The 72,089-nt window shown below is 35.6% G+C and overlaps 2 protein-coding genes across 2 annotated transcripts in view; both read right to left on the reverse strand.

Moving 5' to 3' along the window:
* Positions 1-7,055: 7,055 nt before the first annotated feature.
* On the reverse strand, positions 7,056-24,726 carry YEATS4 (YEATS domain containing 4). Its single transcript, XM_052001467.1, has 7 exons — positions 23,853-24,726; positions 20,484-20,603; positions 13,736-13,802; positions 13,541-13,635; positions 11,042-11,134; positions 10,873-10,960; positions 7,056-8,233 (listed from the first exon to the last, which is right to left on the reverse strand). The coding sequence occupies exons 1-7, from the start codon at positions 23,901-23,903 to the stop codon at positions 8,064-8,066; spliced, it is 684 nt and encodes a 227-aa protein (XP_051857427.1). The 5' UTR covers positions 23,904-24,726; the 3' UTR covers positions 7,056-8,063.
* Positions 24,727-68,141: 43,415 nt separating this feature from the next.
* LYZ (lysozyme) overlaps positions 68,142-72,089 on the reverse strand; it is a 4,810-nt gene continuing 862 nt past the window's right edge. Inside the window, exons 2-4 of the mRNA XM_052001474.1 lie at positions 71,856-72,020; positions 70,582-70,657; positions 68,142-68,276 (exon numbers count right to left, since the gene is read on the reverse strand). Coding sequence (XP_051857434.1) covers positions 68,210-68,276; positions 70,582-70,657; positions 71,856-72,020 — 308 coding nt within the window. The 3' untranslated portion in view covers positions 68,142-68,209. The remainder of the gene's footprint in view (positions 68,277-70,581; positions 70,658-71,855; positions 72,021-72,089) is intronic.

Below are 72,089 nucleotides of genomic sequence, written 5' to 3' on the forward strand. Positions count from 1 at the left end.
GGTAATTGAAATGATTTCTTATCTATTGGATATCTTCTATTCTTTGTTTGGTTTAGAATTTTCTTCCAAGATACAGTTGTTAAAGATACCCTATTCTGTTCTTCTTATTACTTTTATGTGATGACCTCATGCATCCTCTTTGAACTTATTATTATTATTATTATGAAGGTAAAATGTGAATATGGTAATTAATAGTTTTGTCGAATGAGTTCTTGAATCGATCAAGAACCATTTTATTAAATTCAATTGTTTATGATACTTGCTTATTTAGTCTGTTCCAGTGATTGCAACTGAACCAGAAGCAGAACGGAGATGACAGTTGTCCAGCGAGGAGTAAGTTCAATGAGTTCAACAGAATGGTTTGTCCTAGCACAGAAGCTCCAGTCAATAGGAATTAGCTGAAAGACAACCTGATTGATTTCAGAACCTGCAATGATAGAGTTCTTTCTCATGGTTTTTCCTTTTTATTCTAATTCTTCTTTTATAACATAACTAATTTGGAAATATGTTTAATATGATTGTACTTGTATATCCGCTATCAGTTTGATTGCTATGTTAGAAGGGGAGAAAGGCGAGAGGAAAGGAAAAAAATGGAAATAAAAATTAAATAAGCTAATAAACAAAAATTTAAAAGAAAAATAAAACAAAAAAGTGTTGTTTTTTAACTACCCCTGTTCTTACTGAGCCTTCTTAATACATAGCTCTGCTAAAAGCTAATTTCATCTACTGACTGTTAATGGTAAGCACATTGGTGAGAGCTTGTGAGTCACAGTTTTAGGTGTGTCTGTAGTCACAGAAGATCCCTTGAATTCAAAATAACCAAAATACTCAGGCAACCAGCAAGTGATGCTAACAGCCATTATTGCCATAAACCAACCAAGCCAAGAGAACTTGCATGGGAGTGGGAATTAGTCATTCTTTTCTACTCCTATTACATCCACCCTATTTCTCATCGATAAGGTTCCGTCATTAATTAAGTCCAGAGCATTGCATGTCTTAAAATAAACAGGCCAAGCTTTCCTGGACAACACTAAAGAACATTATCTTACGTGGCACACATTATAGTATTTTATTTTGATCAATATTTTTCTAACAGTTTCCAGTAAGCGTCTAACATCAGAAGCATTATTACACTATATAGAGTGTTAATAATGGAGTTTATATTTCAAAAAATCTGGGTTACATACTGTATTTTAAGAAAAAACTGGGGGAGAGGCAGAAAGAACCAGGAGAACATTGTACATGACAACAACATTATGTGATGATCAACTATGATAGACCTACTTCTCAGCAATGCAATGATGCAAGATATATCCAAGGGACTCATGATGGAAAATGATGACAAAACTTAGAGAAAGCACTATGGAGTATGACTGCAGATCAAAGCATACTGTTTTTATTTTTATTATTTTTTTTCTTTCTCATGATTCTTTCCCTTTTCTTCCAAGTCTTCTTTCATAATATGCCTAATATGGAAATATGCTTAAAATGATTATACATGTATAACCTATATCAGATTGCTTGCTATCTTGGGAAGAGAGAAAGGAAAAAGGGAGGGATTACAAGGATAAATGTAAAAAACTACCTTGATATGTAATTTAAAAAATAAAATACCATTAAGTAAAAGAAAACTGGCTTAAAGAAAGAATATATTCTCTCTGACAAATCTATTTCTTAGACCTTATATTGCAAAAATTATAGAACTTGAGGCCAGTCCTCTACCTGATCCTAGGAAATATCCTTATGTAAACATGACTGTATTTAAGCAGATCTGATGTTTTTTAAAAGAGTAGTATCTATTGGGCTTGTTGAATTAGTAAGCCTTAATTCATAGTTCAAAGGTTCTCCTTTGTTTGCCAAAACTTTACACAGAAAGACATGGGATAACCACTCTGTATACTAAAAGTGCTCTCTCTTCCAGAGATGCATCTCTTATCATTTTTTTTTAAAGGGTAGGTGGGTGGGTAGGTGAGGGTATGTATAGTTTAGCAAACTAAACCAATTATTAAAAAAGATTGAGGTTACATTCAATGTTCTCTACTGCTAATCCTAACTTTTACAAAGAAACAGGAGGAAGTATCATTTATTTTTTGAGGGGCCAAGGTTGGTTATAATAATTTTGTAGTATTGTGTTTCAATTGTTTTGTTCTTCCATTTATGTTGTGGTAATCATTGGGTATATTATCTTGCTAGTTCTGTTTACTTCATTTGGCATCCATTCATACAAGTCTTCCAGGTTTTTTGTAATCATATATCCATCATTTTGTCCAGTGCAGTAATATTTTATCATATTTTTGTACCACAAATTGCATGAGGAAGCAATGTTTAGAACTCATCATTCTGTAGCAAAAAAAATTTCTTAAAAAACTAAATCAGGGGTAGTTCGGTGGTGCAGTGAGTAAATGAGTAAATTACTAGCCCTGAAGTCAGGAGGATCTGAGTTCAAATTTGAAATGAGACACTTAACACTTCCTAGCTGTGTGACCCCTGGGCAAGTCACTTAACCTCAATTGTCCCCACTAAAAAAACAAACAAACAAACAAAAAATGAAATCAGGTTCTTCTTTAAGCTAACAATTACCACATGAAACACATTAGTTCACAAATAATAAGTCTAACCCTTCTTTCTTAAAGTCCTAAGACACTGATTTAAAAATTTGAATATAAAACCCATTGAACTATTACTCAAAACTGCTATCTAGGGGGAAAAAAAATCTCACATTTGATATATGCATTGGCAATAAGACAACTAATCAAAAGCCATATGATCCCATAAGGTGATTTGATTTTGTAGATTAAATGAACCACAAAAAACTCCAAAGATAGATAGTAATATAATATTGTAATATAATATAATATTTAAAAGATATCTTAATGTTCTTTTTTCTTCAGAGCTAGAGCTATCTACCCAAAAAGATAAATAACATTTTTTTTTAATTCACCAAATTTCTGGGGAAGGTAGATCTGAAAAAGACTTAGGATATCTTCTGAATGAAAGAATATTTCTATTTTTCAAAACCACACGGCATCTTTTCAAAAACATACCATATGCTAAGAAACATAGAAATTATTATAAATAAATTTAATATAATGTGGCTTGCTCTACCCCACTCTCTTGGGGCCAGGCTTATTATATTTCATCAGGTTTTGCCCATTTCATCCCTTTCTCTCTCCCATTGCCCCTGCTACCTGCTCTTTAGCTCCTGGGGTGATCTTTGCTGCCACCTGCTGGCTATCCTATGGAGTCCTCAGATGAGGTATCTTTCCCCATGATATGTTGTGCTATTTCTCTTTAATTTAGAGTTAACCTACAGACTTTTCTAAAAATTATTTATTTATTCATTAACACCTAAAAATAATAATAATAGCTTTTTATTTTTCAAAATACATGCAAAAATAGTTTTCAACATGCACCTTTGCAAAACCTCACGTTCCAAATTTTTCTTCCTTCTTTCCCCTTCCCTAGACAGTAAGTAATCCAATATAGGTTAAACATTTAATTCTTCCTTTTGTTTTAATTAAAGATTTTTATTTTCAAAACATAGGCAAATAATTTTCAACATTTACCCTTGCAAAACCTTGTGTTCCAAATTTTTTCTTCTTCCCTTCCTCCCTACCCCATCCCTAGAAGGCAAATTATCCAATGTATGGTAAACATGTGCAATTCTTCTATATATATTTCCATATTTATCACGCTGCACAAGAAAAATCAGATCAAAAGGGGAAAAAAAGAAGAAAAAACAAGCAAACAACGAAAAAGATGAGAATACTATACTTTGATCCAATAATTCTCTCTCTGAATGTGGATGGCTCTTTCTATCACAAGTATATTGGAATTGCCTTGAATCACCTCGTTATTGAAAAAATAAGCTCCAGTTTTTAGAAAGGTGAGACCTAAGGGGTCTAGTCAACAGATTAGGGGAAAATAACTTCACTCCCTAATTCTTCTTGACTGCTCCTTTTCAGTCCCTTTGCTGAATCCTCACATAGATCATTCCTTCCAACTATAGATGTCCTTGAAGATACTGTCTCTTGCCCTCTTCTCAATCCACGTCACTTGGTGATTTCACCAGCTTCTGTGGATTTTGTTACCATTTCTTGTTGATATTTCTCAAATCCACCTTTTCTACTCCATTCTTTCGGCTGACCTTTAACCTTGCTTCTCCCAACTGCCTTTCAGACATCTTGAACTGGATTTCTAGTAGATATTTTAAATCACAATCAAAACTGAATTCATGTTTTTCTCCCCAAACCCTCTTCCCCATCTTCTAACTTCCTTCAGTGCCAGCAGTTGGTGGTCCAGGGGAGAGAATGCCAGTCCTTAGATACTTACTAGTTGTGTGATCCTGGACAATGCATTTAACTTCTGTTTACCTGTTTCCTCAACTAAAATGGGATAATAGCAGTATTTACCTTGCAGAGTCATTTTAAGGATCAAATGAGATATTTGTAAAAAGTCCTCATTACAGCATCTCTGGTACATAGCAGATATTTATAAAAATGCTTTTTCCTTTTACCTCTTCTATTGTCATCTTTAAGAACTTTACAGGGGAACAATTTAGACAATAATAGCAAAACTGTCAAGGTAATGAACTTTGCAAGGTTGAGCAAGTTTGATCAACATAATGACCAATCACAATTGAAAAGAACTGATGAAATATCCATCCCTAAAGAGAGAAAGGGAGAGAGAGAGAGAGAGAGAGAGAGAGAGAGAGAGAGAGAGAGAGAGAGAGAGAGAGAGAGAGAGAGAGAGAGTGAGAGAGTGAGAGAGCGAGAGAGCGAGAGAGAGAGCAAGCTTGGTGGACTCAAGCATAGATTGAAGCACACATTCTTTTCTTAAATAAAAAAAATTGGGGGGAGGGGGCAAGGGACATGATTAAGTGCATAACTATACATATTTGTACTGGGTTTAGTTTTTTTTTTTTCTTTTAACTTTTCTTACCTTCTCAGTGGGTAAGGGAAGGAGAAAAGCATGAGATAATTCAGAATTGAAAATAAAATTGAATTTTTAAAAAAAGAAAATGAGGGAGATGCTTTTATGGCTATTCTACAGTGAGCTCAGGTGGTGATGCAGCCAGTATCCTGCAACTTTTCTCTTGGGATACTGAGGTTTGTCTTTTTCTTTTCCAGACAGAACAGGGGACTACTACAGTAGTCTTTCCTGAGAGATTGCATATTTTGATTGTGAAAGGTGTTGGAAGTGACATTTGCCACTAAATGCTACCAATTCATACCAATAGTGTCAGGTAAAATATTTGCATTTGATCAGTTTTCAGTGTAACACTCAGTGGATCCTGTCTTTGTCATATACTTTCTCATCATGACGACTCAAAATGACAAAATACTGACTCAAAGGCCATTTCAAAATGAATGTATCACTTTTTAAATTTCCTGTGACTTCAGGGGAAACCTTAGTTGAAATGTGTTTGAAATTCTGATTACATAGGAGCTAACACTTTTATAATCTAAATATTAAAAATAAACTAGTAAAAATTTAGTCTGTTTTGTACTCATGCCACCTAGTGTTTGTATTTAATACAATCTAAAAAGTTACTACAATTAATTAACCCCTGAAGGTCTAAGAACCATTTATGTATGAGTCACTAATTTTAAAAAAGCAACAATTTGAAGATGAGAATTAAATCAGTGAGGTCTGTAGTTTAATGAAAACGTGAATGTCCCAAGCTTTCATTTCATATTAAACTGTTCATGGACAGAACAGACTACTGAAAAAGAATCTGCATCCATGGGAGAAGGTAGCATGGTGGCCTTGACTTTCAAGGGATTCACAGATGAGTTAGAAAAGCTGAGCAATATCATTTGTGGTACAAGTCTGGTTTACAAAAGAATCAGTAGACTCCATGGATCTGTTCACTACCTTTCTCTGCAAACTCGTCTTTCCAGGTTTGTTATCTTTCACCCCAGATACATCATCCATTGTTCAATCTGTTTCTACCTCGGTATCTCTCCCACGCCACTCATGAGACCCTGAGATTGCTCCAATAGCTTTCCCACTAATTTGCTTTCCTCATCTCTCCCACCCTAATCTAGCTACCAAACTAATTTTCTTTTGAAAAGGTTTGGTCACCCCTATACTAGTGACTTTGCCACAAGGAGAAAATATGAAGTCCTTTTTGGCTTTTAAAGCTCTTAAGAACCTGGCCCCCACGACTTTCAACACTTTGTCATCTCCTTTCCCATCCCTGGACCTTCTAGGATACTCTATGCCCCTTTGGAGGGCCCTGACAGTGACTGTCCTAGAACTCTGCCTCTCATCCCCTTTCCCTAGCTCAAGCACTACCTTTCTACATAAAGTCCTTCCTGGGATCAGCTTCTTGGTGACCTCTTCTCCCCAGACTTGCCTTGTATTTAATAATTTGTATATTTTTGCTGCTGTTGCCTTGAGGCAACAGATGAAACAGTGATAATACATGAAGGAAATCGAGCAATGGAAAAGACCCAGGGCACAACTAGGTGGCACAGTGCATAGTGCCGGGCCTGGAGTCAATATTCATCTTCCCATGTTCAAATTTGGCCTCAGACACTTACTGCTGCCTGCCTCAGTTTCCTCTTCTGTAAAATGAGCTGGAGAAGGAAATGGCAAACCCTCCAGGATCTTTGCCAAGAAAATCCCCAATGGGGTCACGAGGAGTCAGACATGACTAAAAGTAGACATGCTGCCTTCCCCAGCGGTTATGTAATGGGTTGGGTTTTCTGGTCTCTCTGCCTAGCACCTGGCTGTGAGTGCTCAACAGTGCCTGATGGATGGATAGGAAGACATGCTAACCTATCAAGTACACATTCCCCATTTTCTTTAACTGGGACATAGCATTTAGTTGCTTTTCAGTGGCAATTATAAAAAGAGGGTAGGTTTTTAGTTCTCCTGCTCATCGGGTATTTGGCAATTTTTTTTTTTTTTTTGCAAAAATGAAGGGGATGACTCAAATAATGTGTGGTCCATCCCAGATCAAAAAATTCCTATTCTAAATCATGACATTAAGAAAGCTTCAGATTATCATTTACAAAAGTATATTTAGTAAAACAATCATTCACAAATTTAAATAACTCCATCAAGATTTATTTCATCTTCAAATATTTATTTACAAACTATATTCAAAAATGAAAATATGTTCTTCAACTTCTTAAGATAATGCCTAAGTAAATGAGAGGCAGTGGAGCCTAGTGGACAGAGTTGAAGACAAAGCCAGAAAGATCCGGGTTCTAGTCCCATCCCTGACACACACTAGCTGGAATCTTAGGCACGTTCACTCGGCTGCACTGGCAGAAGTTTCCTAGCCACATCGGTGAGTCTACAGGGTCAGTCCTTATTCCCTAAATGGGAACTAAGACACTGGTAATTCCTTGAAGAGACTTCTGGAGTGCGGCATTGATCTTACTCCATTAGAGAGAATACCAAGTCTCCCTTCAAAACTTAAGATGTGAAAATGCAGTTCAATCTTGTCCCAGGATCCTTGGAACTGTGCAGCTTACATGTGCAATCTCCTTAACACTGCTAAAAGCCCCTTCACGTCCATTACGGATCCAATGGTGACCAACATTCTTAAGTCTATGATCTTGACATGGAGGGATCATTGCAGACGAGGAAAAGTTCTCTTCTGTGGGTGACCGCTGTAGCACATACAAAACCAGCTTGAGCCTGCTGGAAGCAGGTTAAGTCCATTTTTTAAACCCTAATTCTACATTCTGAAAAAATACAAAATTTGTGCAAAAGCTATACTTTACAGTGAAAATTTCTCTCTAAAGTTACCAAGCTTTATACACAATGCAATTTAAAAAACAACAATAACAATAAACTAGAGGTTGTGCTTGAAGTCATAGGAATGCCCTCAATGGATCAGCAAAATGCCTATACAATGCACTTTATAATTACATATGCAGATTTTACATTCAAATTGTTTAAGAGATTCAAATTCTTGGAGTCTTTGCTAAGAAAGCACAACTCTGCCTGAAGTTTCTTTAAGAAACACAATAGCATTTGCTCCATTTTACAAACTCTCTTTATTCTCAGTTGCTTCCCTACTAAGTCTTTGTGAGATTCTTTTTTTATATCTCTTTAGTTTGATCATCTTCTTCAAGCTTCCTGATTTCATTTTTTAAACAATTGATAGTTTCACGACTTGCTTTTAATCTCTCTTTAAGTTCAGCAATTTCAAAGCTTGTTTTTTTCTTGGCAGCTTCTAATTTTTCTCTGGTTTTTACTTCAAGTTCAGCAACTGAAAAGAAAAAAAAAGATAAATCACTTTACTATTTTCATATGTTCAATACATGTCATGATTTTAGTACTATTTTCAGATAAAGGTTTTCCACAATTTTTCAGCAAATATGGGAAAATCAATCCTTCAATTTTACTTCACACTCAAAATGAGAAGATATTAAAGATGGGAATAGTTAATGTTAGAGGGAATGTGGGAACACAAGTGCATTTATACATTATTGGTGGAGCTGTGAACTGGTTCAATTATTCTGATAAATTATTGAGAATCATGCGAAGAGAGTGACTAAAATATCCTTTGACTTAAGAGATTCCACTTTGACTTTCCTAAGGAGGTCAATGACAAAAGAAAAGGTCCATATATATCCAAGTATTTGTGTAGCAAAGAACTAGAAACAAAACTAAACAAAGCCAATGCCTCTATCAGCCAGAGAATGGCTAAAGAAAACTGTACTGGGAAACTGAACTTCCTTTAACTCCCCTAATCTTAGCAGAAATTAATGGATTTAACTGTCCCTTGGATCCCACCTCTTCCAACCTTTTCCAACAAAATCCTGGTTTCATTAGTAATCATTTCATTTTGTCTCATGCATATCTACTCTACTGATTTCATTCCTTCAGCTTACACACGAGTCTATTTTACCTTTGAAACAGTAAGAAAAAGCTTTTACTTATTTTTCTTAACTCCTCAAGCTATCATTCCCCTTCCCTCTTCTGCTTTATTCTCAGATAGTAGTATCTTGTACTTGCTGCCTCTTTTTTTTTCACTACTCACTCATTCTCCAGCCCCTCGTAACCCGGTTCTGTTCACACCATTCTATGACCCTTATCAAATGGTCTTCTGACATCATCCTATTTGATTCCTCTGCAGCATAAAACACTGGATTATCCTCCCTTTTCTTAGCTCCCATGACCCCACTCTTATGCTTCTTGTTCTCTGATTCTTTCTCCTGTCTTTTACTAGCTCTTTCTCTTCTTGGCTCTAAAACATGAATCTACCCTCATGTTCCGTCCAAGTCTCTCCTTTGGAATTTCCAACCATTCACATGGTTCAATCCTTTTCTCAAAAATGTTACAAATCCTTAATTCCGGCCTCAACATTTCTCTAGGATTAGTACTGTACTTTCAGCTGCCTCCTGGCTCTCTCCACCAGGATGTCCAATCAGCACAAAAGGTCTAAAAAGAACCTTCCACATATTATTTCCCCAACTTCTCTATTGCTTTTAATGGCACTCTTACCCTTTCTGGTATACCAGGATGCTAACAGTTTTATTTAAGACATTGCTGTTTCTTTATCCCACACAAAACCAATAAATTGCCAAGTCTTGTTTATCTGTAGGCTCCTCCTTTTACTCCCATTGAAACTTTAGTTTAGTTTAATTTAAATCTTTTACTGACTAAAGTCTCTCCCCTTCTCAAATTCCCTTCTGTAAGTAATGTTAAGACACCACAGTGATGTCACTTGTCAATTAAAAAATATCCAGTGTTTTGATGCTTACTGAATCAGATCTATACTTCTAACTCTGACAGTCAAGGTGTTCTACAACTCACTCCAATTTATTTTTACAACTTTATTTCACATTTTTCTCCTTGTTGCATTCTGCATTGTAAATGAACTATTCTCCATCACCTGATCCCCTTCTATTTAGATGAATATAACTTTGAAAAGTTTTCATTGAATGGCACTGAAAATAAAGGTTTTCTTCTATGAATAGATATTTACTGTAGAGGTTCATCAATATGAGAAAGAAGTTACATTTTGAAATATTCTGGCTATAATGATGATTCAGAAAGGAAATGACCCATAATGTAAACAATACCTTTTATATCCATAGCACTTTTTACTATTTTAAGATGATCTCACACAAATATAATCTCACTTTATTCTTACAACAAATAGAGCAAATATAATCATTTCTATCTTGAGGGTGAGGAAACAAAAGCACAAAAATGATTAAAGGTTTATTCAAGGTCAAGGCAGAAATGGGACTAGAACCCATATCTTCTTTCCAGTCCAGTATTCTTTAAGGTTAATATAAAAACAGAATTAATTTTGTACAATGGAATATATTTTAATTCCCTATTTTACAATTCTCAAATGCAATTTCCCCAAACTATATGACAGCTGATGTAAATGAAAAAATGTTGTTTTCTATTCATAGGAGAGAAAATTATTATTTTGCTGGTTCAAGTTCTTTCTACAAAGAATTTTGAATTAGATATTGAAATACAACAAATGTTACGGTGAAGAGAGGTCATCAAAATTCATGTTAACGAAAGAGAAATACAAATAGAAAAAGCAGGAGGAAAATCCCAAGAAATTTGTCTTATGAATCTGACTTTTTGATGTCTAAAAGTATCATGGGGCAGCTAAATGTTACATTAGATGCCCTGACTTGAGGGCCAGGAGGACCTGAATTCAAATCTGGCCTCAGACACTTAACACTTACTAGCTGTGTGACCCTGGGCCAGTACTTAGCCCCAACTGCCTCACATAAAAACAAAAACAAACAATCCAAAAGTAGCACTACTTTGGGAGACATTTAGGATATACTGTGCTATATCTTAACACTCACATAATTTACTTAAATGAAGACTTTTTAATAAGCAATAATGACATGTAGCCTATTCAATACTTACATTCTGTTTCATGCTTATAGGCTCCTAAAGTTAGCTGGCGAGATGTCGTTAATAACTGTTGCATCATTGCTGTTGGATCTTGAAATATCTAGGAACAATAATAGAAGATAAACTTTTAAGTCTTTTCCTTCAAAAAAGATTTGAGCTTTCATCTTAAAAAAATTCTTACCATTTCATCATAGAACTCAGAAACCACAGTCTTTTTGCCCAGCATTGCATTGGTGTCTGACTGAAACAGCTTTAGTAAGTGATAAAGTGTTACCTATAAATAAAAATAGGTGACAAATAAGTATAATACTTTTCACTGTCATAAAAAAAAATTTAACAGTCCTGTGACTGCACTATGCAAAGACAGTGCCAGTACAACAAAACATTTACTTATGTAACTCTTTAGGATTGACAAATGCTTTACATAATTTTTTATGATCTTCACAACAACCGTGTAAGACAGTGTTATTATAATCTGTATTTTATAGATGAGGAAACTGAGACTGAGAGAGTTTTAATGAATTCAGGTCTTCCCATTCCCTATACCTGTAATGCCCTCTCTTCTCACATCTGCTTCTTATCTTCCCAGGTGTCCTTTAATAATTAGCTTAGCTCAAGTTCTACCTTTGCTTTTGGCCCTTTCTGATCAATGCCTGCTACTGCCACTACTTGCTTCCTCTGAGACAGAGACATACACATACACACACACACCCAAGACCTCTACATATAACGTATATTAGATATCTATACATATGCACATATATCTATTTACACACAGATATATACAGTTCTCTATATATGTGTATATAGACACATATCTATCTACATAATATAGAACTATATGCATATGCCTATATATAATATATTTATATATGTGCACACATAAACAGCTATATGATGTGTTTCCTTTAGAACATGATCTTCTTGAGAGTTGGGACAATTTCTTTTTTTTTTTTTTTAAATACAATGTCTAGACACAGAGTAAACTAATAAATGCTTATTTAAATGATTGGTTCAACTGATTGGGTATCCCAACATCAAGTCCATTGGTCTACTGACCATACCATGTTGAATTCTGGAATTTGTTCCACTGATTTAGTGAAAGAAATTACCTAATGTCTTTATACAATTTCCCTTTCTGTTAGAGAGTAACAGTGACACTTTCCTATTATGAAGCGAGGGAACGAAATCAGTAATGAATGATCTGTTAAAAGCCATTCAATTGTGAAAAGAGTTGATTAATAGTAAAAGAGAGTTAAATAGTAAAGATTAATATTGTTTTCAATCCCTTTGCCTTCAAAACGATAATCATGTCAACAGGTGATGGCAATTCCAGAGACAATGTTGAATCCACTGTTATATAATTTAATATATAATAATATGATAATAATAATAATAAAAACATTTGTATGGCATCTACTACATACCAAGCACTGTGCTAAATGCTTTACAAATAGCACTTCTGATCTTCATAACAACCCTGTGAACTACTTTACAGGCGAGGAAACCAAGGCAGATAGCATTTAGCAGATAGCAGGTCTCAGAGTAAAGATCTAAGGCTGGATTTGATCTTGGGCCTTTCAGTTCCCAGGCCTGGTTCTATTCACTGTTCTGTCAGCTGCCCCAAAATAGGTTTAAAAATTCCACATTACCAAGTTTTTTTTTTGTTGTTATTGTTTTTTTTTTTTTTAGCAAACAAATCAGGAATATTGGGGAAAACCCGGTAAAGATGAAATGTCTTTTATACATTATGTGTGATGCTGAAGTCTGCAGCTAAGTACATAACAAATGCTAATAAAATGAAAATGTCTTGTTTAAAATGAATAGCACATTTCTATAAAGAACAGAGGTGGCAAAAGTAATGAATTCTAGTCAAGTAGGTGATTGTGTCTGAGTTACACTCAAAGAGTGATCATAAGTCTACAATAAATTATTAATTATAATCAATAATTAATAATGGAAAACCAGTGAGACTAAGTAGCCATATCACTAACAATGCATATTCTACAACAAAGTATTAATGCTGGCATCAAGTAAAAAAATCATTAAAAATTTTATTTTAACTCCGGTCTATGATCTAAATTATTTGCTCACTCCTGAAAGAGAGGTATATTCAGTTTATATATGTATGTATGTATGTTTACAAACACATATTTAAAATCTTCATTGCCAAATATATTATTCTTTCCCCAACCACATTCCTTGTAATAAAAAGTAAACAGGAGAGAAACAGTTTGGCAAAACTAACCAACATATCAACTGAGAGTACCTGCAATGTCTAACAAGACTGCTTAATTAACATGGGGAGCATTTTTCAAAAAATGGTTCCACATTGTCAGCACACTGTGAAAATATCTGAATGAAGGGTCGGGAGGGAGTTGGCCTAGATCAGGTCTAAACCATTTTTGCACCATGAACCCCTATTGCAGTATGGTGATGTCTATGGGCCCCTTCTCAGAATGTTTGTTTTTTTTTTTTTTAAATCCATCCCTGGTTTCATGATATCTATTATTTTAGAACCCCTTTTATTCTTCCAGTTTTTAAATTTAATATTTTAAATGCCTCCCAATTACATGTGAAAACAATTTAACCCTCCTCTCCAATTTTGAGTTCCCAGAAAGAAGCAATTTGATTATATTATATGTGAAGTCATTAAACCAAAATTTTTAAAGTTACTTACAGGCCTCTCATTAGGATCAATGAAAAATATTTTGATGATTATTTCAAATTCACCCCAACCTGTTTCTGTAATTTCATATGGTGGCTTTGTAACAACTGAAAAAACAAAAACAAAAACAAAACAACCAATAATGTAAATGTAAACAATTGCTGGTTTTTTTTTTTTAATGTTACAAATTAAAAATCAAAATAATACCTCTTAAAGGATTGCCATAGCTTTCGTGCAATTTAAACTGGATTTTCTTCACATATGCTGACATATCCTAAAATATAAGCACAATGATAGATTATGTTCTACTATCTGCAAATTAAATGCATTAAGGGGATAGTAAACTGCACAGGCAATATTTTAATTTAAAAAAAAAATTAGTGCCTCCAAATACTTTTGGTTGAAAATACAATTTTTAATTGTATAGAAAAGTTAATGGTAAATAGCGTTGTCCTACAAAGAATTAGCCCCCAGTTAAACTATTTTAGAGTCCAGATTTGGAGGATAGGAAATTTACCTATATAAAATAATGCTCCCAGAAAAGAGCTATTGCCTAGAATTTTTCTAAAGGAAAAAAATTAGCAAAAATGAGTCATTATGTGCCTTATTAGGGTCTTGAGCTTTAACTTTTAGTAGAAATGACCATAAACCCCATATTTAATCATCCATAAACAAAATAAATGTATAGTGTAAGACCTGCTAAAGTAAACATGAATAGAGTAAACATAATTAATTTTGCAAAGAGGCAAATTTTGGCTCAAAGATGAAAAAATAAGAATAAGTGCTGCCTTAATAAGTTCTTTATCATTGGAAGACTTTTTATGGAGACTGGAGTTTTAGGATGTAGTAGAGGAAATTTGTGATTTAGCTCCTTAGGCTTGGTTAAGATATGAAGTCTTTACCAGCTCTAAGATTCCCAAGTCATTTGTTGCTTTACTTCTTAGGTTCCTTAACTATAAATTATTATGAAGTGTAAAGAGAACTGGATTCTAGTCTCTGCCACTATCTAGCTATGTGACCCCTAAAAAGGTCTTTACATTACTATGGGTCCCGTTTGGCCTGTTAAGAATGTTTAAGAATGCTATGTAACTATAAACCAAGTAGAATTGTTTTCTAACAAATATACAGGAACTTACAGATTCAAATGAATGCTATTTTCAGGCATTTACTCAAATGGATCAGCTATTGTTTAAAATGATTTTGAAATTCCTCTTTAAGAACTTTTTCCTGGAACACTTCTAAGTCCCAGTTTGCTTCATGGAGCTTCTGTAATTTCCCACTCCACTCTTCAAAATGATCATTTGTATTACTCATGCCACTCTATAAGTGACCTGGATTTCATCACAGGACTTATAATGACAACTATTTGCATGCTTTTCTCATTCCCTTTTTATTCTGCAAGCTCCAGAAGGGCCAATGTGTGGTCTTAGCACACACAAGACCTCGCAAGCACACATGCCTGTAAACTGTTGGCTGAATCTTTCCATCCCTATGAGTTCAGGTTAGCTTCTCCTCGCTGCCATTTCCCCTGCAATGGAGTAAATCACCCACAAACCCTGGAGAGCATGGCTACAAAAAGCATGAAAGAGAGCACCCCAGGGACAGAGATTAGATTCTTTATGACATTTCACCTACGCAATACTCTCCTATGATAATTTTTGATGATGGCTCTTAGCTTGAATTCTTAGGAGTTTGTTATGACTCTTTACTGTCTTGTGTCCTATTACAAGGGAAATGTAATTACGTTTATCTCACAACTGCTATGGCATCTAGCCTCTTCTTCCCAATGCCACCCAATTAGTGCAGGTCTCCATTCTCCCTTGTCCAAACACTGCAGTAGTATTGTAGCTGTTCCTTACTCTAATCAGAAAACCAGTGGTGGGGTTCCCACTGCCCCAGGGATAAATAAGCCTTTAAAGCTGGCACCCAAGACTGTCAATCTGGTCCTATTCTCCCAGCCCCCCTTTCCCAGCTTAATCTCACAATATTTCCATTATTATATCCTATGTTACAGCTATGAACTAGTCAGGTTCTAGCTGTCATTCTGCTCTGCCTTAGCAACTATCCTTTTGTTCATCTCATCCACCAGGCCTAGAAGGGTCTTTTCTCAGGTGTCCCTGATGAAATACTTACCTTTTAAAAAATAAAACTATCTTTTATGAAGATTGTTCCCCATCCCTCTCAGTTGTAACTTTAAAGTTTTTGTATGAGCTCTTGTCCTAGTACTTACTGTCTAAAATATATTAACTTTATTGCTGTATAAGACTGTAAACTTGAGAACACTGACCATTTCTGATTCCTTTCTTGTACTTCAAATACCCAGCACAAATGGCTTCCAAGGTCCTTCATGAAATAGCACTCTCTTACCTTTCCTATCTTTTTACACCTGTACCCTGAGAGGTTCTCTCAGACACAGTGGCCCTGGCTTTCTGCTGTTGCATAAACAGTGCACTCCATCTCTCAGTCCCAAACATTCTCTCTGGTTGTCCCTGGGATCCTGGGATGCTCTCTTATGTCTGCCCACCACCTTCCCTGGCTTCCTTTAAGTCTCAGTTGAAATCCCTTGTTCTGCAGGAAGCGTTCTCCCCAACTCCTCCTAATTCCAGTGGAATTTCCCAGGTAATTATTTCCAATTTATCCTGAATCTGACCTGTTTGTACATATTTGTTGTTTGCTCTCTCTAACCTTCTTTTGCCTTTTGATATCCCCAGAGCTTAGCAAAGTTTCTGGCACATAGCAGGTCCTTAAGTATTTACTGACAGATTGACATAATTTGTCCTAAATAAGTGTTTAGCAAATTTTAAAGTGTCATTATAGATAGCAGGTTAAGATGACTGCTTGAATAGTTTCAGATGAGCCTGGCTTTCTTTTATATATGTTCTGCAACAGAGATCTCAAACAAGCACCAGATTGAACAATGATCAGAAAATTAAAAGAGTAAGTAAGAGAAGGGTTCCCATCTACCTAGGACTACACAAAAAACCCAGAAGCCTTTGGGAGCCGTGAAAGGAGTTCCACTATCAAAGCTAGAGCACATACAAGAGAACGATCCAGAAGAGCAAGAAGTGCTGTGGTGATCAAGAAACCTCTACTAGCATTCTGACGATAATTCAGGGAAGAGAGGGCTCAAAATGGGGCTCTCTAGAAGTTTGCAACTTTAAGCACAGACCAATTGGAAATTGAGGTCAGGACCAAAAGGAATCTGCCTACCTAATCGAGAGTTCAGGAGAGTAACTCCACAACAACCAAAAGTAGAGGAAAAAAAAATCTTGGCTACAAGGGGTACAAAAGTACCTTGGAGAAAGGAAGTGAAATTTTAAAAATTCAGTGAAACAAGGGCCATGGTATAAAGAATGGAGAGATAAATATATAAATTAGAACAGAAGATCTTATCCAATCAAGAGACTCCATGAAAATTATTAGACTTGAGAACAAGGACTACTTTTTGCCTTTTTTGTCTCTTCAGTGCTTAGCACAGTGCCTGGCTAAATTAGCTTGCTGGCCAATTGAATCAAGTAGAAATCATTAATACCATGACATAATAAATATTAGAACAAAATAAAAAAAAATTTAAAGTTATCTATACTTTTTAAAAAGCCTGGAATACGAGAAATAATTTAACTTCTCAAAAGTCATGATCAATTAAAAAAAACAAACAAACATGGATTCTATATTTAAGAAATTAGGAATGAAAACAGCCTAAACCTATCAAAATCAGAAAACAAAATTAAAAACAGAAAGAATTCAATTACTTCTTTTTTTTTTTTGATAACTTTTTATTGATAGAACTCATGCCAGGGTAATTTTTTACAACATTATCCCTTGCATTCACTTCTGTTCCGATTTTTCCCCTCCCTCCCTCTACTTCCTCCTCCAGATGGCAAGCAGTCCTTTCCATGTTGAATAGGTTACAGTATATCCTGGATACAATATATGTGTGCAGAACCGAACAGTTTTCTTGTTGCACAGGGAGAATTGAAAGAATTCAATTACTTCTTAAAAGAAATTTCAAAATGAAAATTCCCAGAAATTTAGAAACCAAAATCTAGAATTTCTAAATTATAAACAAAAATTAATGCAACTATCTGAAAAGATAAAAATCCAGCCATGGAACTATAGTAAATATTGCACAGAACTTTGCAGCTGCTACTCTAATGGAGAAGAAATCTTACACTGATATTCCAAAAGGCAAAAGACAAATGTATATATAATTAAGAATAAATTGCTGAATATAATTACAGCATGGGGAGGGGAGGGAATGACCATTTAATAGAACAAAGGACTTTTCAAGCATTTTTGATGAGAACTCCCCCCAAAAAAACATGTCATCCCTCTTCTTTCCCTTAATCCCCTTAAAAGTCAAATTGTGAACTTCTTAAAGGCAGAGACTGTCTTTTGTCTTTTTTATACTTAGCATAATGGCTAGTCATTTCTGACTGAGGTAGGATTTCCAGATTCCAGCTACTGGAGATAAGGACTCCAAAAAATAATTTTTCAGGAATGCTAGAAATCAGAGTGGCAGCAATTTGACTAAACTAATATCTAATACCATATAACAAGTTCCAAATAGATACATAACCTATATATAAAATGTCACATTACTAACAAATTAAAGTATGGAGATACTTTTCACAAGTATGGATAGGTGAGGAGACACTTTTCACAAATTTAAATGGAGAAAAAGTTCTTGAGCAAATAAGGGCCAGAGAAGATCACAGGAGATCTTCAGTACAAGCAAGATCAAAGTGGTCTGAATTAGAAGGGAAACAATTAACCAGGGGAAAAAAACCTAGGAAATTTCTCTGAGAAAGGCCTGATGTCCATGGTATATAGGGAATTGATCTAAATATCTAAATGACAAGCATTCCCCAACAGATATATATGGTCAAAAAATATAGACAATTCTCAAAAGAAAGGCAAACTATCAACAGCCAAATTAAAAAAAAAAAAAAATGCTCCAAATAATGCACAGTTAAGAGAAGTGCAAATTACACAAACTTTGAGGTTTTATCTTCAGCTGGACAAAGATAACAAAAAAAGGGGAAAGAACTAAGGCAGTGATTATTGATCTTTCCTGTTACAGTAACATTTTATATCCATTCTCTGTAGTCAGGAAGCTCATCAAAATTTGTAAATCTTTTCACAGTGTTTTTTCTTTATGATTTTCCGATATAGACTGTTGTCCTGTTGATACTCACATTACTCCTAGGTGTTCATACTAGTCTTCCCAGATTACAACCTGTTTTGCTATTTCTTATGGTGTTTATTCCTAAGCTATATTTTCCATTCAATTTATTATTTGATACAGATTAGTTTCCACTTTTTTACTTTTAACAAAAAATGCTTCTACAAATCATTTCTATTAAACTGCAAATTATAAGCCCTGGGGTGCTTTACTTTGCTTATTTATTTACCAACTATAATTATTTTGATAGAATAAGAAATACAGAGCTAGGGAAAACCTATGTAATCAAAACTACAAAAAAAACTTCCTAAGGAAATTCTTGCGTTAATTGATGACGTAAAGAGCATAACTATAATTATAAAGTGTGACCACATTAATCATCTTTGTATTAAAATATAATGAGCTGCCCTGAGTTTATGATGTAAAAGGGCTAGCTTGAGCCAAGAGCCTGCTTGAGTAAAAAGGCACTGCCCAGCACAACTAGCCCAATTGCACCATATATAAATTAAGAGACCTATAAATAACTGTGAATTGTATCTTGAGGTCTCAGACAATACACCCCATTTTTATTTTTTATTTTTATAAAGGTTGATTTCTTTGCCCAGAAAAGCTTCCCACTTTCTTTCTTACATTATCTAGCCCCGCCCCCCATTTATAGATTTAGGATTTGTTTCGCTATATTTACTTGTTATAGAGAAGGTTTGTTTGTTTTTAATCAAGAGTAAAGGGTTAGGAGGGAGAAGTTAGCTAGTCGTAACAGTAATGTTCTTCTTCCTAATCCCCAGGGGAAACAGTTATCACTAAGGCATTTTTTTTTTTAATGTAAAGAAAAGAGTTCAGACAAAAGCAGGTAGGAGAGTTTTAAACTATCATTCTGAATTATATACCTGAAAAAAACAAAAACTAAACTAAAACCCCAAATAAAAACAAACATGATTAGTATTTCATACACTATTCTTTTATCCTTTTCTTTGTATATGTAAATATATGTGTATATATTATACACACGTATAATACATTAGCATTTTCTAGCACTTTACAAATAGTGTTGCATTTTATTTTATACTTATAACAATATGCATGTGTTATACATACACATACGTATGAATAGATATCCATATATGTATATATACTATATATGCATGTATTGTATACTATATATACATACATTGTATCTATGTATGTATGAAAACATTCATGTTTATTACTGTAAAATTTAAAGTAACAAAAAATTTAATTAAAATTCATCTTAAATGTTGTAAATTTGTAATATGGATATAATAATGGATATGCAAGATAGATTAACATCACCATAAAGGAAAATAACTAAGGTGAAGACTATATATATTTTCCTAATTTGGATATTTTTTAAAATGTGGACATATTTTAAATTTTTATTGTTCCCACCATCCTAATTTCACATTTGTAGAAATTTAGTATTTCAAAGTTGTTTCCCAATGTAAAACTGAAGCCAATGTTTTAAGAATTATGCTACTATACAAATAATACCTTATCACATTTTAAAAAATATATAAAACAGCTGCAGGCAGGGAATACTTTACAAACCCCAAACTTTAGATTAATATAGTTAGTGGCAATATTCATACAAATAGTAATATCATAACCTTTGGGTAAGTTAAAAATTGTCCTTCCATGAAAATGACACACTAAAAATGTATGACTTTAAGAACTTTCTTTAAGTCATTTCAATGAAAATAAATTTTAAAAACTGCTATAATTATTTATATAAGATAAAAATATTTCTCTTACCTCATTTCGGTATGGTTTTACATATACTGTCCATTGATGAGTGTGACCATCTTCTTCTCTTTTCTTTCCAAAATAACGAGCAACATTGCCATAAACTATAGGTTTAACAATAGTAACCCCCTAAAAAAGAAATTATTTTAAAACTCACTAAACATTATATAATGACTCAGAAATTAATAAAAGACAAAAGTCCTAATTATATACTTATACCTACAAGGGGTCTAATAATTCAATGTTAACAATTTCATTTTCTTATAGTACATCAGTTTATATAAATATTTATAATACACAAAGTTATACATTATACTAGACAGAGTTTTTTCTGGAAAATGTGTTATAATTGTACAAAACACTTTGAATGTGAAAAGGAATAATTATTTAAATGCTATTTTTAAAACTCTTGACTGCTATTTTACTGTTACTTGCCAGTTTAAACCAATTCAACACAAATGGAAATAATTGAGCTTATGAAATTGATTAGATAATGAAAACGCAACAAAGTCCCCCCCCAAAAAAAAAAAAAAAAAAAAAACCTTAAACAATAAAGATAGCAGGCGCAGCAAGGTGGCACAATGGACAGAGCACCAGCCTTGAAGTCAGGGAGGACGGGAGTTCAAATCTGACCTCAGTCACTTAACACTTCCTAACTGTGTAAGCCTGGGTAAGTCACTTAACACCAATTCTAACCTCAGCAAAAAACCAAAAAAACAAAACAAAACAAAACAAAAAACAATAAACGCAACAGGAGGCAGTTAGATGACACAGCTAATAAAGTGATAGACTTGGAATCAGGAACAACTGAGTTAAATCAAAAGCCTTAGATAACTAGCTGTGTAATTTTGGGCAAAATCACTCTGTTTCGACTTACTTCATTTGTAAAATGGTGATAATAGCATCTACCTTCTAGGGTTGTTACGAATATAAAATAAAATGCCACACTATTTGTTAAGTGCTTCACAAAACTTAAAGTGCTATAGAAATGCTAATTATTATAAGCTTTTGATTACATGTGATTCTGAAACACTATGTTATAATATGTTTGTGGAAAGTAAAGCATACTAAGTGACCAAAATTCCATCATTGTAGGTTAAATACAGGCTGTTTTTGCAGCCTTTACCATCATCAAACATTTAACAAGTTCACACTTGTTATTATGCATTCTATCAGCCATTGAAACAGCTCCTCACCACAAGATTCAGTCAATTGCTTAATGTCCTTGCTATATTTTAACACAAGCTGGGTAGGATGTAGTGGGGAGGGGTGGGATGATAAAACAAGCAAATACCTTAAAATTCTGATAATCTTCCAGTAAGAAGAATCAATCAAGAATGTATTAAGTATCTACTATGTACCAGGAGCTGGGGACAGGAACTTATAATCTGTGATTTCATTGGTCAGGGAATTCCTTGATCAAAACAAATCATCTTCTTAGTAACTTTTAATGTGGATAGAGATATATGTTCATATTTAATCATATTGATTGGGGGTGGGAAGGGCATCACTTCTATGATTTCATTAACATATGGAACTAAGGGTAAGGAAATGCTCTCAATCCGTGCAGGTCAGCACCTACTCAGAAACTTTTAATCTTAAGGGTTTCCGAAGGCACTGTGACTAGAATTCTCTTTACATTTATTTTGAATATATACTTTTATATTAGGTTCACAGATTTAAAACTGAAAATTAGAGTTGCCTGAGACACTGAGATGTCAAGTACCTTTCCCCCAGCATTTATTTTCTTTGTGTTTATTCTGTATATTCTTGTAATACAGATCCATAGATTTGGAGCTGGAAGGGACCTTTATTTTTATTGTTCAGTTGTGTCCGACTCTTTGTGACCTCTCACAGGGGTGTGACCCCCTCTTTGGGGTTTTTTGGGCAAAGATTCTGGAATGGTTTGACATTTCCTTTTCCAGATCATTTTACAGATGAAGAAACTGAGGCAAACAAGGTTAAGTGACTTGTCCAGGGATCACACAACACAGTTTAGTGTCTGAGGCTGAATCTGGACTCATGAATATGAGTCTTCCTGACTCCAGGTGTGGAATTCTATCCACTGTAACAATTAGCTGAGGTGGCCCTCAAATCTTAATCCTTTATTTTAGATAAGTGAAATATTTATTAAAGACTTACTATGTGTTAAGTACTATTGGGGATACAAAGAAAAAAAGACAGTCCCTGACCTCAAGAACTTTACCTTCTTTCTAACTGGGTAATCAGCACATGTAGAAAGCTCTGAATAGTTCTTTATGCTAGCACCCCTTCATTAATGTCATTTCCACAGGCAAGATCGTAGTTTCTGATGTTGAAGCATTTGATAGTACCAAGGACTTTGAAAACTAAAGCTGACTTAAAATTTAAATGACTTATTTGGGACGCAAGATTTTGAACTCGGCTTCCTTTCTCCTAAATTCAGCCTTCTAATTCACTGAACCACTTATACCTTCCTTACCTCCTCAGTTAAAATATAAGTTGATTGCTGCAATATGAAAAGTCACTTTCTGTCTGCCTCAGTTTCCTCCTCTGTAAATTGGGAATAACAGTAGCATCTTACCTTCACAGGGTTGTTTGGAAGATCAGCAGAGTTAATATATGTAGAGTGCTTTAAGTATTTGCAAAGTATTTTATTATTGTTAATAATAAAAAATAAGCAAATGCTACTATAATTAATAAAATTACCAAAAGATAAGTAAATGCTATTATTAATAAAAATTACTAAGATAAATTCTAGCTATTATTAACAAAGATTACCAATAAAATACAAAAAGATAAAGCAATGCTAAGTATTATTAATAAAAATAACAAACGGTAAATGGTAGCTATTAATAAAAATTAATAAAATATCAGAAGATAAATAATTCTAGCTAGTATTGATTAAAATATTCTTTATATTAATAAATAATGTAACGTCATAATTTCGTCATAAAATATAACTAATAAAAATATCAAAAGATAATAAATGCTAGTTATTCTTATTAATCAAAAATAGGGTCTGAGCGCAGTTGGAAGCACCGGTAGCTCTATACCACCCCGTGCTCAGCGAGGGGGTTATTTCATTTATTATACCTGCCTCCTCGACGCCCAGCACAGGGCTAAGCGCAGAGGAGGCACCAAACTAAAGCTGGACGGTTGACATTAAGTGTCAAGAGAAGAGCCTCCTCGACTGCTCCTCCATGCGGCCACCCACAGGTATAAATACAGAGAAGCCTTGGCTGAAATTAAAAGACTGGGGGAGGAGTCGGAACGGTTGAACCGGAAGGAAAACAGCAGGGGCAGCTCTCCCCACCCCAAGCCTCATTTTTTCATCCCCCCGATCCTTCTCCCAGTCATTTCCGCTACCCTCCCCCCCACCACCCAGCCGACACTAACCTTCACTCTCCCGCCGGAGTCAGGCCCAAATTCGGCCATTCTCTTGAACATATTGCACCGGGGGAGAAGCCGCCGCCGCTACTGCCGCCGCCGCCGGGGAGAGAGGGCCGGGGCCCCTCAGCGGCGCCGAGCGCTCCTCCCGCCCGGGCCTCGTTGTCTGCCTAGTCCGAGAGGAGGCGAACCACTGGGGCCCGAGGGGCCGCGAGCCCGCTTGCTTGGCTGGGCAGCGCGTTCTTTAGGCCCATCCAGTCCCGCGAGAGCGGGAAGAAGATGGGGGAGGAGGAGGAGGAGGAGTGGGTGAAGGGAGCCGCGCGTGCCCGGGCGCGCGCCCTTCTGCGGCTAGCGGCGTGCCACTGCGTCTGCGCGGGCTCGCTGCGTCGTCGGTGTCACTGCGTCTGCGCGGGCTGAGACGAGAAAGGCGTGAACTAACAGTTCTAACCACGCTTTACTTTTATCCCCTTGTTTAATTCTCCTAACCCTGGAAGGTGGCAGGAGTTTGGGAGTAGTTTATTATCTCCATTTTGCAGATGAGAAAACTGAGGCAGACATTAAATAACTTGCCCAACTACTCTGGTGTCTCCGATTTATCGATTGCCCTAAACCACGATAAGGAGCACGGGGCAGAACGTATCGCCCCCTCGTGGTGCCAGGCGGGAGCTCAGCCTCTTGTTTACCCTAGAGGAAAGGGGAAAAATAAATGCTCTTCTCCCGCTCTACTGACGGCCTTGATAATTTATTTTAGGTCACGCTCTAGAGGCGTGCTGATAAATATCTAACAAATGTCTCTCAAATACACTGAAAGTTAATCACGTTTCAATATATGAGCTGTCTCCTGCGCACCATTCCCCATACATTTACTGAAATTTATTCATTGTTTAAATAAATGTTGAGTTTAATTGACCCTGTTATGTGTTACTGAGCTTTTATTTGTGTCATGACTCCCTCTTTTCAGTCTGGTGAAGCATTCAAAAAATGATAAATATACAAAACAAGATACTTAGTATTACAAAAGAAACCAATTGTATTGAAATGCAATTATCAAAAATATTTCTGTGCTTCAGGTTAAAAACTTCTGCCCCAGATAGACAAACCTTATGTGCAGAAATGGCCTTTCCTGATGTCTCTTAATGCTAGTGCCCTCCCTAGTTATTATAGTATTATATGTATTTAGTTATCTCCATAATCTTTGTAATAAGTTATTTCCATGTTGTCTCCCCCCTTATATTGTGAGCTCCTTATTCATTTTTCCTTTATTGTACACACATGTCATTGATTCTATTCTAGTAAGCATTCTCAGTGATTTTGATAATGCTTTTCAAATTTTCAGATGGTACAAAGATGGTAAGGATAGCCAATATGTTAAATGTCAGAAGTTGTAAACAAAAAGAGTTTGACAGTCTCACAAGAGATGGGATCAAATAGGAAAGAAATGATTAGAAAGAAAGGTAAAATTCTATGCTTTGGATTAAAAAAAATTCAAGTATAGAATGGTAGAAATACAACCCAATTAATATTCCTATAATACAAGTCTGACTGTGCCATTTTGCTGCTCAACAAGCTCTAATGGTGTCTAGAATAGAACACAAACTCTTTTTTTTTTTTTTTTTTTTTGGTTTTTAAAGCCCTTTATTGTAGAGGAATGCAAATAGTAGGGGAACTCTGAGTGAGGTATAAGACCCTTCAGCCCAGAGCAAACCTGCTAACTATCTGGTTTGGCTCCCCATTTTCTCTTTGATGTTCTCACCTTTCCTGAGAAGTCAGGGAGAGCATGACCACCTGTGTTGTGCTTGAAACAAGGATACTTACAACAAGCTGTTAACTTAGTGGAATTAATGGTTCTTTAGTTCACATATATACTTAGTACTTAGTATGGTGATGTAATGGTTCTCTAGTTCACACATACTCAGTATACTGTAATGATGTAATTATAATAGGGTATTTAAAGTGGGGACAAAGTCAGACTCAGAGGGAGATTGATTTAGACTGGTTCAGACTGAGATTGGGTCAGACTATGACACACACACAGACTGTCTAAGAGACAATAAAGACTTTGGACTCTATTCTTGTCCATTCTCATGGTATCTATCCTGCTGAAACCAAGGCCCTTCCAGAAAGGCTCCAGAAAGCTAGCCCAAACATTGCACTTTATAATATGGTTCTAGCCTATTTTTCCAGGCTTGTTACATAATCCCCTTCACGTACTTGTATTCTAGCCAAACTGATTTACTTTTTGTTCCCTTTTATCCAACATTCCATTTTCTTCCTCCTTTTCTTAGTCTAGACTGGCCCCTATACCTGGAGGCCCTTATATCTGCCTTAGAAAATCCCTAGCTTTCTCCAAGTCTTAAATAAATAAAGTACCACTTCTAACACAAGACCTTCCATGATTCTCCAAATTAATGGAGCCCTTTTCCATTATGATTTGTACTGTCACTGTGTCTAACTCACTTCCACATCAAAGCTAAATTATCAGAAGGCAGGTCTGAGTCAGGCCCAGTCCAGAACATTTCCCTCTCTTCAGAAGTCCCAAACACACTGCTCATTTCCTTGGAGCTTACTCTCCACACCATCAGCAATTTGGTCTTCTTCCCATTCTCCCTCCTTCTCCCCCACTCTGAATAAATTCACTGTGAGGAGACCTGAATGATTGGTGAGGTCTGCCTTTATGTATTGTCTCTTCCCATTAGAATGTAAGTCCACTGGCAAGATTTACATGACTTGATGTTGAGTGAAACTAGCAGAACCACGAATCCATTGTACACAGTAACAGCAAGAATGCAATGATCAATCATGAAAACCTTGGTTCTTCTCCGCACTTCAGTGATCCAAGGCAATCCTAATAAATCTTGGATGGAAAATACAATCCATATCCAGAGAGAAAATTGTGGAGACTGAATGTAAATCAATACATGCTATGTTCACTTTTTTTCCCTTGTTTTATTTTTTCTCATGGTTTTCCCCTTTCGTTCTCATTTTTCTCTCCCAACGTGATTCATAAAGAAATGTGGTTTTTTGTTTGTTTGTTTGGTTGAATTTTTTGCTTTTTGCTAAGGCAATTAGGGTTAAGTGACTTGCCCAGGCTCACACAGCCGGGAAGTATTAAGTGTCTGAGACCAGAATAGAACTCAGGTCTTCCTGACTTCAGGACTGGTGCTCTATCCACCACACCACCTAGCTGCTCCAGGAAATGTGTTTTTTAAAAAATGAATGTACACATATAGCCAGAAAAAAATGTTTTTTAAAGATTGTAATCCTATTTAATTTTTTATATTCCCCATACATGATGGGGGATCCCTGAAATTGTCCTCCTTGAAACTGTCCTTCTTGACCTTTGGGGTGAGCCTTGAAACTTTCTGACAGGAACCCACTCTTTGGGGCAGTTAAGTGGTTTCATGAAGAGTGGCCCAGGACCACTCCCTACTTAGCTCAAACTTAAGTGGTCTCATTTAGCTGGAGATCTGGACCTGTGATATCTCTATTGAGCTGAAAATTGGCTCAGAACCATTCCCAGTAAGTGGTCTCATTCAATCGAAATTTAGGTGAGGGGGGAAGAGGCAATGACAACATTGAAGTAATCTTATTCAATTGAAACTTCAGATCTCACATCTTTTATAAAAAGGGGCAATTTGGAGCTCGTTTCTTTGCCCAAAAGCAGGACCATGCCAGGCCAAGGGACTTCTCCTTGTCATAACTGCCTGCAAGGACCCCCTGCTGGCTGAAAAGACATTCTCTTCTCAGCGTTAACACCTCTCTCTCTCTCTCTCTCTCTCTCTCTCTCTCTCTCTCTCTCTCTCTCTCTCTCTCTCTCTCTCTCTCTCTCTGTCTCTCTGTCTTTCCCAGGATTTCTCTCCTAGACCTTTACTTCAATGTCAGGACCTTACTACTGAGGAAGTCAATCTCCTAGAAAAAGCTAACTTCTCAGTGGCAATAAACTTTTTGCCAGTCTAACTTTTCGGGTTCGTGAATTCTTTTATGAAGGACCTGTGCCAACCAGATGGGGTTCCCACAACTCCCTGCACTGCCACAAACCTCAATATACATAATGCTTGGCACACAGTAAGCACTTAATAAATGCTTTTTCTGGGGATGTTAGTCTAGCAACTTAAAAGATTGATGAGTTGATCCAAAAGGCCACAGTAGTTTTGATTTGATTATTGTGGCCTAGCCAGGCAGCTGACAAGGTGGAAGACTGGATAATGTAGTTGGTTTAGGGTACACTAGATATAGTAGGGGAGGTGTATTTGCACTCTCCAATCAAGGAAGTGCATACCCTGAACAAGAGTTTCAAAGCTGAGATAAATGATCCCTCCAAGGAGCTGGGTCTATGGTTTCTGAAGTCTGGACTATTTCTGGTGAAGAGGCTGTCGACAGGGCTATTGACGATATGGTTTTAAATGTGGGACATCTGCATTGATGTGAAATATAAAACTTGTGCTAGAGACTCTCATGATATGTAAACATAGTTTATAGGATTTTTTTTTTCTTCTCTTAGCTTGAATTCCCCACCTAAGAAATCTGGGAAAATAATATACTTGATACCTCCATTCCTCTGAGACCAATTTACTATTTGTAAGTATGCAGTTCATAATGTGAAGATGGGAAGTTCTGAAAGAATGGTGAAAAAATAATCTCTCAAAAAAAAAATCTCTCAGAAAAAAACCAAATTCTCATTGCACAATCCTCTCCAAAAAAGCTCACTTTGGCCTTCTAGAGTCAGTCCCCTGTTGCAAGTACTCTTGCAGTTCTGGATAGACCCAGCAGGTGTCACTAAGATAACATTTTGTAATTCTTTGTATTTCTCAGCCAAGAGATTTATTCCTCTGCACTATTGTCTTTAGGTCTTAGAGACAAAGACTGCAGCAAAATCCTTTTAGTTATTGGAAAAAACCTCAAATGTTTTCCATGTTTGGCAGGAAACAATTCACACATGTTGTGGGGATGGGTGCAGTGGCAGATAAAGGACTTCCTAGTATAGTTATCTTTTTTTTTTTTTTTTTTTGGCCAATCTTTGACTCCATAAAAGCTCAATTAGTGATCAGGGTCTCTGTCATGCTCCCCAGCACCATGAAAAACCCTTTCGCCAACTCCCAGTTTAAATGTGACTATAAATCAAAATATTATTCCACTCTGGGGCATTATTTTTAGCATAAGGGGACATTGTTTATCTGAGTCAACAAACTCCCCATTTTTCTCTATTTAGAAGTCAACCAATCCACAAGATTTGCCATTCACTGTGCTATACACCGGGAATACAACAAAAGGCAAAAACATTGTCCCTGGTCTCAAGGACCTCACAGTCTTTGTGGGGAGGAATGATATGTAAACTATATACAAATGAGATATATGGTGTAAAGCTGAGATAGTCAACAGAGGGAAGACACTACAATTAAAGGAAAAACTTGCAAGTTTTTCGCTAAGACTTGAAAGCCAGGGAATCCAAGGAGGCAGAGATGGAGACTCCATTCTGGGCATGGTGGATATCTCTTGTAAACTCTCAGAGTGTAGAAATAGAATTTTTTTTTTTAAAGTAATAGCAAGGAGGTCAAACTAACTGCGTCTAAGAGTATGGCTGAATGTAAATTGTAAGAAAACTGGAAAGTCGTAATTAATTAGGTACAACCAAGACAGACACAGAGTGGATGGAGATGTAATCTCAGAGGATAAAGTATAGCAGCTGTTGCGGGGAGCTTGGTGGTGGAACCAGGAAAAACCTGCAGAGAGTGGAATTTAAGCTAAATCTTAGCCAGGAAAACTACTAAGAGGCTTAAGAGGGAAAAGGGAACATTTCAGTCACTGGGAACAGTTAGGACAAAGACCACTGACCAAAAGGGATCTTACATCCTCTTAAGAAATCTTTAGTATGGACCAGAAAAAGTCACAGTAGGCAGTGGTTCTGGAAGAGTGCCATCTGGTGGGCAATCCCAACATTGGACCTGCAGGATAATTATTAGAATGAGAAACTATCTGTAGGCTTAAAGAAAGTAGCAAGCACAGCACAGTCCAAGGGCCCTTAGTTGGGGAACAATGTAAATGATTATTGCAAATATAAATAAATATAAATATACAGCCACAAAGCTGCAGTACATTTATATATTAGAATTGGATTCATTTGTGGCTTTAAATATCCTCTCACACTGGTCATATATTACAGGAGAAAATGAATTATTCTTTATAATAATTTAAAACATACTATACCTAAATATCTTGGGAATTACTGAAAAATCTCTTTGCATATTCATACTTTTGGCGAAATTATCTTTCTGATACTTCAAAACATTATTTCATATAAAAAAATGAAAACTTGTTTTCAGGGCAAAAACCCCAATATTGTAAGAATATTCTTTTAAATTCCAGATACCTGAAACGGGAGTAGCCTATTGTCTCATTCTTGAGCTGTCAGATTTAAATGGAACATAGAATTAATGCTAACTTGAATTTATAAAGCATTTTAAGGCTTACATTTAAGGATTACATTTTAAGGCTTTTCTTATCATGACCTTATGAAGTAGGCGGTTATTCTATTTTCAGAAGAAGAACTTGAAACTTAGAGGAAATTAACTGTCCACAGTCATGTTGGTATCTTGACTCTAAGTCTAGGATGCTTTTCTTTTCTCTTTTATTTTTTTTTATGGTGTTAACTATTTTCCAGTTACCTTTTTAAAAAGCATAGATATTTCTCTGTTATTTTTTCCAGTTCTACTTTTTCTCCCTTGCCCTTCTTCTACCCTCTATTCATTGAAAAAAAAAAAGCTCATTGCAAATATGCAGAGTCATGTAAAACAAATTTGTGCTTGAGCCATGTCTCTCTAACCTGCTCTCTAAGCCCTCCCCCCCCCCCAAAAAAAAAGCAAGAAAGAGAAAAAAATAAACTTCAATCTATATGCTGAGTTCATCAGCTCTCTGTCTGGAGGTAGAAAACATCATGAGTCTTTTAGAATTTGTGGTGGGTCATTGCGTTGATCAGATTTATTAAGTCTTTCAAAGTTAATTATTTTTCAAATTTAATTTTTAGGTTATCTATGTATATTTTTTAAACACATTTCCATATGAGACTTGTTGGGAAAGTTGTTTTCAGAACAAAAGGGAAAAGCCATGAGAAAGAAAAAAAAAGTGAAAACAGTATGCTTCAGTTTGCATTCAGGCTCTATAGTTTTCTCTTTAAATGAAATTGGCATTTTCCATTCAAAGTTTATTGGAATTGCCTTGGATCTCTGAATTGCTGATAATAATTGAGTCTATCATAGTTGATCATGATGCAATCTTGCTGTTGCTTTGTACAATGTTTTCTTGGTTCTGCTCATTTCACTCAGTATTAGTTCATGTAAATCCTTCCAGGCTTTTCTGAAATCAACCTGTTCATTATTTTTTAGAGAATAATAATATTCCATTACTTTCATATATCATAACTTACTCAGTCATTCCTCAACTGATGGGCATCCACTCATTTTCTAATTCTTTACCACTATAAAAAGAATTACTACAAATATTTTTGCACATGTAACTCCTTTTCCCTCTGTTATGGTCTCTTTGGATCCAATAGTGGCATTGCTGGATCAAAGGGTATGCACAGTTTTATAACCCAAAGTTTGTTATTTTTATAATATTGCTATTTCTGTATAAATTATTTTCCTGGTTCTGCTCACTTCACTTTGTGTCAGTTCATATGGGTCTTTCAAGATTTTTTAAAAATCTCCATTGTAATTTTAAAAAGCATAATAGTATTTTATCATATCCATATACTTTAACTTGTTCAGTCATTCTCCAGGTAATGGATATCCCCTCAGATTTCAATTTTTTACCACCATGAAAAGAACTGACACAAATATTTTGGTGTGTAGACTTTAGTAGTATTATCATTGTGTCAAAGAGCATTTATAGTTTAATAGTATAATTCCAAATTCTTGTCTAGACTTGTTGGAATAATTCACAATTTTACTAACTTTGTGTTAATGTTCCCACATCTCTAATATTTGTCATTTTTCTTTTTTTGTCATCTTTTCCAATCTGATGAGTGTGGACTAAAACTTTTGACAATTCCTTTCTATAATTATTAGTGATTTAGAGCATTTTTTTTCATATGTTACTGTTAGTTTGGATATCTTCCTCTCAAAAGTATCTATTCATAGCCTTTGACTATTTATCAATTGGGAGATGGCTCTTATTCTTATAAATTCGAATCAATTTCCTGTTTTTCTTTTAATTTTAGCTGTATTTATTTTGTATATATAAAATCTTTTTAATTTTAGGTAATCAGAATTATCCATGTTACTTCCTGTGAATCTCTACCTCTTATATGGTCACACATTCATAGATATGACAGGTAATTTATTTCATATTCCATGAATTTGCTTATAATATTACCTTTTATGTCTAGAACTTAAACTTTTAATTTTGTAAATCTCTCCTTTGATTTTTAGGATTTTCTCTTGTTGTTTAATTGATGGATATGTGTTAATTTTGGCTTTTTTATCCTTTTTTTTTTTTTTTTTTTTGCTTATATACTCAATTTTTATTGAACTGCTCTTTCTCATTTTTATTAGTACAAACTTTAGAGATATAATTTTCTCCCAATGCTGCTTTGGCTGCATCACACAAATGTTAGTATGTTGTTTTATTGTCATTATCTTTAATGAAATTATCATTATATGATTTGTTCTTTGACTCATTTATTCTTCAGGAATAGATTATTTAGCTTCTAATTAATTTTTAATCTATGCTTTCACAGTCCTTTACTTAATGAAATTTTGATTGCATTTTGGTGAAAAAAAAAATAATATTCTGAACCACAACATAGCATTTCCACTCCCTCTGTTTTTGTGAGTTTGCATTTTTATTTCCTTCTCAGGTTATTTTTACCTTATGTCTAAGTCTAATTTTTCTTGTGCAGCAAAATAACTGCATGGATATGTATACATATGTTATATTTAACATATACTTTAATATATTTAACATGTATGGGTCTGCCTGCCATCTAGGGGAGGAGGTGGGATGAAGGAGGGGAAAAGTTGAAAAAGAGAGTTTGGCAAGGGTCAATGCTGAAAAATTATCCATGCATATATCTTGTAAATAAAAAGCTATAATAAAAAAAAATATTCATGTTTTTCTGTATTTGTGAGATTTTTTATGCCCTAGTACATGATCACTTCATTGTTTATAATAACTTTTAGCAAAATATGGTTTCCCTGTTTATGTCTTTTAATTAGGTCTATTTTCGCTTTTGATTTGTCTAATATCATGATTACCACTCTGTTTTTTCACTTTAGTTAAATTATTAAAGATTCTGGTCTAGTCCCTTATTTTAACTTTATGTGTATCATTCTATTTCAAGTGTTGTTTGATTCTGGTTTCTAATTTATTCTTCTATCCTCATTTGTTTTATGGGCAAGTTCATCCCATTCACATTGATAGTTTTGATTGCTAATTGTATATTTCCTTCCATCATATATTTTTATGCTTATACCCTTCTCTCTCTCTCTCTTTTTAAAATTGGATCTGCTACTCAAATATCTGTTTTGCTTCTGACCACATAATGTACCCTCCCTCTTATTCCCTCTTCTCTTTTCTCTTCATCTCCTTTCTACTTCTCTGTTGAGTAAAAAAAATTTCTGCGTCTATCTCAATGTATATCTTTATTTGTTTCTCTTTGAACCAATTCACGTGAGGATAAAGTTCAAGTCTTGCCCGCTCCCTCTTTTACTGCTCCTCCATTGTATAAACTCTTTTCTTGTGTGACCTATTTATGTGAGATATTTTTCCCCAATATTCTTTTCTTCTCTTCCTCTTCTACTGTATTACAGCTATTCTCCTTTCTAGTCTTCTTTTAAGATCATTTCAACATAATAAAATCGAACTTAGACTCTAGGTCTAATTATCTTCCCTCTAGGATTACTAGTGATTATAGAAGTTCTCAGGGGTTACATGTTTCCTCTCTCCATATAAGAATATAAGCAGTCAAACCTTGTTTGATCTATTAAGCTTTCTCTCTCATATTTACCTTTTTGTTTTTCTCTTGAATCCTTGTTTGTAAATTCAGTTCTAGTTTTTTTTTTTCCATCAAGCAATACTTAGGAGATATTTATTTCATTTGTAGAATAATACTTAGTTTTGTTGGGTAAGTTTTTCTTGATTTTAAGTCTAGATCCCATAACAGTGTATGAGCAAATTTCTAAGGCTGCAATAAAAGCTTGGAATTCTCTCCCTGGACAGAAAGATGGAAATAATGCTTTCACAAAAATAGAGCAAGGTCCCAATGAACCTTTTGCAGATTTTGTGGGACGTTTACAAACAGCTATAATAAGAACCATTGGAGACAATGCAGCAACAGAAATAATGACTAAACATTTGGCTAAGGAAAATGCCAATGAGGTTTGCAAAAGAATTATATGGGGGCTAGACAAAGATGCTCCTTTAGAAGAAATCATAAGACGCTGTGCCACAGTGGGCACAAATGCTTATTATGCCCAGACTATGATGAACATGGAAAGACAAGGTCCTTCTTGGCAGAGGAATTCTAGAGAAACTCGTCGATGTTTTCAGTGCGGAAAAATTGGACATTTGAGAGCTCATTGTAGATATGGAGATAGAGTGAGAAGACAGGGTGAGAGAAAACCCAAAACCCCATGTCCAAAATGTAACCGAGGCTTTCACTGGGCCTCTAAATGTATATTGACCCAGAGGAATGAGAGGCAGGGCCCAGCTCTAAAGTATCAATCAAAGGACAGGTGGGGCATGATAGCAGCTGAGGTTACACCCAGAGAGACTTTAGAAATTCAGGATTCTGATGTCATCAACCAACAGAAAAGCAATCAGGATTACAGTTGGGAAGAATACAGGCCTTTTAAGACAACAAGACAATATCCAATGCAAACGACTCCAATGTAATTACCAGATGATGAGGAGAAATCCCAAATTTGGTAAATAGAAGGGAATTAGATTAACTGCTTGGGGAAGAGGATCTGCTTATATTTCCACAGGTGGAGAAGGAATCAGATGGCTGACTATGAAACTGTTAAAAAGACTTTTAAAACCTTCAGGAATCATTGGATTTCCTAACACAAGATGAAACTGTTTTACTTCTTGAAAAACCAGCAAGAATCATTGGGTTCCCTGAGATGAAAAATTGTTGATGAGACTTTTGCAGTACTTCAGGGCTTACAGGAACTATTGGATTCCTGGCACATGAACTAATGGACAATGGAATCCTATTGGACTGTTTCTAGGACTTATGGACATGTGTAAATTTTTAGGTTGATTCATGTTGTTACATTACTACTAGCCTGTGTTATATTGCTATGTACTTATGTAAATTATGTATAATGCCTCCCATATTGATGGATTTATGTATACCATGTATATCTGTTACAAAGTTCTGGCCCATATTGATGGATTTATGTGTACCCCCTCAGAAACCCCCTATGTTTTAAAACAAAAGAAAGGGGGAGATGTTGGGATCCTTACTAACTGCTAACTAATTAGAGTTGATCTAATCTTACAAGAAGATGTTTTGGGCAGAACCTGAAACAAGGTACTAAGTAGAACTACCCATAATCCCTCTCTCTGGAAGGAGCATAAATAGGCCAATGGGCCAGTCGGAGAGTTCTTGAGAGGAAGACGCTACAAGTCGAGATTTCACCGGAATGACATGAAGACTGGAGCTGGCTGGAGGCTGAAGAAAGCAGAGGCAGAGGCTGAAGGACCAGACCTTTGGATTTAAAGACATTCGGAGAGAGCTCTTGGAACCAAGCAGAGAGATAGGCCTCTAAGCTAACCGGGCTATATTGGAGATAGTAAAAGATCTGAACTTTTATCACCTGGCTGCGTTTTGGGAAGAAAAAGCTCACCACATTTTGGCGCCCGAACAGGGACCGATTCAGATCCATCTGAACTAGATCACAACAGATTGAGAGCTAGTAGATAGTACATTCCTGCTCTCTGTAGTAGGATTTCAGGGATCCCAGGGATTTCTTCCTGCCCCAGTGTTTCCAGCCTGGTGTCCCATCTCACCTCCCTTTCAATCCTTGGGACTTTTCTTTGTATGGCATGATTCTGGCCAGACCTAGTCTTTCATACCTGTAGATTTCACTCTCTGTCTCCCCACACTTCCCTGGGCTAGAAAAATGACAAGCTGTGATTTTTTTTGCTTTGATTTTCTGATCAGAATTTGATCTGGTGCTTTTTTTAGATCTTTGTGGAGCAGGTTTAGTGAGTGAGCTAGTCTGTACTTAATTCTATTACTCAGCCCCCTTAATGACACATGTTCTCTTAGATCTCTAGATCTATGATCCCATAATTCATATTAAAAGGACCATCTGAATTAATGAGAATTTCCATTACAGAGACATTCTATTTACTAGCACGGTACTTGGAGCATAGTAAATGCCTAATAAATCATTGGTGATTCATTGATTGATAAGGCAGTGTCAAGTACAATTCTATTCCCAAACTAATCAGGTTTTATATCCTGTTTCATATCCCAACTGTTGGTAACCCATCTCATCTTGATCTCTTAGAATTTTTGGCTTCCTGCAAAGACTCAGTTTACATACCCTGTTTGCCAGCAAGTCTTTCTTACATCTCTGGAGCCTTCCCCTATGAGGTTACTTTTCAATTGCTTTGTTATATAGTCCGAATGTACCTAATTACTTAAATGTTGCCTCTCCTATTGGAATGTAACCACACTGGGTGCAATGACTTTCTCTGTCTTCCTTTTTATACTTAGGCCTTTGCACAGTGCTTGGTAAATACTAGCTACTAAATAAATGTGTGTTGATAAGTGGAGTGATTTCCTTCTGATCTTAGTTACATTTGTTTTATTTATTATTATTATTTTTTTGCTGAGGCAATTGGGGTTAAGTGACTTGGCCAGGGTCACCCAGCTAGGAACTGTTAAGTGTCTGAGACCATAATTGAACTCAGGTCTTCCTGACTTCAGGGCTGGTACTCTATCCACTGCGCCACCCAGCTGCCTCCCTCCCCCATTTGTTTTATTTATACAAAAACTTCTTAATTTGATGAATTCAAAATTATCCATTTTACATCTCATTCTGTCCTCTATCTCTTGTTTATTTATAAATTGTTTGCCTATCTATAAATCTGGTGAGTATTATATTCCATGTTCTTCATATTATCTTATAGCATCCTAAGATGGTGAATTCTTTCTATTTCCACTTTTCCCTCTGCTTCTAAGAGATCTGGCCAGGAATTTGTTTTTAGGATTTCTTAAAATATGAAATTTCTAGACTCTTATTTATTTATTTTTTGGTCATTGTGTTCTGATAATACAAGAATTCTTAAATTTTTTTCCTCTCAATATATTTTCTAAATTTCTAAATTTCCTGTGAAATATCTTACATCTCCTCTTTCTCCTGTTCTTCTTCTTTCTCCTCCCTTCCTCTTCTTTTTGTTTTTTCAGTTTGCTTAAATATTTCTTGCTGCCTTGTGGAAACAAGTGGCATCTATTTGATTCCTTCATATTTTCAAGGGATTTTGTTGCTTGGATGAGTTTTTGTACCTCTTATACTAATCTGTTAATTCCCTTTCCAATTTATTCTCTCATTTCTTTTCCATCATTTTCCTCAGACACTCTCATTATACTTATTTAAAAAAAACATTTTTAAACTTAAAAAAAAAAACTACTTGTTTCATCTCTTCCAAGGAATTCTCATTTAATTTGTTTCCAAATCATATTTTTCACTGAGGTTTTACTTATATGTATTTTTGAGTCATTCTCTTCTTCTGGATTTGTGTGATGATTTCCCTCCTCTGCTTCTGAAGAAAAGATCTAAGTTAGTCCTGTTGCTTCTTTTTTGATGATACCATTGACTGTTGTGTTATTCTAGGATCTCACGGACAGGGCAGGGGATTTTTCAGTGTTTCTAAAGTATTCTTATTCAGGGCAAAATCTGATTGAGGCACACTCCTAATTTTCCCGGCCACATACACTTCCCCCTCTCCTAGTTTTGCAAATTCCTGACCTCAGTTTTGTTGATGAACTTATAGTCATCTGGAAAGCTCAGCTGACTCAGAGTGGTAGAAATTACAGATTCCCCTTTGAGTGGGGATTTCTACTCTGGTTATTCTTTTTTTTGGGGGGGTCATAAAACAGCATTTATTATTTAATTTTAATAGCAGGCTATGAGGAAGACGGGGGAGCACATTCACAACAAAGAGTCAAATATAGAACCTTGGGGAGGGGGAGTAGGGAGGTTGGAGGGAGACAGAGTCTTTCATCTGTCTCTGCTCTAAATAACTATGATCTTGATTTTTGAACTTTGGTCCAGGGCATACAATGACACATACAATAAGATGAAGTTCCAGGAGGTAAAGTTTAGGAAAGCATCAAGAAATGGTCAAAGTTATATATCCAACCAAAACTGGGAGTTAGGATTCTCCTTGGATCAGTAGCATCACTTATTTTTATGGAATTAAAGCATAGAAGTTTGATAAGTTCTAGCCCATCCATTTCAGCTTTCATGAAACGTTCTTGTAAAGTCTTTGTGATAAAAAAATTCTTCCTTGCCTCTCTAACTTATTATACTTTGCTTTTAGTTTCTTTGATTATACATCCAACTGAGACCTGTCGAAAACTTTAGCTTACAAAGACCAAGGTCTCCCACTGTATTCAGGGCCATCTCCAGTATTCTGATTTATTTCAGGCCACTCCAGATGGCTCTGGAGGGGAAAGGGAGGCAGGTGACCTTGCACAGCCTTCTCTCACTTAAATCCAATTCACTTGCATGTCACAGCATCCCCTCCCTTATGTCATGGTTCTCCTCAAAAAATGAAGGACAAACAACAACTTGTAGGCTACCTACTCAAAAGCTGCTATGTGCTCCTCAATTAAAGTGATATGATCCAGATAGACTGAAGTGCTGCATATTTCTGGTTTAAGTTCTCTAGATTTCTATTCGTGTTTATTGCAATATCTTTAATTTTTAGAAACTTCAAGCTAGTCATCTTGTTCATATTTTCCAGAAGTTTATAGCCTTTATCAGCTAGCTTTCTCTGGCATGTGACTGTTTTGGAGAGCATGTCCTGGCATAGGCTAGTGATGTTCACCTCAGAGGCTCTGTAGGTTCCTCAGCTTCTCCACCACTGCATCATCTAAGCTGGGGAAATGAGAAAGGAGAAAGGTTGGAAGAAAGGATAGAAATAGGAGAGGAAGGGTAAAAGGGAGGGAAGAGAAGAGAGAAGAGGAGAAAGGAGAGGAGAAAAAAAGGAGAGGGGAAGAAAAAGCTGGTTATTCTTTTGAAGACTGAGTTAGATGCTGAAAATGGGAGTCTGCTTTGTGGTCTGAATCACATCCCCGTTGTTGCTACTAATAGTTTTCTGCTCTTTCTTCAGCCCAGATACCATTCCCCTGAATAGATCCCATTCTCACTCTTCTCTGGATCTGGGACCTAGACCTGGGTAATTGGGTGACAAAGTTGTCAATTTGCACCTATCCTGATTTCAGTGACCTTGTATGGGTCAAGTGGTTCTGGGACTTCTTCTTGCTGGTACACAGTCCTTGGGTGCTGGAGTGCTCCTCCTACAACATGCCCTTGGTCCAACTTCAACAGTGTTCTGTTTTCCTATGCCAAGCTGGTCTAGACAAATGACTCTTTGTGACTTTTTCTGTACTTTTCCATCAGAGTTTAGTCTGGTGCATTTTCTATATTTGTGTAGAGACGTTTGTGAAGGGAAGCTCACCATACTTCTTCCTTTTATTCTACCATGTTGCCTCTGTCATTTACTCATTTCCCATAACTTAATCCCTTTTGAACTCGGTTACCTACAGAGATGGTCATACCCTTAATTTTCACATCACCCACAAATGCACCATGTTTATGAACTCTGAAATTCCCTTACCAGATTACAATTTGTGGTTATTCTGCTTTTTCCTCTGCTTTGCAGTCCCAAATTCTTCTCTTTCATCTCAGAGTGACCTCCAAAACCTTGACCTCTTAGTTCTTTCCCTGGTCATCATTCCTTACCCTGGCTAAACTTTCCTTTCTCCATCTTGATAGATCAATTCAACTGGATTATTCTCTTCTTTTGAGCTCCTTGCTACTTTATCATACTGCTGATCTTGCCCTGCCAAGCCTCAGTCTTGAATCACTCCCATTATCTGCTATCTTCCCTCCTATCCATGCATATGTTGCTGAATGAAGGTGGAAAAAATCAGGAAACTACACTGTTGAGTCCATAACTAGACCTTCCCTGTAGCAAGGTAATCCTTTTACACATACCTAATCAACTTACTGCCCTATTTACCGCAGTGACTTTTCAAACCTTCTCATCCTTTCTCAAACTTCTCATGGTTCCTTCCTAATAACCTCTCTGTGGAGAATTTTGCCATTAAAAAATTCAGACCGTTCTTTGAGAACTCCCTCTTTTCTCCTCCACCTCATCAGACATCACCAGATGTCTTCTGTCACTATCTCCTCCTTCATACTTGTCTCATATGAAATGATAGCCCCATGCGCAAATGATACCATGACAACCAGTTTTTTTCCAGATGATTACGTCCTCTATTATTTCCATGCTTACTTATCTTCAATCTTACTGTTTCTCTCGTGCTTATAAACATGCCCATTCTCAAAAAAAAAAAAAAAACCTCTCACCTGATCCAATCATTTCCTCCAGATATTGTCTCCTATGTCTCCTCCCTTTCTTGGCTACACTCCTTTTTTTTTTTCATAATTATAACTTTTTATTGACAGAACCTATATCAGGGTAATTTTTTACAACATTATCCCTTACACTCACTTCTGTTCTGACTTTTCCTCTCCCTCCCTCCCTTCACCCCCTCCCTTAGATGGCAAGCAGTCCTATACATGTTAAATAGGTTACAGTATATCCTAGATATAACATATGTGTGCAGAATGGAACAGTTCTCTTGTTGCACAGGAAGAATTGGATTCAGAAGGTAAAAATAACCCGGGAAGAAAAACAAAAATGCAAACAGTTCACATTCATTTCCCAGTGTTCTTTCTTTGGGTGTAGCTGCTTCTGTCCATCCTTGATCAATTGAACTGAATTAGCTCTCTTTATCGAAGATATCCACTTCCATCAGAATACATCCTCATACAGTATCATTGTTGAGGTATATAATGATCTCCTGGTTCTACTCATTTCATCAGTTCACATAAGTCTCTCCAAGGCTCTCTGTATTCATCCTGCTGGTCATTTCTTACAGAACAATAATATTCCATAACATTCATATACTACAATTTACCCAACCATTCTCCAATTGATGGGCATCCATTCATTTTCCAGTTTCTAGGCCCCACAGAAAGGGCTGCCACAAACATTTTGTCACATACAGGTCCCTTTCCCTTCTTTAGTATCTCTTTGGGGTATAAACCCAGTAGAAACACTGCTGGATCAAAGAGTATGCACAGTTTGACAACTTTTTGAGCATAGTTCCAAATTACTCTCCAGAATGGTTGGATTCGTTCATAATTCCACCAACAATGCATCAGTGTCCCAGTTTTCCCACGTCCCCTCCAACAATCATCATTATCTTTCCCTGTCATTCTAGCCAATCTTGACAGGTATGTAGTAGTATCTCAGAGTTGTCTTAATTTGCATTTCTCTGATTAATTATAACTTGGAGCATCTTTTCATATGGCTATAAATAGTTTCAATTTCTTCATCTGAGAATTGTCTGTTCTTATCCTTTGACCATTTATCAAATGGAAAATGGTTTGATTTCTTATAAATTAGAATCAATTCTCTATATGTTTTGGAAATGAGACCTTTATGAGAACCTTTAACTGTAAAAATGTTTTCCCAGTTTATTGCTTCCCTTCTAATCTTGTCTGCATTTGTTTTGTTTGTACAGAAACTTTTCAATTTGATACAATCAAAATTTTCTATTTTGTGGTCAATAATGATCTCTAATTCTTCTTTGGTCATAAATTCCTTCCTCTTCCACAGGTCTGACAGGTAAACTATCCTATGCTCTTCCAATTTATTTATAATCTCATTCTTTATGCCTAGGTCATGAACCCATTTTGACCTTATCTTGGTATACGGTGTTAAGTGTGGGTCAATTTGGCTACATTTCTTGAGAAGGATGAGTATTATCAATGTGTCTACTTCTTTTCCTCTAATTCTTTTCTTAGTTCTTTACAGCTAGTCTTCTGACCTCCTCATACAACTGAAATGGTTCTCTCCATAATTAGCAATGATCTCTCTCCATTGTCAAATCAATTGACTTTTTCTCAGGCTTCATCCTTCATTAGCTCTCTGTAACCTTTGTCATTGTCAACCATACTCTTCTCCTTGATATTTTCTTGTTTCTATTGTTCTTTCTGTCTCCTCTCCTGGGTCTTCTTCCAGGTCCTGGCTGCTAATAAAGTGTACAAGGCTCTGTCCTGGATTATCTTTCCTTTTCCTTCTATACTATTTCATTTAGTAATCTCATTATCTTCAATGGATGCAATCATCACCTCTCTGATGATGTTTCTCCCATCTACTTATCCTAACTTATCTAACTTCTTTCCTAACCTCCCAGATCCATGTCTCTAACTGCCTGGTAGACATTTTGAACTGGATGTACTATGAACATTTTAAGCTCATCCTGTCCAAAACTAAACTTTATTTTTCCTTAAATCCTCTTTTTTTCTTAACTTTTCTCTTACTATGGAGGATAACACTATCCTTCTAGGACTACTTTACTCCAGTAAGGAGTCCAGGCTCCTTACTCTTTCTTACACTATTTCCTCATATCCAATCTGTTAAGTCCTATTATTCCTCCTTCCACAATATCTGTTATATAAGTCCCCCTTTCCCTCTAATACTGCAATTACACTGATACATGCTGTCAGCACATAATATCTGGACTACTGTAATGGTTTTTCAGATGGTTTTCCTGACACAAGTCTCTCCCCTTTACAATCCATCTACTACTCATCTGTCTAATGGATCTTCCTAAAGTGCAAGTCTAATTATGGCAGACCAGTCAACTCATTCCATCACCTCCACTAGCTTTATTGTTAGCAATGCTTCCAAAGATCCACTTAACTTCATTCTTTAAAGTACTTAATAAGTACTTTTGCTTCATTGATTGATTGAGACTATCTGGACTGTCAGACCTTTGGGTTTTGTAGGATCCAGCTCTTTTCCTGTCAATCTTATATTACCATGGTGTGCTGGAAAACCCAATGTCTTTGAAAAGGTCTGTGTTCAAATCTAGCTTTGCCAATGTGTCACTCTAAAGCTGTTCACCCCTTCCACTGTGCTCTCTGGAATGCCTGGTCCATAAGTAACAAACTAGTTTTTATCTTAAATCTTTTCTTTTCCCCTTCTTTTTCATCTTCTTGCACTTACTGAGACTCAGCTCCTTCCTGATGACACAGCTTCCCTGACCTTTTCAGCACTGATTGCACTTTCACTCATTACCTTACTGGTCAAAAGGAGAGGAACTGGAATATCCTTTGTTTCCCTGTTGAAAAACAAGTTTGTTTTTTGCTCTTCTTTGTATATCTAGTTCTTAGAATCTAACACACAGTAGAAACTTTAATTACTAGACAGATTGACTGTTATTAATTTTGATTAAAATATATTTCCTAGGATCATTTACCTAGAACTGGAAGGGACCTCAGATGCCACTAAATATAATTTCCTTGTTTTATAGCTGAGAAACTGAGATTCAGGAAAATTAGTTTACTTGTTCAAGGTCACAACTAGTTACTGAAGTGAAATTTTAAAACGGTTCCCCTTATTATAAGAGAGTGCTCTTTTTCCTTTTGCCTCTCTTGTTTGTTTTTCCTTAGGCACACTAAGGGCAAATGTGATTACTGATTGAGAATCAGACACTTTGGAGAAGGAAGTCAAGTGGGTCTTTAGAAGCATTGCTAACAATAAAACTAGTGGAGGTGATGGAATTAAGCTGAACTATTCAAGTTCCTAAAATAATGCTGTTAAAGTGTTGTGCTCAGTATGTCAGCAAATTTGGATTGGAAAAGATCACTTTACATACCAATCCTAGAGAACAGCAATGCCAAAGAGTGTTCAAATTACTAAACAATTGTATTCATTTCACACACTAGCAAGGATTATACTTAGTATTCTGCAAACTAGGCTTCAGTAATATGTTAACTAAGAATTACCAGAAGAACAGAATGGCATTTTTCTTTCTTTATTTCTTTTTAATAGTATTTTATTTTTCCAAACACATGAAAAGATAGTGCAGTTCTTCAAATGCATTTCCATATTTATCATGTTGTGCAAGAAAAATCAGATCAAAAGAGAAAAAACTATGAAAAACATGTTTTTTGAACTATCTTTTCATGTATTTGGGAAAATAAAATATTTGAGAAAAACAAAAAGCATTAGAAAGAAAAAACTAAGCAAGCAAACAACAACAAAGAGGTGAAAATACTATACTTTAATCCACATTCAGTCTCCATAGTTCTTTTTCTGGATGTTGATAGACATTGACACCGTCCATCATAAGTCTATTGCAATTGCCTTGAATCACCACATTGTTGAAAAGAATCATGTCCAACAGAGTTCATCGTCATATAATCTTGTTACTGTGTACAATGTTCTCTTGGTTCTGCTCACTTCATTTAGTATCAGTTCTTGTAAGTCTTTTCCAGGCTTTTCTGAAATCAGTCTGCTCATCATTTCTTATAGAACAATATTACATTACATTAATATACCTTAACTTATTCAGTTATTCCCCAACTTATGGGCAACCTCGCAATTTCCAGTTCATTGCCACTACAAAAAGGATTGCTATAAATATTTTTTTTTGCATGTGGATCTTTTCCCCTCTTTTAAGATCTCTCTGGGATATAGAACCAGTAATGGCACTGCTGGATCAAAAAATATGCAAAATATGCACAGTTTTACAGCCCTTTAAGCATAGTTCCAAATAAGCAGGCTGGTTTTCAAAGAGACAGAGAAACCAGAGACAAATTGCCAATATTCATTGGATGATGGAGAAAGCAAGAGTTACTGAAAAAAAAAATCTACTTCTGCTTCATTGACTACACTAATGCCTTTAACTGTGTGGATTACAATAAACTGTGGCTAGTTCTCAAAGAAATAGTTGTACCAGATTATCTTACTTGTCTCCTAAAAAACTTGTATGCAGAACAAAAAACAACTAATAGAACCAAACATGGAACAACTGATTAGTTTAAGATTAGAAAAGAAGTATGATAAAGTGGTAAACTATCACTTTATTTATTTAACTTATATACAGAGTTTTATGGATAATATCAGGTATAATGTCAGACTGGATGAATTAAAAGCTGGAATTAAGGTTGCAAGGAGAAATGTTGATAATCTCAGGCTGATGAAACAATTCTGATGGCAGAAAATGAAGAATTAAGAAATTTCTTGATAAGGGTGAAAGAAGAAAGTGTAAGAGCTGGCTTGAAGTTTAATAACAACAACAAAACAATCAATTAAAATCTTGGCAATTGATCCCATCACTTCCTGGCAAACAGGAAAAGAAATGGAAGCAATGTCAGATTTTATATTTTTGGCTCAACACTGCAGATATGAAATTAAAAGACGCTCCTTGGAAGGAAAATATGGCAGATCTGAACAACACACTAAGAAGCAGAGCTACAACCTTGCCAACAACGGTCCATATAGACAAAGCTATGGTTTTCCCAGTAGCAATGTTAGGCCTTTGAGTGTCCAAGTTGAAAAATACTAAGAAATAGTCAATCTGAACGAGGCTTCATTTTTCTGGAACTGCACAATCCAGCTATTTGTACCAAGTTTCACTGCCAGACATTTCTTAGAATAGGTCTACTCTGTATTCCTTCAGATTATCAGGAATATTTTCAGTACATTGAATGGTCTAAACTATTATCAGAGCCCATACCAGCACCATCTCTTGAAGAAATTCCCAGCACATAAGGTTTCTGGAGCATATGATAGGCAAGTAGCCAATACACATGGGACTGCTGAAGGGGAGACTCTGCTACAGTTTGTGGTCCCCACTTCAGCAAAACACTTTCATCAGTACTCTAAAGCAAAGGCTACTTTCTTATTTATTTATTTTTTTTTGCTGAGGCAATTGGGGTTAAGTGACTTGCCCAGAGTCACAAAGCTAGGAAGTGTTAAGTGTTTGAGGCCAAATTTGAACTCAGATTCTCCTGACTTCAGGGCTGGTGCTCTATCCACTGCCCCACCAAAAGCTACTTTCATCAGCTGCTATTTTAGCTCTAAGTTTTCTAAACTGGCCTTTACCTCTCACAATGTTTCAAGACTTTCTAAAACACATTAAAGATAGAATGTGCTCTTAGCAGTCAGTTTACTTATTTATTTTTACATATTCAAGTTTGCAAAAAACACTTACATTGAGGCTAAGGCAGTCATGGGATTGCAGCAGGAAGGAGAGAAGTTGATTATTATTTTTAATTAGATATAGTCTTGGTGGTAGCTGTATTTCTGCTTGAGTCATTATAGGTGAAAAGTTGAAGGAGTCTGCTAATTACCAATTAAAGACAGCTGAGAAGAAGAAAAGGTTGGGACCCATATCAAAATATTTATACTTTTGACAAATCTGTGATCTAAATATATAAATATATATTCATATATTAAATATATATAATAACAATATCTACATATTAAATATAAATATATAAATAATAATATTTAATTATTTATTATATGTTAAATGTTATTTAATAATATTGTTATTATAGCTAACATTTCTATTGTATTACTATGTGCAAAGCACTGTGCTTTATAATTGTGTAAGGTTAAATGCTTTATAATTATTATTTTATTTGATCCTTCTAACATTGGGATATTTTATATTATCTATCTCCATTTTATAGATGAGAAAACTGAGGCAAATAGAATGTGAGTGACTGAGGTCAAATCAAATCTTCCTGGCTTCAGAATCTGGAATCTATCTATTTTGTCACTTAGCTGCCTATTCAGCTAAAGGGGGATATCTCTCTGCAGTGACCACTCCTTACATCTGTACAAATAGCAATCATCTGTGCTTTAGTATTCTTTGTAATTCTTTTCCATATTCCTAAAAAAAACAAAAAACAAGAAATTCCAAAGAGAACATTCCCAAGACTGTTAGAAGTCTTCCTACAGGTCTTAAAAAATCCACCAACATTTCTTGGGCACCAGGGAAATACTTAAACTGTTCATCTGAATCTTTTTTTTTTTTTTTTCCCCACTATGTGACTCACCCATCCCTTTCACAATCATGCATTTCCAGGATGGGTAGTGCCAAATTCAGGTGATGAATTTTTAACTTGTCTTATTGATGATTTCTTGTTTTTAAAGGTAGAGGAAGTAATGGGGAAAATTGTTATCTTGAACTTTAACCTAACTAATAAAGAAAAATATATTGTTTCCCTCCCCTAGCCTTCTCAGTTGAGAACCTTGCATCATATTTTACTGAAAATATGGAAGCCATTCACTGAGAGCTTCCAATTCTCCCCTTTTCCTCATGTCAACTCTTCTAGATACTTTCTTCCATTTTTTCTTCCATTACCCCTGGCTCAAATGAAGTGGTGGTTTTTCCCTTGACAAAGTAAAATCTTTATATGCACAAATGATCTCTTTCTAGGTCATCTACAGCAGATTCCCTCCTCTGTTATTCCTCCTCTCTCACTTATCCTCAGTTTCTCCCTATCTGACTATTTTCTTTTCCTCATTCTCAAAAGAACACTTGCTTGCTCCATGCAATTTTTTTCTTCCTCATATATGTGTATGTATATTTATATGTATATATATAATTTTTCCCTGGATATTGTGAAACTCACGTTTCTAGGGGTACCTGTAAGGCCTTGGGTTTGCTGAGAAAAGGAAAAGTTGTTCCATCAGTCAAAAAGTTTTGTTCTTGATCCTCTGAGGCATCAGCAGTGATGCTGAAGTAAAAGGCAGGTCTTAAGGAAGAAGGTAAGAAGTTGATTATAGAAACTTTAATTCAGTCATGCTTGTGCCTTAGCATCTCTAAGCCACAGATATGAAAAAAATAGTGAAACATTAAACTATAGGCAGACTTAGTTCTTTTGCTGATGATTCCTCTTGCCTATAGTTCTGTAGTCAATACAGAAGTAGAAAGCTATAGCTTGCTTAATGGTGCATTATTTCATGATAAGCAAACGTTCCTTAAAAACTGAAATATATTGTTTTATAAATCAATGATAATGTTTTGAAAGTTATATAGATAAAAACACTGAATTTTTATTTTTAAATAATTTTATTGATATATTTTGTTTTATATTACCTACCTTCCTCATTTTTGGTCTTATGTAACTCTATTGATTGTTTATACAACTGGTATATTTGGTCCCATCAGATATATTTGATACAAAGGTTATTTCTTAGATAGTCACTTCCCTTCTTATCCTAAGTTGTTCATGAAATTTTTTCCTTTTCATGTAATCAAAGTATTATCTTTCTAATAGCCTTTATCCCCTGTTTTATAAAGAATTCACTTTCTAGCCACATCAGTCATAAGTATATAATGTCCTTTTCTCATTTTGGGGGCTTATCTTTAATATTCAGGTCCTGTATCTAATTTGAATTTATTTTGGTATATTATGTAAGATAATAATAATAGCTGGAGGAAGAAATGACAAACCATTACTAAGAAAATCCTAAATGGGTTCAAGAAGAGTCAAACATGACTAAGAAATGATTGGACAAGAACAAAAGCATTAATAGCCAGAAATGATGGAGTTTGAAGGGGACAAAAAAAAAAACCTCTTCTCTTTTCTGCTTTTGCCAACTCCATGCTGAACTTCACACATGGCAGGGCTTTTATATCTACCAAAGAAGAAATGCCCTATTAATAGGCTTAGATACAACTGGGATTGTGTGTGTGTGTGTGTGTGTGTATGTGAAACACACATACATATATGTATGTTTAATATATATATACATATATATTATGTACAGAGAGATATATAGGTATAGTATTACGAAATATAGAAGAATATATTTGTGTGGGGGGAAGTTGAGGATAGAAAACATTCTGGACATGGAGGAAATGATTATAATGTTCTCTCTTTTCATCTCTATCTCTTAGCTTTTTTGGCCACCTTCAAGTATCAGCTAAATTTCCTTCTTCTGAATACATTAAGCCAAATTGCATCTAAGCTCAAATTCATGAATCTGAGTGAGTCTTCTTGCATGGGCCATTGATATGAAAATCTTTTAACTGATTCTTATAAATTTTCAATCTCAGTCTGGTCATCTAATCTCTCCACCATATGCTTTTACCCAACTCGTTCTGCCTTATCTTGGAGAACTTTCTTCACATGGTACACTTCAACCACTAGACAACTCTTCCTGTTCCCAGTATATGATCTGTTATTAGTTTACCTCCACTCTGCTCATATTATTCTATGTGCATGGAAAGCTGCATTTCTGTCTGAAACTACTCAGCTATTCCTTAAGGTTTAGTTCAAATACCTTCTCTTTTATGAAAGCTTCAGTGAACTCTAGAATTAGTAATGTTTTGTTTTGGATTTCACTCGTGGACTTAAGTATTTTCAATTATAAACAATTATCTCTTTATCTTATGTAAACTTACTAGACTGTAAGCTTCATGAGACTAGGCACTATAATTTACTTAATCTTTTTATCTCTCTTAGCATTTAGACTAGCATGTGCATATAAAGTTTTTTTTTTTTTAATTTGAAATACCTTATACCCTTGTTGAATATACTTCAGTATCCTGGTTGTTGCTATACAACATAATAGAGCTTTATTTTGGATTAAAAACCCTCCATTAAATATACTCTTTACAAGAGGAAATGAATTTATTCTTTTAATTATTTAAAGTATAATATGCCCAAATACCTTAGGGATCAATGACAAACCTCTTTGTACATTCTATTGCTTTAGTGGGGTTCTCTGACAAAGGCTTTAAAACAGAACTGAAAGAAAGTGTAAACAATTTCAAGATGATTTCTCTAAAAGAATTTATTCTGCTTGTTTGAACAAAAGACATAATTCTCTATGATTGTTCTCCTAAATTAAACATAAATGGGAATGGGGGAAATATTTTATTTCTTTCTTTCTTTTATACTCTTCTAGACCCTAACTTGAATTTATATAGCACTTTTAATATTTACAGAGACTTTTCTCTTTATAACCCTACGGCGTCATTAATTATACTCATTTTTCACATGAGGGAAGTTAAGCTCAGAGAATTGCCATGGTCATATAAATAATAAATATTAATATTAGAACTTAAAGTCAGGAGTCTTGACATCATGCCCAGGACACCACCTTTTCCTTCATTGAAGTGAAATTATAGACTGCTGATAATGTCTCTTAGATGACAAATGCTTCTAAAGTCTCTCCTACCTGAGCCTCTGGGAGCTGATGTGATGAATGAGAAGATTCTCTTCTAGTCCTATGGGAGAATTGAACTCTCTCAAGGAACCAGAATTTTGTACATGCACATAGAAGGCTGGTCTTCAGGATCCCTGGAAATGTAATAATAACATTAAGAACATTGTAGCCAAGGTAGTGTGGGGAGGAAAAAAACTTGCTATATCCTCTCTCTACAGCCTCCTTGACCAAGTGACTTTATTCACACCTTTAGAAGAGGAACACAAGAGGAAAAACCCAGAGCAGAGTAATGTAGGGCACTCAAACAATGTAAAATGATGGCTGGCATTGATGAGAAGAAGAGAACTGATGAAATTCATGACTCCCTGTTCTTTACCAAATTCTGACTCTTTCACTGAACCCATATCCCATTCCTCCTTTTCTTTAAGACAATTAAAGCCAAATTTAAGACAAATAGATCTGATCTCTATACTTGGGATATATTCTCAAAGGAAGCCAAATTCTCTATCTATATATTGAGTATGCTTGTCCTTGATGAGTATTTAAAGACAGTAGTGTGTGTGTGTGTGTGTGTGTGTGTGTGTGTTACATGTTTATGAAAGAGACAGAGAGAAAGAAACACAGACACCAAAAGAGAGAAGAAGGGAAGGAATAAAGAAAAGGGAAGGAGAGAAAAAGAAAGAGTTATTTGTTTTGTTTTGTTTTTTGTATGATCACTGGGATTTTTCCTCAACTGAGTGCTATGGTTCAACAAAGGAGTTTTTATGGATACATTTTATTATAACTCCCCCAAGGCACAGAAAAGATAAAATGAATCTGGACTCATACGTAAATACAACATAAGTCAACAGTGTTCTTTACAGCAGAAGCGGTATAATTAAAATCAGAATGTGAATCAGAATGTGCTTCTGAAATAGGCACACAGTCACCCTTCCTTTAGTTTGAAGAAACATCTTTCTATTGAATAGGGTTATAAAGTTGAGGCTGAGGACATGAAAATCAGCCTAAAGGGAATGGCTGGGAGAAAAAGTCTCTACCCACAATGTGGGGACCTTAGAATGTAAGATCTTTGAGGGAAGGATCAAGCATTTTCTTGTCAGCACAAATCCTGGCACAAAGCAGTTGTTTAATAAATGCTTGTTTTATTGAACTAAAATGTCTTGTGCTGTGAGGGAAATTTGTTGTACAAGTAAGTTTGCATTACAAGAAGGATGTTTGGAAGAAGAAAAGTATAAGACAGTGCTAATGTATTCCAAATTCTGGATAGGAACAAGAAATGACTTGTCTAGTGACACAGGGCTTCATGGAAGAGAAATGTCTTAATTATGGAGGCAAATATTTTTTATTCAGCTTTCAAATAGTTTCCTTATGTCGTCTAAAATCCTTATGACTTTTTGTCTATTATATTAATCTAAAAGTTTTTCAATCTGTGAACTATTTTCTTAAGATAAAATTCTCTGTGGCCCACCTTTTGCACCCACTTTGAGCTATTAAATCAAACAAATTGAAATTTGCTAGCATTGATAATAATGGCATGCTTTTGATACAACAAAAATCTGTTCTAATGGGAAAAAACTAACCTTTTGCGTCAGGGTTTAAAATACGTTTTATAGCTTATTCTTCTTGTGCTCTTGGATAAGTTATTTCATTACTTGGTTTCTCAATTTTCTCATCTGTAGAAATGAAAAGGCAAGCTCAAATGACCTTCTTCTTCTTTTTTTTTTTTTTTTGGCCTTAATTTTGTGAGCCAGTGATCAAGTAGTCAGTTTTGCTTTATTATATTTTAAGTAAGATATTATATCATGCTTGAAACAAAGGTATAGACACAAATTTTATTTAAAAAAGCAACAACACAATCCATGTCTCCCCTGATAAAATATAAACTACTCAAAGACAAGGACTACTTTGCCTGTCTTTTGTATTCTCTGTATTTAGGATATGGTGACTGGCACATAATAGACACTTTATAAAAGTTTGTCGATAGATTGAATGATTCTGTAATACTGGTGTTTGAGGAAAGATAGATGAAGCATTTAAGTGCTGCTTATATGCCAGGCATTGTGCCTAATTTCTGCTATGCAAGAAGCTGTCTCTCTTCTCCTTCCTCTTTCCCTACAGTGTTGGTGGTTTGAAAGGACTTTAGGGGACAATAAAATGGAGGAAAACATGACTTTGTGAAATTTTTCTTAAAAGCCTGGGGTAAAAATTTACCCAAATAGTTATGCAATCACCAATTGAAATTTTATTACATAGGCATCCTGTTAAGCAACAAAAAAATTGCGTGTTTGTGTGTAAAAATAAACCAGATGAACTTGCACTATCGACTGTTATATTATTCAATAAAGGATAATTCCCCGGGTTTTCTTCTGGCAGGGAAAAGGACAAAAGTATAGAAGAACATTGAAAAAGCTGTGTTCTCTTTTGACAAAGTAGAAAGTCACTTTAAGGGGCTTGGAATGATAGGCTGTGTTTTTGTGAAAGGATGAGAGAAGAAAAATCCTAACATATTAGTTAGCAGGAAGTAGTACTTTTTACTACACACATAACCCCTCAACCAGTAGAAAGTCTAGAGCTCTTATGTAAATGTTAATCATTGTTATTGTCATTAATGTAATATCTTCATGAATTTTTTCAGATACAGGCACTATCAACCAACCAATTAGAGGAAAGTCTGCTGAATTTGGGGATCTGAGAACCCAGGTTAAAATCTATGTTCTGTCATTACCTATGAGACCTTGGACAAGTTGATTGATCTAGCAAGATTTGGCCCAGTAGGGTCACAACAATTCTCCCTATAAAATGAGGGAGTTGGACTAGATGTTCCTTCTAACTCTAAAAACTATGATATTATAATTCTAGAAGTAAATCCTGTAAATGAAATGTGACTGTGTGTGTCACTCTCTTATCTCTCTATGTCTTTCTATTTCTATTCCTTCTGTCTTTGCCTCTCTCTTCCTCTCTCCCTCTTGGAGAAACATTGAACTGAATTTAAAATCAGAGAACATGATTTTGAATCCTAATTTTGTCATTTATTGAGAAATGATTATTTCTTTATTGTATTAATAATTTTTTTTTGTATTGAGACCAAGGTTTTTCTTTGTTTTCTACTTTTTCATCCAGAAATCAGCCAGTGTAGGAAATCTTTTTCTCAAAGATTTATCCATTCTAAAAATCTAATCAGACAGTAAAAGAAATACTAAATTTAGGCTAATGGAATGATCGTGTTTGGTTAAACAGACGTGGGGTATAAGTGGCTTTTCTCTCTTTGATATGTGTATCAATAAGTCTCTTTCAACAAGATTTGGGTGATCTAATCCAAGACCCTAATTGTAATATAGCCCAGCATCACATTGTAATTTTCATTTTTTCATTAATCATTAACCAGAGTTGATTACCACCCTCAGGAACACTTTTTCTTCCAAGAGCATATAAACTGTGAGACTACCACTATGAAGGATCATTAGTCTAACAGACATAGCCAAAAGACCATCCTTTTCTTAATACAATGATTAAATTATCCAGAAATTGTTTCTCAAACTTTTTAAATGCCACAGACTTTGGTCAAAGTCACTGAAACTTTCTAGACTTCTTTCCTCATTTGTAAATTGAGTGGGACTAAATCCTATTGTGCCTCGTTTACTTTTGTGTGTTGTTTACAGCTTCTTGAACCTTTTTGAGTAATAATTAAACTGTTGCCTTAGAAAGAATTCTGTTTTCTTTTTTCATCAACCTTTACAAACCTCACTTTGGGAAGCAGTTATTTCTGCCAATAATGATCTATTTACTTGGCTTCAATTTACTGTAAGGAGATCAGAGAAACAGAACGTTCTGTTTCTTAGAACTTTTAAATTTCTCACTCAAAAGATCAAAACATGGTTTTACTCTATTGTTTCACATTGTAGTTTCATGTCCTCTCCTGTTTCGAGCCTTGTGATCTTATATTTCACATTGTTTCATGATCAAGGTCAGTGTAATGAGGAACTGTAGTAAAGACTGGATGAGAAGAATAAGACTTTGGCTTTATTATTTTATTCATTTTTAGACCATATTTGTGATTTCTTTGGTAAAAGTGAAGAGGGTCGTGGTCCCTTTAAGATCCTTTCAGATTGATTTGTGATTCGGATTACTCCCAGCCCCTCCTGGCTGATGCATTATCAGTTCAGGAAGCCTGCATCTTTGATTCACAAATTCTGGTCAAAAGCACCCCTTTGAATTCCAATAGAAGATCTGGGCTTGTCCCAGCCCCCACCAGATCTGAGCCGACTTGGAACTCCACCCATGGGCTCCTTTAACTAAATCTCTTATTATAAAAGGAGCCAAACTAAAATCCTCTCTTTGCAGAGGTTCCAAACATGCCAGCCCTACACTTGGCACACCAAGGGGCTCTGTCCACTAAAATACTGTTTCCAGTGCCCACTTCTCTCCCTCACCTATTTCCTCAAGTAGACTTTAAACTTACTTCCAATCCCCATAATTAACCTCTTTTATCAATCTGTAAATTCCTTTACAGGGGACTCTGTGCTGCCAGAAGGGAGGTCCCCAAAACTCCCTACCCTTGCGCTGAATTCTGAGTGGTTGCAGGGGAGCTGCATTTGACTCCCTGAATCCCGAACTTGCCACTAGACCTCATTTAACTTCCTGACCACCAAAAACCCTAATTTTATTTGGGCACCCCAAATCTAAACCTCATTAAAAGGAAGTATGCATGAAGTAATTCCCTCAAATAACACCATTCTGCTGTTCATAGTCTTTGAGAATTGTCTGGAACATTGAGGATTTAAGTAATCGACCCAGTTTCACAAAATCAAGATGGAACTTGAATCCAAAATCTTCCTGACCTCATGAAACCAGTTTTCTGTCCATACTATCTCTATAGATAGTATCTATATAAATCTCTATAGTAGAGACATACTATCTCTATAAATCATCATATATACAAGACAATAGAATCAGAGAATCAGAAATTCAGAATTGGAACAAAATCCAATTCATTCCCAATCCATGCTCAGGAAGGAAGTCTCATTATAACATAAATTGGTGTGTGTGTGTGTGGGGGTGGGGCAATTAAATTGTAACTTTCTTCAAGGAGAGAGGGAATGAGAAAGAAGGAAAAGAGAAAAAAGTAAAAAGTGCACAGCAGAGAACAAAAGAATCATTGTTTCCAAGAATTCCAAGAACAAAAGAAACAATTGTTTACAAGTAAACAAAGAAGAGATAACTGAACACAATGTGTAGTATTTGTTAAACAGGCTTTTTTGAAATAGAAATTTATTTCTTTAGATTTTGAATCCTTTCTTATGTTCTGCAGTGTACATGGTAATATTTTTTCCCCTAATTTGCATTTGAGTTTAAAATAAATAAAACAAACAATTAATGAGCAGATATATAGCCTATGCTAGAATCCAAAACACTTTTATATTTTTAACTACTTTTGAAACTTTTACTTATTTCATCTGAGATAGTATATGCTATAATTTTTAAGTTTTGAATCACAATATTTTTTGTTGTTCATTTGTTTCAGTTGTGCCCAATTCTTTGTGACCCATTTGGAATTTTCTTAACTAAGATACTGTTATAGTTTGCTGTTTCCTTTTCCAACTCATTTTACAGATGAGGAACCTGAGGCAAACCCAAGTAACTTGCTTAGGGTCATACAACTAATAAATGTCTAAGGCCAGATTTTAACTCAGATCTTCTTGTCTTCAGGCCTGGCATTCTATCCTCTGTGCAACCTAGTTACTCAAATATACTAAAAAATACTAATATCAATTGATATTATTACTAATAGAGAAGTATTGAAGCATGGAAAATGGAAAATCATTTTTTAAACTTTATTTATGAAATTTTGGGGGGTAATCTTTAAGGATATGAGTGGTGTTATGAGTAAGAGAAAAATGCATTTTTGTTATTGTTGTTTTTAGCATTTGCCTAAAGAATGGAGCTAAAAACAATAGATAGAAATTACAAAAAGATAAATTTTAATCAATATAAGGGAAAAGAACTTGCTAACAATTAGAATGTATTGTCTCCGAAAGTGGGTCATATGGACAATGAAAATCTATTTAAATTCATTCCTCAGTGATTTATAAACTACTTCCTCAACCTACTTTACCCATCATCCTGAACCACTTCAAATCATCATTCAAATTCTTTCATGATTCTACTCTCTGAAACCTTTCCCCATTTTTCCTCCCCCTAGATATCTCTAAAGCTACCCATCCCTTCAGCTGTGCTTTCTGGAATCCTTGTTTCATTGGCAACAAATTGACTTTTATCTTAAATCTTTTTCTTTCCCAATTCTTTTGTCTCCTGCCTTTCAATGGGTCCTTCTGGATGATCCAACATCTGGGACCTCCCTTTGCATTTATTCTGCTTAGTACCATTACTCAGTAACCTCTCCTCCTTTGAGGTTTGTTCAATCCATGTCTACCATTCTATCCAAATTCTGGCTCCCAGTCTTTCTCTCCTCAATTTTTGCTTTCATTCTATGGTATTTCAACATACATATTATTATTCCCTCAATATCTTAATCTGGTACTTCCTCATATTTCCTCATAGCAAACTATCATAACGGCCTTTTGTTCTGTTCCTGTCTTAAATCTCTCCCCTCTCCAATTCATTTTCCACTTGGCTAGAAAATTGTCTTTAAAAGGAAGATCTTACATATCACCCCCCCACACTTATTTAAGTAACTTCAATGGTTTTCCTATGTTCTTTAAGATAAAAATCAAATCTTCCTTTTGGCATTCAAAATCCTTCATACTCCTACCTTTCCTCCTACCTTTCTAGTTTTCTTATACCTTCCACTCCCCATTCTATCGTTTTACTCTCTCATGTACACTGATTCCAATGTTACTCTTCCAATATGGCTCTCCATCTCCTGGCTGTGAGCATTTTCATTAGTCTGGAACATTCTCCCTCTTCATTTGTGCCTCCTGGCTGCCCTGGCTCACTTCAAGTTTCAACGAAAGTATCCCTTTCTGCCAGAAGCTTTTCCCCATCCCACGTATACAATTTGAAATGACATGGGAAAATGTATCTTTTGGAATCTGAGTAATTTAAGATAAATTGTATCTTAATATCAATTTTCATAATATCAATTTCCTCCTATGTGGTTTCATTATTATACAATAACAAATGTGAAAATTGTTATTGATGATAAAGAGCTACATGAACATAAATGAGTGAGATTTAAAGAAAACACATGCAAAAATAATAATGGTAATGATGTAAAAGAGTATCTCCTACCCTAATTCAGTAAGGAAAAGCCCATTTGGTGAACTTGGACTTAAAATAAGCAGATCTACTTGTTAGAAGTGTCAATCTAATTGCACTTTAAGTTATATAAATGAATTGTTCTTTATTGCATGGCCATTGATATGATAGTTCTTCAATGTCATCTTCTTGCCTACCAAAACCCATTCAAACTCAGCCTAGCACTCTAATGACTATAACAATCTCATACTACCCAACTATCAGCCTTGTCTCATACCACTTGCCTCAAGGGCTAGACTTCAGTCAATAGACTGTTCCTTATATATAACCTATTGCTATTCTGCTTCCATTCTGTTCACATTATTCTTTTTATATAGTATAATGCATTTCTGACTATTTGACAATCCTCATGCATCCTTCAAAATCCAGCTTAAATATTGTTCCTTCCTTTCTTCCTCCCTCCCTTCCTTCTTTTTTTCCTAAGGCAATTGGAGTGAAGTAATTTGCCCAGGGTCACACAGCTAGGAAGTGTTAAGTGTCTGAGATCACATTTGAACTCAGGTCCTCCTGACTTATGGGATAGCGTTCTATCTACTATGCCACCTAGCTGCCCCTTAAATACTATTTCTTTCATGAAACTTTCAATGAACCCCAGAATCAGCAATGATTTCTCTCTTTTGTATTGATATGGATTTAGGATTTAGATAATTTATGTTATAATGAGACTTCCTTCCTGAGCATGGATTGGGAATGAATTGGATTTTGTTCCAATTCTGAATTTCTGATTCTCTGATTCTATTGTCTTGTATATATGATGATTTATAGAGATAGTATGTCTCTACTATAGAGATCTATATAGATACTATCTATAGAGATAGTATGGACAGAAAACTGGTTTCATGAGGTCAGGAAGATTTTGGATTCAAGTTCCATCTTGATTTTGTGAAACTGGGTCGATTACTTAAATCCTCAATGTTCCAGACAATTCTCAAAGACTATGAACAGCAGAATGGTGTTATTTGAGGGAATTACTTCATGCATACTTCCTTTTAATGAGGTTTAGATTTGGGGTGCCCAAATAAAATTAGGGTTTTTGGTGGTCAGGAAGTTAAATGAGGTCTAGTGGCAAGTTCGGGATTCAGGGAGTCAAATGCAGCTCCCCTGCAACCACTCAGAATTCAGCGCAAGGGTAGGGAGTTTTGGGGACCTCCCTTCTGGCAGCACAGAGTCCCCTGTAAAGGAATTTACAGATTGATAAAAGAGGTTAATTATGGGGATTGGAAGTAAGTTTAAAGTCTACTTGAGGAAATAGGTGAGGGAGAGAAGTGGGCACTGGAAACAGTATTTTAGTGGACAGAGCCCCTTGGTGTGCCAAGTGTAGGGCTGGCATGTTTGGAACCTCTGCAAAGAGAGGATTTTAGTTTGGCTCCTTTTATAATAAGAGATTTAGTTAAAGGAGCCCATGGGTGGAGTTCCAAGTCGGCTCAGATCTGGTGGGGGCTGGGACAAGCCCAGATCTTCTATTGGAATTCAAAGGGGTGCTTTTGACCAGAATTTGTGAATCAAAGATGCAGGCTTCCTGAACTGATAATGCATCAGCCAGGAGGGGCTGGGAGTAATCCGAATCACAAATCAATCTGAAAGGATCTTAAAGGGACCACGACCCTCTTCACTTTTACCAAAGAAATCACAAATATGGTCTAAAAATGAATAAAATAATAAAGCCAAAGTCTTATTCTTCTCATCCAGTCTTTACTACAGTTCCTCATTACACTGACCTTGATCATGAAACAATGTGAAATATAAGATCACAAGGCTCGAAACAGGAGAGGACATGAAACTACAATGTGAAACAATAGAGTAAAACCATGTTTTGATCTTTTGAGTGAGAAATTTAAAAGTTCTAAGAAACAGAATGTTCTATTTCTCTGATCTCCTTACAGTAAATTGAAGCCAAGTAAATAGATCATTATTGGCAGAAATAACTGCTTCCCAAAGTGAGGTTTGTAAAGGTTGATGAAAAAAGAAAACAGAATTCTTTCTAAGGCAACAGTTTAATTATTACTCAAAAAGGTTCAAGAAGCTGTAAACAACACACAATAGTAAACGAGGCACAATAGGATTTAGTCCCACTCAATTTACAAATGAGGAAAGAAGTCTAGAAAGTTTCAGTGACTTTGACCAAAGTCTGTGGCATTTAAAAAGTTTGAGAAACAATTTCTGGACAATTTAATCATTATATTAAGAAAAGGATGGTCTTTTGGCTATGTCTGTTAGACTAATGATCCTTCATAGTGGTAGTCTCACAGTTTATATGCTCTTGGAAGAAAAAGTGTTCCTGAGGGTGGTAATCAACTCTGGTTAATGATTAATGAAAAAATGAAAATTACAATGTGATGCTGGGCTATATTACAATTAGGGTCTTGGATTAGATCACCCAAATCTTGTTGAAAGAGACTTATTGATACACATATCAAAGAGAAAAGCCACCTATACCCCAATCTGTCTAATCAAACATGATCATTCCATTAGCCTAAATTTAGTATTTCTTTTACTGTCTGATTAGTTCTTAGAATGGATAAATCTTTGAGAAAAAGATTTCCTACACTGGCTGATTTCTGGGTGAAAAAGTAGAAAACAAAGAAAAACCTTGGTCTCAATACAAAAAAAAATTATTAATACAATAAAGAAATAATCATTTCTCAATAAATGACAAAATTAGGATTCAAAATCATGTTCTCTGATTTTAAATTCAGTTCAATGTTTCTCCAAGAGGGACAGAGGAAGAGAAACCGACTGTTCCTGGAACAAGACACTCTATCTCCCAAATTCATTTTCTCTAGATGTCCTCCATGCCTGTAATGTTCTCCCTCCTAATTTCTACCCCCTGTTTTCTCTGGTTTCCTTCAGATCCCATGCTAAAATCCCACTGTAAGCATAATTTTTTCCTAATTTCTCTGTAGTCTAACGTCTTTCTTTTTTGCTTATTGTCCATTTTATCCTGTATTTAGCTTGTTTGTACATAGTTGCTTGTATAATGTCTCCCTTGTTAATTGTGAATGATCAAGGTCAGTCTGATGGAGAACTGTGGTAAAGTATGAATAAGATGATAAAGTTTTGACTTTATTATTTCATTTCTTTTTGGACCAGACTTGTGATTAGTTTGGCAGAAGGAATTCTAGCTGAGGGAGAACCCATAGACAATGAAGACCAGTATCTGCTCTTACAGTTTAGTCTTTAAGACATACCTAGGACCCTGATTCACTTAGAGTCATCAATGCAGCTGAGGTCAAGGATGGAATTTGAACCTATGATCTTCCTTATTGAGAAATGCAAACTGGAAATCATTTTTAATCAATAGTATCAGACTGATTCTTTTTTTTTAGCTAGACCTGTTATGATTTATTAAGCTTAATCAAACTAGCTTGCATTAATAAGTTGTTAAAGTTTAACTTTCCCGCTCTTGTGAGCCTAAGCTCTGTTTTGTAAGATTTCCTCTTTTTGCTCTCTGAATTCCCCTTTTAGTGTGAATTAATTCCTCATTTTGACTCATGGAAACTTACAGACTTTACCCCTATGTAGACAATAATTTATTAGTCAATAAACTTGTATAATGCCTAACCAACTGGAGAAAAGGAGTGTTTACTATTTAGAGATCCTAGTTCCTCATCCCCAGAACCATAATTTCCTTATTCCCATCTTTGTTCAAATTATCCTGGGCAGTTTGACCCACCTTGTGGTAAGATGACACAATTTGTTTTTAGCATCTTCTGAACTGATCAATCAGAAATCAGTTAGTAACCATGTTACTTAAGATTTTGTCATTTGCTTGGTTCCTCTTTATTGACCATAAGTTTTGTAACCTCTTTGCAAGGTCCTTGACTACTGAGGATTCTTGGGCCTCCATTATTGGCAGTTTCTAGCTTTGCTAATATATTGATCGTGCCATCAATTTTGTTGCCTGTTTCTTATTATTGCAGATTTCCATCACGAAACATCCATGAGATCAGTTCTCTCTGCACTTTGACATGCTGTCTCTAATGACTCAGTATAAGAACTCTTTCAAATAAAAAAAGCTACATCACATCCAAAAACTCAGCGCATCTAAGTAAACTCCCCATCATCTAGTAACAACATTCACAAGCTAGTTCTATGAATTCTTTGAAACAATGACTAAATGACTGTTATAGAAAACACTTAGAGCGGTTATAGACAAATCACTTTATATGATTATAGATTGGGAAATAGCTTGCTCCTTAAAAATCATCTGATTCGATCTCTTCATCTCAAATTAACTAAGAGTCAGAAGTTAAGTGACCTGCTTTCCCCCAATGGAATGGAATGGAATCCCCCAGGATTCCATACTGCCTTTCAAGATATTTAATTGCCCTTGGGCTCAGTTTTCTCCACTGAAAAATGAAAAGGTTGTACTATGGCTAACCATAGTGACCTTTTCTCAAAGGAGTCCCCATTAATCTTACTGGAGCCTTTGATTTTGCAGGTGACCACTTCTCTTGAATGTCTCCTCTTCCAAGTGAATGTGCTTTTCCCTTCCTTAAACTGGTCTAGGGTCCTTTGTCTGGACTTCCTTTTTGTCCTGACAGATAAACTTTATCTTATTAATGTACTTATTTGGATGCATGTCCTGTTCCCTCTATCTGACTGTAATCTCCTTGAGGAAAGAAGCTATTTATTTGTTTTGATCATCTCCATGTCCCCAGTGTTTGGTACTTAGTAAGTGTTAAAATTTTGGGTTTTTTTTTAATACTATCAGAACTCTGCCTAGATAATGAAGCCATGGTAACAATTACATTAAGTTCTTTATGTCTTGCAGCTATACCTTGAGTCAAAACTTAAACTAACAGTTCAGAAGCTTACTACTTATATGGGTTAAGCAACCCATTTAACCTTCTGAGGTCTCAGTTTTCTCATTTGCAAAAATGAGAAGGTTGTAATAAATGATCTTCAAGGTCTCTTTCAGTTGTAGATCTATAGCCCTAGGAATACTCTATGCTCTCCAAATTCATACTGCATTTATTTGTAGGAAATATCCCTCACTAACAAAGGGTACATTTTTGATGAAGTATTTAATGGCCTCTTTTCTTGGTACTGTTTCAAATTCATAAATTCTTCTTTTAAATGTTGAAGTTTAAATATATGAAGGGGTTCTTGAACTTGATATTCTATCCATACATAGCCATATAATGACACTATTAGACAAAGGATGGAGGCAAGTACCTCCATCTTGGACCTTTTATTTTCAAATGTTGGAGCACATCGATGAAATATACATAGGAAAAGGGTCTTTTGGGCCAGAATTACTAGGTTTTGTAGAAAAAACAACAACCAAAAAAAAAACCCAAAACAGTTTGAATCCTTCTGAGATACCACCTTGTCAAATTCAGCACATTTTCATAAGAAAGCCTCTCTCTGTCTCTGTCTCTGTCTCTATCTCTGTGTCTGTCTCTCTGTCTCGTTCTCTGTCTCTCTCTGTCTGTCTCTGTCTCTGTCTGTTTCTCTCTCTCTCTCTCTCTCTCTCTCTCTTCTCTCTCTCTCTCTCTCTCTCTCTCTCTCTCCTTTCCCCCCCCCAATTCAGCAGTACTGCAAAGCTTCAGTGCTTATGTATTGAACTTGAAGGATCTGGGACCAGGGACTAAGAATTTCATAGAAAATTTGAGATTTGGATGATGCAGCTCCATAAAGAAATAAACAAGCTGGTTTTGTTCAGTGGATTCTGAACCCAATAATTGATTAATTTGGCATTATTAAGTCTTGAATTCCCTTCCCTCTGCCCTAAAGCCTCACTCCTTGAAATCTGGTTTCTAGGTGATTCATTTAATGTTTTTAAACTGAGGAGTTCTATTTTAAGTTATATTAACAGTCAAAGAAATTTTTAAAAGAACAAAATATGATGCATTTTTTTATTTTATTTTATTTTTTATATAACTTTTTATTGACAGAACCCATGCTAAGGTAATTTTTTACAGCATTATCCCTTGCACTCACTTCTGTTCCGATTTTTCCCCTCCCTCTCTCCACCCCCTCCCCCAGATGGCAGGCGGTCCTATACATGTTAAATAGGTTACAGTATATTCTACACACAATATATGTGTGCAGAACCGAACAGTTTTCTTGTTGCACAGGGAGAATTGGATTCCGAAGGTATAAATAACCTGGGAAGAAAAACAAAAATGCAAGCAATTTACATTAATTTCCCAGTGTTCTTTCTTTGGGTGTAGCTGCTTCTGTCCATCCTTGATAAATTGAAACTGAGTTAAACCTCTTTGTCAAAGAAATCCACTTCCATCAGAATACATATGATGCATTAAAAAAAAAAAACTATCACCCCCATTCTTAGCTCTCCTCTTCTATGCAGGTTCTAAAGGAGATCTTACAGTCAGCTAGACTGATTCCATTATAGCTCTTCATGTCATTATCTTTTAGAACTTCAGCAAAGTCACTTCCATGAAGAGGAAAAGAACCCAGAAGGAGAACTTTCCTAATGTCCAAATAGCCAATCAAACTGCTTCAAATGCAAAACCTGAGCTGGACTTCGATATTTAACTTCTCTCTCAAGTTCCTTTTCTTACTTGTTTGAAGGCTACATTTTCCTAGCTTTGTAGAAATGAAGATCTATTTATAATGACATTTCCTCTCTTTCCTTGAAGGTAGAAGACTTGGCACATGGAAGGGCGTGGAGGTTTCCCTCTTTTCCTGAAGTCAGAATGAGAGTGGGAGGAACAGTTTCTGCTTTCTGAGTGTTTGAGCAATTACTGGATCTGATTTATCAGCAAACAAAAGTGTGGTAGAGGGATGGCCCAGATAAGTCAGTCAATAAATAATCAATTAATAAACATCAATTAAGCATCTGCCCACGGGCACTGTGCTGAGTGTTAAGAGCAATAACAGAGTAAAATGTCATTGTCAAAGATCTAATCCTAGTTCAAAGCTGCTCCTTTTACTGCGATCTCTGGCAATCTGTTCCAGAGGTAAACAATTTATCTTTATCTTCTTGCAATCAAGGATTAAAGTTATTTGCATAAGACTCTGCTCTTTGATGGAGATTGACTCCTCAATGCTCCATGTCTGTAGTGAGAGGTAGAGTTGGCAAGGGTTGGGAAGAGGGGAAATCTATGTATTTTAGATTCCAGATTGAGAGAAGGGACATAGATTTCCAGATGCTCTTCAGGGAGAGGTCTCTGAGAGGGAGAAAGACTGGGAGGAAGTAAACAAGGAGAGAGAGTAAGGAGAGAGAATGCCTGATAATCAACTGAAGAAGGGAAGGAAGGGAATCAAAGTACAAATAAAGAGTTTGGTATTGGTAAGGAGAAGACTGACTTTTTCATCAGAAATAGGAATAAAGAAGAAGAAAATGAGGGGAAGATGACATGGAGTTTTGGGACCCAGAAAAGTAGAGAAGAGAGAGTTTATAGTGATTGACTTCTATATTCTCAGTAAAGTATGAGACAATTTTCTTTGCTGAAATGGAGGGAGGAGAAGGTAGTGTGACACTTTTGAGGAGAAAAGAGTAGGTTGAAAACAGGTGCTCTGGGAAATAGGAAAGAGAATTAATTGGAGAATTGCCTTATTATAACAAGAACTTAGTTGAGATTAAATCACATACATGTGGATTGAACCCAGTCAATGTGATCATGTAACTTTTGCTAGCAACAAGCATGTCAGTAGGAGTGAAGAAAGCAAATGGGGGAGGATTCAGGTGAGGTTGTAAACCAAGGATAGGATGTGACAAGGTCTGAATAGTGACAAAATAAAAGAAGGTATTAGAGGGTAGAGTTGAACTGGCAGGATTATGATTGGGAAAGGAGTGAAATGAAGTTGAAGCAAGTGGGAGAGTCTGTAGAATACTGAGAGAAGGAAGGACTAAAAATCACAGTTCACCTGTCCCATATTTCTTCTTTTCAAAATCAGGACATTTGCTTTTCCTCAGTATCATAGTCACTCTTGTATTCTGCACAATCTTTCAAAGATCAATGGGTAGTAACTACATCTAATTCAACAATTTAACAGGTGTTTATAAGACATCGCCTTTGTTAATAAAGTACAGGAAAAGTTGGAATTGATAATTGGTCATGATTATATAAACTTAGAGGTGTTTTTTTCACCAATGAATTTTGCACTGATATTTTGTGTTTTACATCATTTTTTAATGATTTCTCAACATGTCTCTTCCTTCTTCCCCCATTCAGGTAGACATGAGGCTGATTGATAATTTGGACCGGAATCTAGAAAGAGGGATCAATTAGGATAGAGTATCCTTTAAAGTAGGAGGGTCAGTCATTGGCAATGTTAAACAAGGTGTATAACTCCTCATTCAGTGTGAGGTATATAAGAAGGTGCAATAGGAGGGGGGAGGTCAGGGATTCAATGTCTTTTGGGAGTTCTCCATGACTTCTAGAACATGGAAGGAGAATGGGAAAGTAAAAGTCTAAGATAAAGGAAGGTTTGCTAATGGTCAAATAAAGGAAAATTCAGGAAGGAAGCTGTTTCCTGCTTATTAAGAGCTTCCTCAAGATAGAAAGGGGGACTATTAACTGCCATTTCCCCTATAAGAGTTGGCACCCTGCCCAGGGAACAGAACTTTAAGGGAAGGAGCTTGTACAACTGTCAGAGAAGCAGGGAGCTCTCCATAGCCATCAGCTGCATTCTAACTTGATGGCTGCAACCATTCCAAGATAGCCAACCCCAGCTCTGGATCCTTTGTCCTTATTAACTTTCTACTCATCAAGAGTCATAAACTGATGCAAAATGAAGTATGCAGAACCAGGAAGACAATGACTATGAGAATGAAAATGGAAAAAACAATAATACTCAAAACTAAATACTATATAATGATCATGCTTGTCCCTTAGGAATATGTGTGACAATGCATTCCTTTCTTTGCAGAGATGGAAGGCTCTGAATGTGAAATATATAAAACTCTATATTAGGACATTATTATATGTAACATAATTATATCAATTGGAATATATATATTCCATATAATAAAACAAGTAATAAGTATATAATATCAGCTATACCCCCTGGATTTGGGGCGGGGGTGAGAGGCAACATCCTAGGGTAGATAAGGATGAGAAAATGGGGACAGAAAACAAGGAAGGGGAATTTTTTTTTAAGCAGCTAGAGATTCTGTGTAACTGGGATTAGTAGAAGGGGGTAGGATATGGCAGGTGATAAGACATGGGGATATATTTAATGGGGCTCTCTCCTTTAGGAGTTTGTGAATGGCTAAGAGTCTGTCATCTTTCAAGTGCTAGGAAAGAAAGAACTGAGGTTATGTTTGCAGGCAGTCCCTAAGTTCAGCACTAACAAGAAATCCAGCTGAGATTTTTTTATCCTGATTCTTCAAGTAGAGGACAGTGGTTGAAGGCTATGATCCTCAAAGCTAGATGCTAAATCTACATTATTTTTAGAGAATAAAAGCTGAGAAAAATAAATATAATTTTGAATGATTGAATGAGGATCAAAAGGTCTTAACAGCCTAGAATGTGAGTTTTCCACTTCACTTATTTTTTATTCTTCCTTATTATCTTTCTGTTCAATTCATATGCTTTTAAGATTTGCAATACATATATTTATGCCTATGTCTATATTTAAATATATATATATCTATGACTGTATCTATTTATCTATTCACCTATCTACATATCATTCAAAGCTCACAACAATTACTTTTCTACTTTGTAACCAGTAACAAATAATTTAGATGACTCCTATTTCATAATGCAGTTGGAGGATTCATTCCTATCATTTACAAATTATTTCCCTTAGTTTCTAGATAATTTTCTTTCTCCAGAATTTGCTATTATTTTATCTAGATCTATAAATTAGCCCTTAGGTATTTTGATTGGTATCATACCATATATGTATATTAAATTTGTAATATTTTCCTTTTTATTAAATAAGCATGGCCAGACATGGACATTGACTATTTCTCCAGAATTACAATATTTCTTTTTTTTATTAATTAACTCATTCAGTGACCATTTAAGTACCAGATATGCCAGATATTGTACTGAATACTGTGCCTACCAAGAAACACAAATGGTTCCTGCCCTCAAGGAGTTTATATTCTAGCCTGAGATACATTGTATAAATTATACCTAAGGTATATACAGAATAGATGGGAAGTAACCTTCCAGGTGAAAGCTTTAGCAATTGAGGATAGAAGGGGAAGAGAAAAAAGGCTAGCAGAAAGTGATATTTGAGCTGGTTTGAAGGAAGTCAGAGAAACTAAATTAGGATTAGATCTGTGCAAAATAGCAACATTTATAGAAAGAAATTAGAGAGATATATCTGCATTGGTGCATTTTTATACATAAACATATCTATGTATTTCTATCTATATTTATTTCAGGTTTGATTCTTGATTATAAACAATCTCTTCACATTCTGCATTATGAAGTTGCCTAATGAAGATATACCCACTTCTCCTTTAGTACTTCACATAGATTTCTGAAGAGACATAGAACTCTTGCCAGGTGAGGATTTCACTTGATGTACATTCCCTTTAAGATGTAGTCATGTTTTTTTCTAGAACTGAAGAATTTCTGAACTCATGATACTAAATTGTCTCTTTATACCCAAATCTGATATCATGGAGCTTTGTGTGACAAGTTTCCTTTCAGTTAGAGTGTAACTAAAAATCAAAAAAAGATGAAAAAACCATAAAACTACTATTAAACATTGTCTTTTGAAAACTAGTTGTTTCATTCTGTGTCAATTTTGTTAGAGAAAATGATTTTTTTAAGAGAGAAGAATATAGTGTTTGATTTTAAAAAGCATCTTTATTAGCAGAGGAAGCATATTGAGTTGTAGGACATAAAGGTAGCAGATTACAGATGGCAACCTTTCAGGTATTCTGAAAGGTCTTTTCCTTGGCACTTGTTTCTCCAGGCCACCCTGTAGAGAAAGGGAAATGAAACAATGAAAAACTGAGCAAAAATAGCCTTGGATAAATGTTCATTTTTGACATGGAGTTATGAAGTGATATTTATGAAATACAATTACTATTTCAAAGAGAAAAAAAACATAAAAAGCAAATGGTCTCATCAGGCCTTAGTTTTGTCATTTTTTAAAAAAGAATCAGGCTATTGGATTTTAAAGATTTCTACCAGGTTTGAACTTTTGTGATTCTTAGTGTTGAGGCAACAAATAAATGAATCTACTATTCCATGACCTGACCAAACTAGACTCTTTAGTATCTCCTTTTCTTGTCCCAATGTTTTTTATCTCTCTGCTTTTGGAAATGGTTTATCCTAGACGAAGATAAATCACTCACCTCTACATGGCAATTTTCAACATATAAAATCCCCCTTCTTCAAGGCTCATCCCATGTCATGTCCTTCCTGAAACTTCTCAAGATTCACCCAAGTGAAAGTGATCTCTCTTCAAATTTCCACTATTTAAAAAATCTGCATGTCTCCTTTACATCTCACACATTTTGCCCTGTTTCATAACCCTTTGAATACTTGTTTTTTCTTTCCTATTGGTTATAAGCTTCTTTGGAGATAAGTTTATTTTAAGCATCTAATACAGTGTTTTTTGTTATTGAAAAAATTTTTGCAAACTAATCTGACTGAATACATTGCCCGATGCTGAAGAAATCAATTCAACACATATTAATAGTATCTGAAGGTGCATTCTTCCACTCTATCCAACCCAAATCCTTATTATTATTATTATGTAATTATTATATATTATAACATATTATTATATAATATTATACATATAAAAATATCATTATAGTATTTATACCATACTTTCAATCTAGGAGTGATTTCTGACTTCTCCCTCTCATGCCTCCAAAATAATCAGTTGCCAAGGCATCCCTTTTCCACCCCTGTAATATCTCTTGTGTACATCCCCTTCTCTATTCTGATTCTTCCAACATCTGGCTGCAGGTGATAAGAACCTCTGGATTATAACAATATGGTCTCCCCATTCCAGTCTCTCTTCCATTCAATTGTCAAAAAGTGCTTCCTAAAACACAAATCTCACCACGTCACCTCCTATCCAATGGTCCAAATTACCTCCAGGATTATTCTGTTGGAATTCAAAGCCAAATCCACTTTGCCTGTTCTCTTACACTTTATACTCTTTGCTGCACTCTATGGTCCAGTGACACTAGTCTCCTAACTGTGCCTTGAACCAGACACTCCATCTCTCAATTGCACAACATTTTCTCTGACTCTCCCCATGCCAGGAACTCTCTCCCTCCTCATTTCTGCCTCCTGAGTTCTCTCACTTCTTCAATTCTCAGCTAAAGCTCTACCTTCTGAATAAATCAAGATAAATTGCATCAAAGCTCTAGATTGCATGAATCTAAGAAGTTTTTTATTATATGGGATTATTGACATGAGTCCCATAATAACTACTTATTATCTATCAAATTTTGCTTAGTTTCTAATCCCTCTTACCTGGTACCTCCCAATTCTTTCGGCCTCATTTCATCACATTTAAGTGGTTCACTTTTATTCCTTTCTGTTCCCAGGATGCAACCTGTTGCTGTTCTCATCACATTCTACTCACAAGATTGCTGATGCATAAAATGATTCCAACCATTTGATCTTTTCCATCCTTCCCTGAAGAATCCAATTTAACCACCATTTCTTTCAGTGAACTCCAGAATCAACAATGATTTCTCCCCTTTGTACTTAGTTTGCATTTCATTTATGGACTTAGGGATCATTCTGAATTATAATTATCTGGATTTATGGCCATCTATTAAATCCTAGACTGCATGAGGTCAGGGACTGTGTCTTATTGAATATTTTTTCTCTCAATACTTAGCGCAATGCTCTATACACAGTAGGTATATAATAGGTAGTCTTTTTAAAAGCTTGAAGATCTATAGAGTCATGTTGCAAACCGTTTTGATTAAATTTTTAAACTTGTGCTTCTGCCTGTTATTTCATCTCTAAGTTATTATTTTCTTTTAGGCCATGGGGAGATGATTCCTGGCCACAAAAACAGATTGGCAGAAAAAAGGAGCACCACAACAACCTTAGGATACTCATTAGGAGAGGTTGACTCGGAGAATATTGTTTAAAATAATTGCTAATAGAAATAAATCCAACTAGTCTAGTTGCTGCTATGCAATACACAACAACTATTTTTATTTTATCTTTGAACACCCTCTCTCATTCATTGAATATGCTCATCCCTGAAAGAAATGAATTATTCTTTATAATGATTGAAAACATACCATGCACGAATGCCTTGTTGATCTACAATCTTTTTTGCACAATTTACTGCTTTGATGAGGTTATCTTCCTCCAGTTCTGAAATAGAAATGAAAGCAGACATAAGTAAGTTTCAAGTTCATTTTATCTAAAAGAACCAATCCTTCTAGTTAAGGAAGAAGAAATAATATTATAAGATTATTTTCCTAAATTCCAGATAAATGAGAATTGCAGTCAAGAAAGGAAAGACCTCATTCATCTCCTCCCAGACCTGCCTTGAATTTCTATCACTTTAAGGCTTACAAAGTGCTTTTCTCTCCATAACCCTGTGAAGTAGCCAATTATCCCCAGTTTTCAGATGAGAAAATTAGGACTCAGAGAGGAGATGTGACTTGTCCATGGTAACACAAAGAGTCAGTGTTAATGTCAGACTTTAAAGTCACATGTCTTGATTCCAGGCTCAGAGTGCAGGGTAATCCATTTTTAAAAATCAGGAATAAAATCAAACATGAATGGAAAACCTGTTTTTTTTTTTTTCTTTCAAATAGATAAGGGCTGTGAAGTTGTTGTAGTTGTGGTTGCCTCATTCTTAAGCTAAGAACAGATGAAGACTAGGGAGCTAAGTTGAAGTGACTTCTGCAGGAGCACTCATCTGTCAAGTAGTAACTGATAAAGAATGACCATATAGAACAGCACTTGGAAAAAACACATTTTGGCTCAGTGGTCACAGAAACCAGTCATGGATGTAAATAACATAGTTACCTGTCCCATGTATGAATTCTGGAGCTGAAAGACCAGATTCAAATCTGCTCTTGGACACTCCCTGCTCCCTGTATGACCTTGGGCAATCACTCTCACTTCCCCAGACCTCACTTTAAGCATCTGGGAAGTGAGAGTGATGGATTAGATGGGGTCAAGAGATCTCTACATCTATGATCCTATAACCTGACTAAAAGGATCAGTCTGAATAGTTGAGAATTTCCATTACAACATTCCCTAGCCAAAGGGGGAAGCTAATTTAGGTAGCTACCTAAAATGAAAGGAGAATTTGAAGAATTGTGTCCATTCCTTCTGAATGATCTTGTACCATCAACAGGACTAAGAAATGATACTCTTCTGAGAAGAGATGGCCTTTTTTTATTTTGGGAATGATGAGACAGGAACTGAAAAGTTAATTAGAAATTGAGTTTCTTTTTGGCTTTTCAAAGCAGCTTCCCTTGTGTAAGTGTTTAATCTGTATATTATGGACCTTGCTGATCAGTGTTACTGTGCCTCAGATCCCTGAGGTGGCTCTTACCTGAGCACTTGTAGCCACACCCGTTGGTTGCATGTGGGGTCTTGCCATCATCACACCAGTAGTGACTGTTGATCTGAAATATCCCATAATCAGTGCTTTTATCTCCAGGGTTGTAGTTTTTTGCTTTAGTATTAAAATCGCTCTCCCACTTTGCCAAGCACACCCCTGTGAAGAATTCATTAAAGAGGGATTATTTCATATAGTATCATATTTAGATAGAAAATCAATACTCCT

Source organism: Antechinus flavipes, chromosome 5 (genome assembly GCF_016432865.1).
Source record: "Antechinus flavipes isolate AdamAnt ecotype Samford, QLD, Australia chromosome 5, AdamAnt_v2, whole genome shotgun sequence".
Taxonomy (NCBI): domain Eukaryota; kingdom Metazoa; phylum Chordata; class Mammalia; order Dasyuromorphia; family Dasyuridae; genus Antechinus; species Antechinus flavipes.

Bases quoted from the DNA above. Each gene is read 5' to 3' on its own strand.
- YEATS4 (XM_052001467.1), bottom strand. From the start codon at position 23,903: ATGTTCAAGAGAATGGCCGAATTTGGGCCTGACTCCGGCGGGAGAGTG. The intron at 20,604-23,852 runs GTTAGTGTCGGC...TTTCTTTTTTAG, and splicing joins ACTCCGGCGGGAGAGTGAAG to GGGGTTACTATTGTTAAACC. The intron at 13,803-20,483 runs GTAAGAGAAATA...CTTATATTTTAG, and splicing joins TAAAACCATACCGAAATGAG to GATATGTCAGCATATGTGAA.